This window comes from Colias philodice, chromosome 20, assembly GCF_061535455.1.
Source record: "Colias philodice isolate Cphi_HAF_F1 chromosome 20, ilColPhil1 Martin Lab GWU primary, whole genome shotgun sequence".
Lineage (NCBI taxonomy): Eukaryota > Metazoa > Arthropoda > Insecta > Lepidoptera > Pieridae > Colias > Colias philodice.
This window is the reverse complement of record NC_143105.1, coordinates 2426361-2477861: the sequence shown is the minus strand read 5'-3', so window position 1 is coordinate 2477861 and position 51501 is coordinate 2426361. Positions and strand designations below refer to the sequence as shown.

At 33.3% G+C, this 51501-nt stretch overlaps 4 protein-coding genes across 5 annotated transcripts; 3 read left to right on the top strand and 1 right to left on the bottom strand.

Annotated features, from left to right (window-relative positions):
* Positions 1–3024: 3024 nt before the first annotated feature.
* Positions 3025–4943, top strand: LOC149479311 (uncharacterized). Of its 2 annotated transcripts, XM_089707956.1 has the most exons (6): positions 3025–3394; positions 3522–3695; positions 3870–4091; positions 4201–4317; positions 4390–4524; positions 4626–4943. In XM_089707956.1, the coding sequence occupies exons 1-6, from the start codon at positions 3109–3111 to the stop codon at positions 4880–4882; spliced, it is 1191 nt and encodes a 396-aa protein (XP_089564082.1). In that variant the 5' UTR covers positions 3025–3108; the 3' UTR covers positions 4883–4943. The 2 variants fall into 2 exon arrangements, with proteins under 2 accessions (XP_089564082.1, XP_089564083.1); XM_089707957.1 differs by lacking the exon at positions 4201–4317.
* A 3854-nt stretch (positions 4944–8797) lies between these two features.
* Positions 8798–27671, top strand: LOC149479310 (UDP-glucosyltransferase 2-like). Its single transcript, XM_089707944.1, has 9 exons — positions 8798–8955; positions 11239–11394; positions 11872–11959; positions 12790–12982; positions 25415–25612; positions 25817–26036; positions 26252–26471; positions 26639–26858; positions 27391–27671. The coding sequence occupies exons 2-9, from the start codon at positions 11242–11244 to the stop codon at positions 27668–27670; spliced, it is 1572 nt and encodes a 523-aa protein (XP_089564070.1). The 5' UTR covers positions 8798–8955; positions 11239–11241; the 3' UTR covers position 27671.
* A 3400-nt stretch (positions 27672–31071) lies between these two features.
* LOC149479309 (UDP-glycosyltransferase UGT5-like) lies at positions 31072–35303 on the bottom strand. Its single transcript, XM_089707764.1, has 9 exons — positions 35253–35303; positions 34703–34858; positions 34383–34470; positions 33885–34077; positions 32835–33032; positions 32454–32673; positions 32090–32309; positions 31565–31784; positions 31072–31351 (listed from the first exon to the last, which is right to left on the bottom strand). Exons 2-9 carry the CDS (start codon positions 34853–34855, stop codon positions 31072–31074), a joined length of 1572 nt encoding a protein of 523 aa, XP_089563890.1. The 5' UTR covers positions 34856–34858; positions 35253–35303.
* A 2729-nt stretch (positions 35304–38032) lies between these two features.
* On the top strand, positions 38033–45242 carry LOC149479308 (UDP-glucosyltransferase 2-like). The gene is made up of 8 exons (XM_089707951.1): positions 38033–38179; positions 38919–39003; positions 40376–40568; positions 43212–43409; positions 43682–43901; positions 44346–44565; positions 44675–44894; positions 44975–45242. The coding sequence occupies exons 1-8, from the start codon at positions 38033–38035 to the stop codon at positions 45240–45242; spliced, it is 1551 nt and encodes a 516-aa protein (XP_089564077.1).
* The last annotated feature ends 6259 nt before the right edge of the window (positions 45243–51501 follow it).

The following is a 51501-nucleotide window of genomic DNA, read 5'->3' as shown; positions in this document are numbered from 1 at the left end:
AAGCGATTAAGTCTTAGACCGGCGGCACATGTAAGAATTTTTCTGTCAGAAAATTTCTGATGCCCGCCGGACGCACTCTTTTTATACATTTTGTTAGGGACCCCGCATACTATCAGAAATCTGACGTGTCTGACGTCCGCTTTTGATGGGTGCCGGATGCAAACGATGGGACGTCGGGATTATGAATTTTTGTATGAAATGCATAAAATAAAAGGCTATGGAGACGTAATACTTCAACATGGAAGTTATAAATTTGCCGCACAGATATACAGTCTAGTACAAATATACAGCCGACCTTCTGTTTTTACAAACGATATGTGACATGATAAAGTGATAAGATTGTATTGCATTATTGAACGATTTAGTATCAATGTACCGTCTAGAGTCACTCGTCAATTCTGTGTATAGTCTTTTAAGTGCCCATTATCGGGTAAACCTGGGTAATAATTCATAATAGTAGCTGGCTAGCATGGCTGTAGCTGGTCTCGACCACGAGTCTAATTAGTTAACTAGCATTTCCCTAGACAGAAATTTTAAGTCAATCTTTTGCAAAGTTTAAATCATTCATTCTCGATCTAATAAGGGATTAAATTACTTTGAATTAGTTCGGATATAATCTCGTTATAATTAAATTAATTGATCATTCTATATTAGTATCAACATTCTACATTTAACTTATCGGTATTGTAAATAATTAGAAATCTATATCTTATCAATTATTGTAATCTGTTTATTGAATTAAATCCTTTTTTCGCTTGGTCATGGCGTCGCGTGACTGTTCACACTAGACTGATTTAGACAATTATCTTTTGTTTTGTTTATTATTGTTAGTAGAATATATGTTATTGTATTACATTATATTATAATGGTCACTATACAAAAATACTAATAGACACAAAAGTGTCTATTTAAAGTAAAATACGAGCTAAATCACAAACTGTGTTATTATTATATTGAATGGTTCAAACAACTAGCCAATCTTATTCAGACAATTTTTCCTTTCAACTTGCAATAATATGTAACTTGTAACATAAAATCTTGAACTCTTGAATAATTATGCATGTCATTATTTTGGCTTTAATAGCATTAATGAAGTCACCCAGTACTTTTATCCCGCAGATTTCCGCCCGCGTCTTTGCCCGCGCAGTCAAAGAAAAACCCGCATAGTTCCCGTTCCCGTGGGATTTCCGGGATAAAACCTATCCTATTTCTCTAAAAGGTAGCGTATGGCCTTTCTCGGGTATCAAAATATCTCTATACCAAATTTCATGCAAATTGGTTCAGTAGTTAAGGCGTGATTGAGTAACAGACAGACAGACAGACAGAGTTACTTTCGCATTTATAATATTAGTATGGATTATTGTTATTGAAATAGGATTAGCCTGAACTTGAATCTGCGAGTAGGTAAGTATATGTTTTTTAGACGAAAATTCTTGCTTATGCATCATGGTAACTACAATAAGTTAGAGTATGATTGCGAGGAAAAATGGTTAATAATAATTCAGATTTATGGATAATTGGAATTAAACGAAGTTCCTTATCGCGCTTTGTGAAAGGGGGCTAGACGGAAAAAATTCTTACGAAAAGTTGTCACGACACTTTTTGCTATACTCCAGTCAGTCAAGACATTCAATTCACAATAATTCCAAAAGTTTTCAAACTTGGGTCAAGTGAATGGTACATTGGGACGACAATAAATCTCATTTTGCAACCTTGTCCGCAGTCCGGAACTGCAATTAAATTATTTTTTGCTGTATGGTCGTGAAAAAAATTCCAAAAGTTCTGCAAACTTGGGGAAGTTTTCGATATAATATTTCATATCACGTATTAAATTTGCAACCAATCTCAGTAAACGGAACATCTTTTAATGTTGAATATTAATGTTTTTTTTTTTTTATTAAACTTAATGAGGTTGCAAATTTTTAAATGCATCAGAATAGATGTTTTCGAAGTTTGCAACTAAGTTCCAAAACTTTTGTAATTATTCCGAGACCACCTTACTCGAAAAAATGACCACGTATTAAAAATAATTATAAATAAACATGTTCCGGTCAACGAAAAAGGTTGCAAATTTATACAACCGTTCGGTATATATTTCCGATATCTGTGTCAAGTTTGCAGAACTTTTGGAATTTTTTTCACGACCATACAGCAAAAAATAATTTAATTGCAATTTTAACAATGTTCCGTACACCTAGATTGGTTGCAAATTTAATACGTGATATGAAATATTATATCGAAAACTTCCCCAAGTTTGCAGAACTTTTGGAATTTTTTTCACGACCATAGAGCAAAAAAATAATTTAATTGCAATTTTAACAATGTTCCGGACTGCGGACAAGGTTGCAAAATGAGATTTATTGTCGTCCCAATGAACCATTCACTTGACCGAAGTTTGAAAACTTTTGGAATTATTGTTAAATTTTCGATTTCGAATGTCGATTCTGACTGATGTATAGAGTTTTAAGCCGTGCGGCGTGCGCGTGATTCTCAGTCTCTAAATTGACACTTCGTTCCATCCGGATATCCCTTGACATCGCTCAAGTTTTTTTACCGATATGTAAATGTTTCAACTTTTAAGTAATATCTGGCAAGCAATATCTCTTCTCAAGCATAGAATCAAAATTAATAGCTGGCAACCATTTTTTTCAAATCCTTACATCATCTTTTAAACATTTCAAACGATGACAAAAACTTGTCTGCTTAGGGCGGCTTGCGTAACATTTGGTCTAAACAGAATTTAGTTAAATGCGTTTAACTTGCTAAATATGTTTAGCCTAAATACAATTAAAAATGTCTTGCCCATGTCCGTTTGGATGGTAATTTAACTAATCGTAGTTAGGGAGTCGGTAAAGCAGTTTCTTGCGTTCCTTTTTAAGTTTTCGTGCGTTGTACACTTGACTTAGAGCAAAATGGTTGCATTTCTTAAAAAAAAAATTCGTGAAATGGACCGACGAGCTTTCAACTGTCACATGAAGTCAACCGAACCGAAGAAGTGTCAAGTCACAAAAGTTTGTTGTGATTTGTGAAGTGTTCTCGTGCTATTTCTCGTGGTATTTATTTTTCATTGATATTATTGTTTTAGTTTTGAGTTCAGTGATAATTACCATGGCAAACAAAAGTGTTTCTTCTAGGGCCCGGGGGCCTAATTTTACAAAAGAAGAACAGATATTGCTGATTGCAGCGATGGAACCATACACCCATATTATTGAGTGCAAAAAGACCGACCAAATCAAACAGGTTGAAAAGCAAAATGCCTGGGTCAAAATCGCTCATGTTTTTAATGCCAACACAAAAGGTGTTTCAAGAAGTGCCGAAAACCTTTTAAGTTGTTATAGAAACATTAAAAGCAAATTGAAAAAAAAGCATTCAGAATCAAAAATGTTGTTGAAAGGTTAGTAACATGATGAATTTATTTTTCTGGACACAGATTACCATACCCTTGTATATGTGTGTCTTTTATTAACCGTAGTACCGCTGGTATTTGCTATTTATAACACAGATGTCTATTTATGTTACAGATCCTGATCAAAAACAGGCTTTTCTAAGTGCCTTAGAGGAAAATGGCAAAGACTGGGAAGCAATCGCCTCCACAATAAATAGGCCTATTGAGGTCTGCCAGGAAAGCTTCGACAGTTTGCAAGTAGAATTGAAAAAAGAAGAAGCCAAGTATAAGAAGGTTGTGATGGGAACAGGTACATATAAAATATCATAGTAGTGTTGTGTTTTTTCATTTATGGGTGTTTTGTAAGCTGCCTATCAATACTGATGAAAATCATAAGTTCATGACATTAATTCTTTCGGAAAGTGAGATTCACATTCTCGTCCAAAAGAGACAATTGTAAACAAGTTAAACTTATTATTTTTAGGTGGAGGCCCTCCTCCTTCAGATGATGACAACCCACTTAATGCAGTGAGAAAGTTAATAGAGCCACAAATGGATGGACTTTATAGTATTTACGATGGAGATGCCACGCTCATGAAGCAATTTCAAGAGAGTCTTCCTGAAGAACAACGAATTACACCCATTGAAGAAGATTATTTAAAAAGTCTTGAAAACATAACTACATTGGTGGTTGATTGTAATACTGGTAGGTAACTAAATAGTACACAAAAATACTTTTTGATGCTTTTAAAACCAATCATGTAACAAAATGTACATTTATTAAATACCTATATTATTCATATATTTATTTTTAGTTATTACTGAGAATGATGGTGGTTCTACTCCAAGCACACCATTGCAATCTCGAGCTGGAGATAAATTTAGTAAGATGGAGATAATACAAAAGAAAGGAACTGTGCTGACAAACAAGGGTAATTAATTATCACCATAATTTATAATTATATATATTTATAGCAGTTTTTTAATTATATGTTTTGTTTTAGATTTATCTGACAATGACCATGGACCTTATACGAGTGGCATTAATACCACACCATTATCAAAATCTCAAGTCAGAGAAAATTTAAGCAGGATAGACATTTTAAGAAAAAGGAAGGCAACTGCTCTCTTTAACAAAGGTACCTAAATTATTATTTCAAGTCATTCAGTTTCATATCTTTTTGCGAATTCACAATTTGCTTATAGTAATATTATATTAAACTACTTTTCTTTATTCCAGAAAATAATACTACTGAAGAACTAGCAACTAAGAAAAGTAAGGCAGCAAATGAGAGCTTCAAAATATTGGCAGAAGAGAAGTTGGAGCTGGTTAGACTACAAAAACTGTCATTGGAAATGGAAATAGAACATAAACAAAAAATATATGAAATAGAGTTAGATAATTTAATGAAAAAAAAGGAATTTGATGAACAAATGTATAAAAAAGAACTTTTACTTAAGGATTTAGAAATAAAAAAGAAACAATCAGAGCTATAATATTTTTGTTTTTATTTTTTTTACAATGATGCAAAATATCCCTCTATTAATAGTCTTCGTTGCAAATTAAAAAATGCCTAGAAATCGAATTAAAACATAAAGAAAAAATTCAGGAAATAGAACTGTTAGAGTTACTCAAACAGAATAAACACAAGGAAGATGTAAGAGAAAAGGAGCTTTTATTATTAGATCTTAAGATAAAACACTATGAGGCTTCAAATAATAAAATATTACAAATCAATTTAATTTTTTATTGAAACCCATTATAAAATAAGTATTTTAGCATACAATTTGTAGTAATTTATAGTGAAGCAAAATATTGCTCAATTAAAACCCTCCTTTCTAAATTACGGCTGCCTCTCAGCTGACCAGTACCCACAGTATTTCCCACAGATAATTCTTCCATTACTGGGTAATCTGGATCTTCAGGGGGTACTTGATCGTTTTGTGTAATAGCTATGTTATGTAACACAGCTGTAGCTATGATTATTCCTGGTACTTTATGTAAGTGGATATTTATTCCACGGGACAGAATTGGAAACCTCCTTTTCCACAATCCAAAGGCCCTTTCCACTACATTTCTTGTCTTTATTTGTGACTCTTGATAAAGTCTTTCTCCTCTTGAGACAGCACTGCCATCGGCTAATGGTGTCATCATATAGCTAGTTTGCGCATAGCCACTATCACCCAAAAGAACTTTATTTTTAAATTTCCCTTGTAAAAAACTGCGCTTCAAAGCACAGTTATCCCAGATGTTAGAGTCATGAGCAGAACCATGCCATCTTGCCACAATGTCTAAAAATTTTAAATTTGCTGCTGAAACACATTGGGTGTTTATTGAAAAATAGCCTTTCCTGTTTCTGTATATTTCTGCATTATCACCACCAGGAGAAATAATTCGCACATGAGTGCAGTCTATTGCACCAATGACTCTCGGGAATTTCGCTATTTTGTAAAACCCTATTGCCAATGCATTCAATTCGTCCTCTGAAGTTGGATATGTTATGTACATGTGGCGCAGACTCGCTATAGCGTGAGTCACACGATGCACTATTCTACAAGCAGTAGATTCATGGACCCCAATCATATCACCACAAGTTATCAATTGGCTGCCAGTAGCATAGAAACGCAAGGCACACAGCAACTGATTCATAGGAGTTACAGCCGTCGCTCTGAAATGAAAAGCAACGGTATATTCTAAGGCCCCAAAACAACTGATAGGGTACAAAAATTGATTGATCATATATAAAAGAATTTACATAATTATTTACCTATCAATCCTGTATTTTAAGCTTTGTTCGATTCGCTCTAGTAAAGCGGAGCGGATCCATGCGGGTAAAATCGCGGGAAAACTGCGAAGCGTAGCTAGGAAAAAATATTACTACCGACGTACTAAAACTGATTCATAAACAAATATCAATTCATCAATGACTAGTCATTTAAATTCGTAATAAGCCAAAAAATTAAAAATATTTCCTTATATCAATTAACACTTTCGCAGATTTTACCAGAACTAAGTAATTATTATTTTCTAATTAAGACCTTTCCTATCTCCTAACCACAGTTTTACCATTAAAGATAACAAAAATCAATTACCTTTATATAAATTATATTTCTATTCTTTATAAATTTATATACCTTTATATCAACTAAACAACAAACTATACAAAAATCACTGCACCAATAATAAATTAAATATTTGTATCACTTATCACAGATCTCAAGTATTTATAATTATTATAAATTTAATTATACAAATGTCCTAATTTTATCAAAACAAACGTCCGTCCCTAGCAATGGTAACTTCACATTTGAACGACTATACTGGAAATAGCATCTTAAAAATACATTTGTTATCAAAGCAGTAGATGAATGCATATCTATCAAATATCAGTCAGTCATTATACTTTACTTTCATCGGTTTATAGATTGCATTTTAAAATATAAAAAAAGATTTAAAAAAGAAAATAGGTGGCTTAATGATTTCGAATAAATTTATTTCCTACATAAAGCTTTAATTATAAAATTAAGACGATTCACATCTTCGAAACGAATAAAAGGAAAGTTCTAAAAACATAGAGACATTGAATTATATCCTTTTTCTCGATCCAAATGATCTTCAATACAAACGATCAGGTAATATTTTTTATTATAAAGATGAGTCAGATATCCGTTGATCAATCTAATCATGGACACACCGAGTACGGAATAAAAAAACGTCGGCTCGCACAAGGCCAAAGTTAGTTTAGGTTGTGTATTTCAAGTGTTTGTGTGCTAAATTTCATTGTAATCGGTTCAGTTGTATTTGCGTGAAAGAGTAACAAACACACACACACACATTCTCACAAACTTTCGCATTTATAATATTAGTAGGATAGGATAGGATCATAGAGAGGGTAACTTGGATTAACACATAGGATAGGTTTTATCCCGGAAATCCCACGGGAACGGGAACTATGCGGGTTTTCCTTTGAAAACGCGGGTGAAGACGCGGGCGGAAATCTAGTAATATGATAAAACTACTGGGTGACTTCATTAATGCTATTAAAGCCAAAACAATGACATGCATTCTTATATTTTTGGCTAGTTTCCGATTTGTCGGAGAGTTATTTCCTTAGAAACAAGTTTATCGTATTAGGTGCGGTTTGTGCATATCTATAGTTTGATTTAGGATTAAAATTTTGTAGTCATACGATTTTTATTAATAAAATTGTGTACATATGTTTAAATATATCTTAAATTATTTTATGCTAGCGGACCCAACAGTTCATAATATCAGTCTTTGCGCAAATTGTCAAACCCGTGAAGTTTATATGGCCGTTGTTTTCGCATTTTCTTAATAATTGTTGGCGAAAATTTCTTAAGATTTTCTTTCATGAGATCCTCCAAACAATAACGAAAACATAAAAATAGGAATTATCGAAATCGGTCCAGCCGAACACGCGTGATGTAGGTAGTGGTTGTGGTTCGACAACATCGGCAGATAAATTGAAAAATCAATTTATTTCTTGCGCGCTCGTTTGGTTTCGAACCCCGGACTTATCGATTTGAAGTCCGAGGTCTCACCACTGAGCCCCCACTGCTATAAACTAGCTTTATTGCATAATGGAAGTAAACTTAATTTGATCCTATAAAGGGCTTTGCGTTACATAATTGCTTTTGATGTTTATTTATGAGACGAAATATTTTTGTATGATTGTGAAAGGCATTATTATAGTACTGTAACTCTAACATGAGTTGACATAGTTTAATCGTCTGACATAACTACTTACTACAATAGTAAACGTTAACTTTCACAAGATTATTTACCGTGAATGACGTATCTATCGTCGAATAGTTATAAACTATGACATATGTCAAAATTAGAACTCATGGTGCAAAAATTGTATGGTTACTACAGCGAGTGTAGTATAGTTTACTATACGTTATCTACTGTAGTATACTATTGCACCTCATGGTAGGTTTTTTAGTTCCGCTACGGCACACTAGGGGCGCTGTACGAAATTTTAAACAAACCGCTTACTACAATCGCTAGCGAGTATCGTGTGCGTAAACTCATGGTAGAGCTACAGTTCTGCGCATTACCACGCATTACTACATTTGGATCGAGAAAAAGGATATAATTCAATGTCTCTATGTTTTTAGAACTTTCCTTTTATTCGTTTCGAAGATGTGAATCGTCTTAATTTTATAATTAAAGCTTTATGTAGGAAATAAATTTATTCGAAATCATTAAGCCACCTATTTTCTTTTTTAAATCTTTTTTTATATTTTAAAATGCAATCTATAAACCGATGAAAGTAAAGTATAATGACTGACTGATATTTGATAGATATGCATTCATCTACTGCTTTGATAACAAATGTATTTTTAAGATGCTATTTCCAGCATAGGCGTTCAAATGTGAAGTTACCATTGCTAGGGACGGACGTTTGCTTTGATAAAATTAGGACATGTGTATAATTAAATTTATAATTATAAATAATTGAGTACTTTGTGATAAATGATACAGATATTTAATTTAATATTGGTGCAGTGGTTTTTGTATAGTTTGTTGTTTAGTTGATATAAAGGTAATTGATTTTTGTTCTCTTTGTGTATGGTTAAACTGTGGTTAGGAGATAGGAAAGGTCTTAATTAGAAAATAATTAGTTCTGGTAAAAATATTGATTTAAGGATATATTTTGAATTTTTTGGCTTATTACGAATGTAAATGACTAGTCATTGATGAATTGATATAGATATAGTTGCAATATTTGTATTGTATTGTTTGTGATCTTAGCAACGAAATAAAATTGTTAAATTAAAATTTTATAGGAGAGTCAAAGTTACCGAAGATAGAGTTAGTTTCTAATAGAACTAGATCCCATCGCAGGATTACTTCGTTCATAGTTTTTTTTGATGAAACCAAAATTTTATGTGAAAAAAAAATTAGGAGAATATATATTATCGACTAGGTTGCCAGTCAAAATTTGGCCGCAAGCACATTAAATTAAAATTTTTCACTTATAATGCGACTTAAAATTCAAACTCAAACATTTATTTATTCAATTAGAATGATTTAGAAGCACTTTTGAATTATCGTATCCTATTTCCCAGCGATAAAAAAAAAACACTTTATTGTACAATGCACAGATATAAAAATACATTAACATACAAAATCTTCACCGTACAAATTGGCGGCCTAATCGCTTTGAAGCGATTTCTTCCAGGCAACCTTGAACGATTAATACAAAAAGGGTTCATAAGTTGAATAATGCAACTCAGAAACTATTTGAATTTGAATGGTAAGCCAAATATTAATATTTTAATTCATAAAATTGAATTAAAAGCTGTATATTTCGTTGTTTACTTCAGCTTAAACCCTTCAAGGAATTATCTACTTCATAAAATATACCGACTGTTTTTATCATTAACAAAATATTATGCAACTGGAAAAATACATTAACTTTTATTTTAATTTTTACTTTAAATACATTATCTAGTCAATCGTGTAAATTATGATTATAATTCGGACGATGTACCGATATTTATTATGATATGAATTCGTAAATTATTTCGACCTTGAGCAATAATTTGTATGTCAGTAACTGTGAGTTTTAAACCTATATGTTTACCATGGTTACTTAATGTTTATTTAATACTAGCTGCGCTCCGCGGTTTCACCCGCGTGGCTCCGCTCCTGTTGGTCTTAGCGTGATGATATATAGCCTATAGCCTTCCTCCATGAATGGGCTATCTAACACTGAAAGAATTTTTCAAATCGGACCAGTAGTTCCTGAGATTAGCGCGTTCAAACAAACAAACATACTCTTCAGCTTTATAATACATACCTATAAGTATAGATGCGACTGGTTTACGAACCGCTAGTAAATATTAATATATCTATACTATTTTAAAACGTGCCTGTTTGAAATCTCTATACGTTAAAAATTGGATGGATAGAGAACCTAAATCTGGACTTGGAAAAAAATCTGTCTGTCTCTATGTGTGTCATTCTTCTTTTGAACCTTAAAAAAATTATTTAACGATTCATAAAAAAATTAAGGAAATTACGATCTTTTTTCTAAACTTTATTTCAACATGAATTTGAAAATTGTTTTGGGACTAGTGCAACATTGGAAATTATTTATTTATAATAGTCGATTATTTATCATTATTGCGTCTGTGATATTCGTATTTATTTATTTATGATAGGATAACTTGACAAATAGCAATATAGTAGCAAACAATGTGACGGAGTTGTATAATGCTGAATGCATTACTAGAGACTTATTATTAAGAGCATGAAATAAACATATCGCATAAGAATCCATATTTTAAGATCTTTAAGATCGTAATCTATATATTTGTTTCTCTATATCTAAAGGTATATATAAAGTTCTCATGACATAACTCACAATGTTACCATACTCCTCCGTAACGGCTGGAACGATTCTCGTGAAATTTTGTGTCTATTGGGTAGAGAGCCTAAATCTATTTTTCACCCCTAAGTGATAAGAAAGGCAGAACAACGTTTGCCGGGACAGCTAGTAATAAGTAAATTGGATCAACTACGCTTTTCAATAAATAGAGATATTTTTTAAGAAATTGAAAAAAAATATATAAAATTGTAGGATAATAAAAATAATTATCGACCCATAAATTTATATATAAATTTTTATCAATTTATCTTCAAAATGACCGGGGTTATAATATTCAAAAGCTTAATAACATTCATTTTTCAGTTAGTTAAGAATCCATAACATTAAAATAGTCGCCAGATATTATTTGAATTTTTAGAAATTATTAGTCTTTAGTACAGTTTGAGTGACCTGACTCAGTAGAAATGAATATGATTTGTTTTTCTTTTACAGAAAATGGCGTCACATTTATTGAGCGTGTTTTGCATATTACTTATGGTATGCTATTGTGAGCCGTATAACATCTTAGTGATCAGTCCCCTGGCTGGTAGAAGCCACGCTATTCTTGGAGATGGCATCGTCAGACACCTCACTAATGCGGGACACAAGGTAAACAAACAAAACGTTATAAAAATACGTTAGAAATAGAGCCGTTATTTTGGGAACGTCGGTTAAATAGTCATTTGTTACGAAACCACACTACAATACAAATAAAAGATAGTCTATCTATGCCACACAGGAATTTTCGAAGTAAAGTTTGCAACTGATGTAAGATTATTGTAAGTCTTGCTTTAAAACAACTACGGAGTTTCTTGCCGGTTCTTCTTCGTAGATACTGCTTTCCAAATCGGTGGTAAATGTTAAAAATTAATGACGATTCAAAAGTGCTTCTAGAAGAAGTCTTATTGAATAAATAAATGTTTGAGTCTTGAGTTGGAGTTTGAAAGGTCCTTGTTAGTGGCATATAAGTGCCACAATTTCAGCCAATATTGTATTTAAACATGCATAATATTAGTTATATTTTCTCAAGTTTTATTATAGTTTCTTAACCAACTTGTTATTTATAAAATATTATATTTATTTTAGGTGACATACATAACATCTTTCCCTGATAACATGTCGCATAAGAATCTCACAATCGTTCACGCTAGTGAAAATAAAGGAGTTATCAAAGGTATGTGTTTATTAATATTTTTTTTTTTTGTTTTTAAAGTATTTATTTGTTGCTAGATAAACATTATCATATACATGTTGTTTAAAATACGGTATCGTAAAAAATAAAAATAATAGTATAAATGATATTGATGTATAAAAACTCTTAAAATTGCAAAAAAGAGTTCGAAGTTCGATCTTCATACTATTGAAAGAATGTGTCTTGTTTTTTTGCACGCCTCATAAGCGAAGCGTTGAGGTGGGTACTACTGTCACTTCGCGCAAAACATCTGATTTTTCAAACTTAAAATGTCTTTATGTATCATACATTGCACTTGTAAGATAACACATATTAAGAAAAAACACTATTTTTAACATTCATGATATTTTTGATGTCATTTTTGTTATTTAAACTAGTTAAAAAACAGTTTAAAAAAGTTCTGTCTTGGACGTCCGTGTGTCTGTATGTGCGGAGGATTTTCTTGTTAACACGATAGCGACCGAAATACTTTACTAATCGAGTCTTTTTTTTTCTCTTACGCTTGAGTATGCTCAGGAATAGAACCCTTTCATTTTTCAGGGTCTGATTCGATGTGGTTTAATTGTAATTAAATAAACAAAAATAATAATTAATAAATAATTATTAAAAAAAAATTATGAGGCGTGCACTTTTGGATTTTCCAAATTATTTTTTATTTACGGAGTATCTATGTTTGTATAGTAAAAAACCATTTATACAAACATTATAAATTCCTAATAGTTTGAATAATACAAGTTTTGCTAATTTGAAACTAGATGGCGCTGGTTGAAGTATGAACAAATTAACTTATACATTTTTTTTAATAATTCCAGAACAACTGATCAGTATACAATCTATAATGGACAAGGACTTCAATTTGCAAGACATAGGCTTTTTGTTCTTCATGTTCATGGAAAACGCAAGAAAAGCGGTGTCTATTCCAGCCGTCCAAGAGTTATTTAAGGATAAGAACCAAAAATTTGATGCTATAGTTGCTGAATGGATGTTCTCGGAACTGTATGCTGGGTAAGAATTACATCTTTTATTACCTACTAGCAGACCGCCCCGGCTTCACCCGTGGTACATGTACACGTTTTCTCTCCATAAGACCCATCCTCGTACTTTAAGGAATATTATATAAAAAATTATCGGAATCGGTGCAGCCGTTCAAGTGTGATGCCGTGACCAAGGGAAATAGGGACTCATTTTTACATATATATAGAGATTTATGAAATTTGCAAAATGTTTGTTAAGATCTGTTAAATATTAATTGATTTAGACTGGGGTAGAAGCCTTTAAAAATAATGAAAAGATAAAAAAAATCGCAGTCGGATGAAACCCATTAGAAAAGGAGGGGAATATGATGAAAATAAAAGGAAAAATAAATTACGGTCAATCCGAGTTCGGGAAGCGGGAGGGGGGAGCTTTTAAGAGAAAAAAATGGTTTCTCTCGATTTCCGACAAAACTACAAGTCCTATAGAAAAAAGTTTAATGGCAAAGTTGTAGGTAATTAAAAGTTTTACAACTTTTGTATTCACAATTTTTTCACATAACCTCAAAATTTAGGTGAAAAATTCAAAAAACCAAGTTTTTGGTCTTTTATTTTTATCTACTTCAAAATTTATTTTTTTTTCTACGAAATTTGGTGGAAACTTGCTTTATTATGTCCCAAATACACTGTAATTTATTTGATTGAAAATATTTATTTTTTCGCCTTATTTTGAATTAATACCAAAAAAACAACCTAATTTTCAATCGAAAAGTCACCCGTCAAAATATCAGCTTTTTTCAAAAACTTGGGGTGCCTTTTATTCATTGAAATCTCTACTTTCATATGGTGTAAAAAAAAATAAACACTACTATAGTAAATGTTCTCAGGAAATGCATACAAACAGTGTGATAATGAGCTTTTACTAAATAAGGCACACTTCTTGAACTCTATATCTTCTCTTGCTTCGGCTTTTCGGTAATATTTCAAAAGAAAAATAATTATCTGTTCTAAGTTTAATATTTTACAGCATATTCAAAAGCAAAATGATGTCGATAAAAACATTTCAGGTAGTTCAAGAAGTGTGCCTGATTTAGTAAAAGCTAATTTTCACACTGTTTGTATGCATTTCCTGAGAACATTTACTATGGTGGTGTTTATTTATTTTACACCATATGAAAGTAGAGATTTCAATGAATAAAAGGCACTCCAAGTTTTTGAAAAAAGCTGATATTTTGACGGGTGACTTTTCGATTGAAAATTAGGTTGTTTTTTTGGTATTAATTCAAAATAAGGCGAAAAAATATATAAATTTTACCTTAAAATAAAATTTGTATTATGTTTCCTAAGACGTCCGTAGTCCATTATGAGAGTACATCGCCTTTTTCCCCGTGAAGTCGCTAGATGGTGCTAGTTTTAAGCCCGTCACGTGGTACCGCCGCCAGCGCCGCGAGTGGTGGGAGACAAAACTCACCACAGTTCCAGCAAGCCACCAGAAATATTCTCATTGTTCGTCTCATAAATGATACGGAATGAATGGTGCAAAAATAACACCAGGAAGACCTTATCTGGACTACGGACGTCTTAGGAAACATAATACAAATTTTATTTTAAGGTAAAATTTATATATTATGTGTTCCGTTTGACGTCCGTAGTCCATTATGAGAGAGTTGTTTGATATCTCCTGGTGGCTTGATAAATAAGATGCAACAATGTGATAGAGTAATGCCCCAAAAAGCTTATATACATCCTATAAACAAAGTATATAATGTATAAAATCATGACTTTGATAATTATTGAAAATTTGTCTCAATACCATGCATAAAATACATCCATAAATATACTTCAAGTATATCTTGTCAACATTTTAATCAGTATAATATGCACTTAAACCTTAGTAGGCTGAAAAATCTCGATTGTGATTACGAATGACTTCTATTTTGATTAGTATTAGATACACTACGACAATAATATAATAATAATTCCACCCTGTGGCGGAAAGACGGGGGTTCGAATGCCACCTTGTGATCGAATTTATTATATTCTTTAAAAATATGTACGTAAATAATAATGTTTATAAACATAGCTAGATATAACTAGATATTTCTCCAAATAGATTGATGATGCTACTACATATAACTATGTAACATTACCCAGATTTCAAACTCGACTCTAAAAGAGCTCACTTTACCCTGCCACCAATGATAGCCGCTGTAGCTGGTTTCACCGGATGCTGTGTAGTAATAAACAGATTAGTCAGAGAACCTCTTATGGATTGGAAAATGCGCTTGAAACTGGATTCATATTTACATAATATGTGACAATAATTTAGCTAACTTGCGGAATGCGAGGTAAACGCGTCTTCACTCTCGACCCATTGTTTTGAATTGCAATGTAAACAGGAATAAATAGAGAACACGTCCAAAAGCTAATAACAGTAATCACAGTATAGTAGCTGCGCGTTAATAAATGCAAACAATTTTTTATTAATTTTATAAATCACATAGTCAAATAATTATTTTTATTATGCTGATTTATTTTAAAAATATCTCGATAAGAGTTTTTGAATAACCTTCCTTGCCTTCCGGATTTGTAATTTTGAAAGATTTGTTCTAGCTAAGGAAATACCCTAAGGTAATTAATATTTGCTTAAATGATCAAATGAAATTTTAATATAATTTTATTTTAATACAAACTGACTGATTTTATGTATAAGAATAGTGTACTAAACCGTCAGTTATACATAATTTAGCTAAGTATTTAGCATCCTTTTATAGCCTGGTCAGTGGTCACCAGCAGTCTATGTATGTTTTTTTTTTTTTTTTTTTTTCCATCAAGGTGTACAACAGGTTGACCTATTCAAAATGAGCCAGACTTTCAGCTGTAGGTTCTGTATTTGCGTTGGAGCTGAACCTGTGCGTGTTTGTCAGTGAACGATTGAGAGGACTTATCCTGATAGTAGCACGCCTCTTGCGGTCTAGGTGCAAAGAGGGTTTCTTCCACTTGGGTACTATTATAATGAACTCGAGGCAATAGAGCCGGTTGTTTAAGACTGTCTTACTTGAAATAACGTAAGCTGTTTGAGCTGTGATCAAAATTTATTTGTAGAATTCCCCTCTGAATGGAAATGTTTGTGTCGACTGTTCGAGCACGTTGTATTAGGAGCCGGTGCAATTGCGCGAGAATTCGGCTTCCTAGCTGTACAGCCCTAGAAGGTTGTGAAGTGTTCAAACGTTCAAACTAATAACTCTTGTCAAAGAGATTTCGTTCTGCCTTTGAATGAAATTTTTTCTTACTACCTCGACAGTCAAGATTAGGAAAGCTATTACTGCAAACATTTCAATGACACTGGGTCCAAGGTCCTTTCCTTCACTGCCAAGACTATCCTGTGAATTGGATACGGCTGGTAGATATTATACTTGTTTTTTCACTTACTTGCTTTTAAAAGATGTTTTTGAACTAGATCTTTAACAAGAGCGGCAGTTCATTCTTCCCCGGAGGGTTTCAAAGTTGATTAGCCCTAAGAGGCGTTCCTGTAGCGCTATGGCGTGTGTCAGTACATCCTTCCCCGGAGGGTAATAAAATTTGCAACGATGACAAACCTTGATAGGCGTTCCTGTGGCGCTGCAGCGTGCGTAAGTGCTTCCATCCCCGGAGGGTGATGAAGGTTTCAAATAAAAGGCCTGAGAGGCGTTCCTGTACCGCTGCAGCGTGCTGCGCCACTGCATCCATCCCCGGAGGGTGATGGAGGTTGCAAAAATAATAATAAGCCCGTGGGGCGTTCGTGTAGCGCTGCAGCGTGCTCTAGTGCATCCTTACCCGGAGGGTGATAGAGGTTGCAAAAGTGATAAGCCTGTGAGGCGTTTCTGTAGCGCTGCAGCGTGCGCCAGTGCATCCTTCCCCGGAGGGTGATGAAGGTTGCAAAGGTAATAAGCCCCGAGAGGCGTTCCCTTGGCGCTATAGCATGCGGCAGTGCATCCTTCCCCGGAGGGTGATGAAGGTTGCAAAGTTGAGAAACCCTAAGAGGTGGTATGCCTGCTTGAGGGACCAACTGCCTGCTATTAAGCCTGTTTTAAGGCACTGACACTTTCAATTTAATTTCCATCGCCAATTTCAAATTTGCTTCCGTGCTCCAAACCATTCGTAGAAAATCTTAGCAACGCTCGGGTGTCAGAATAGATTCTATCGGATTGATATTCCAAAGTAGGTTAGAGACGAACTTTCATTTCGAATTGAATTGAGTTGAATTGTAATTCCAAAGTCTCTGCAAGCCAATCAATTGACGATTTGTGCGGAATAATGAAACAATATAACATATGTAAATTTTTCACATTTCTTGCAAAATAAATCCTTTCATTTCATTTCATTTCATTTCAATGTGGTGTGCATGCTGTTCTGGTGAACGCAAATCATTGCCCATGTAGATCACCAAGTAAAGGCCACAGTCCCTTGGTTCTTCAGCAGTCCAGTTTGTGACTGTTGCAAACATTCTTTGAGCTGACGCTAGCCCGAAGGGCTGATACGTTATCTTAAGTAATTGACCTTCGTTTATGATGTATTTATAATTATAATATCGATATGGTATACAATAGTGATACAAGGATATAGGAGGCGTCGATACGTACGGGTAGTCGATAGCCTCGCAAATACAAAAATTTATGATCTTATGTTGAGTATGTCATGTCACAGTTAACAGTGGGTGTGAAATTGAAAATTACTCTGTATTTGCAGAACTTGCTTTTCTTAATTATGAAAAGGGGTGATTAACAATAGTCATGGTGTTCGTTTGACGAACCCCTGATTTTCAATAGTGACTTGAATCTTCAAAGACATAAAGTATGATGTCAAGAGTTAAAGAATAAATAAGTATTATTACCTCTTAAGTGAAAACTATGGCTGGTTTTCGAATTACATGGTATTCGAGGGTGACGAGATTAATTTGAGCTTTTATTTGTTGAAAATCTCCCCCCCCCCCTTTTTTATTCTTTTGGTGTTTCCTGATTCTAACTTTAGTATTCATGAAATGATTTGAAACGACTTAAAAAGTCGATCTTAACGGTTATTGCATGTACTGGTAAAAACTGATTGTGACGAGTTTTAAACCAACTTATCAAATCCGCCTATCTGCATATGCTACTAATCATGTTAGTAGGAAAGTTAAAAATTCTTTCCCCAGCGGGAGGAATTTTATATGAATTTAAACTTATCAATAATCCCCTTCAAGGCATCTCTATTAATTCTTAACTTTATTTGTATAGAGAATAGAAGTCGCATTTAAATTTAGCAGTAATTAGGCACAGAGTCGCGGACTAATTTAATGCGTCAGGCAAAAATTATTAATATATTTGTAAGAATTCGTAATAATTTACCTATTTCTATTGTGCTTACAAGATATAGGCAAATACATTCTACTTGATTCGACTCGTATCGGATGAATTTTCTAATCTAACGAGATTAAGAATTCGTTTTTGATATCTACCCTCAATTCGGAAAAGGAAGGCACAATTCACATACATTTAGAATGTTCGCGTAGCGAATACGATTCAAGGAGGAATAAAATCAAAAGTTCGAAACGCTTTTCGAATCTGCTTTCGGCAATTAATATACTAACTATCTTAAAACCGATATTTGTGAAAATAGGTTATCTAAGGCGTAACATCCAGTAATAACCATTAACGTTGAAAGATTTGTATTGAAATCATCGTAAATCACGTATAATGTATTAATAACATGACTCACCGTGTTGAGACAAAATCTCAAACCTGCACACGAGCGGCTGAACGCGCGCTGGCGGCGCCATACACGCTGCGGCGGCTCCTCGTCGTCGCTGGACCCCGAACAAAAAGAACTCAGCTCGGAACACGTAGAAAACGCGCTGTTATGACGCTCGACACGATTCGGTAGGCCCTTGGCCTGCGCTATAGACTTATGGTCGCGATGCCACGCTCGTGGTTGCAGATTTATACTTCAAATAAATCCGATTTTCGTTATTCGTTTGAAATAACGATAACGCAGGTAACACTTGAATATTCATTTCACTATGAAACGTAACGGACTTAAATAAAAACTATTTAAAAAGAAAAAACTGAACTTTCTACTTCAATCTCGAAAGTTCGTATAAAATTATTATTTAAATTTAAATTATGTATATATGTAATACTAGCTGTTGCCCGCGACTTCGTCCGCGATTCGGTCGTTTTTCGTCATTCGTCGTTTAAAAAAAATACGTGACACTTTATTTTTGAATGTTCTTAATTGTCTCTTATAAAATTTAACTACATTAAAATTGAATACTCTGATAAGAAAATCTTAAAATCATCGAAAATCATAGACATCGAATATCTGAGGAAAACATGAATGAATGTGATTTAAATTCTACGTTTCTTAGTAATTAAAATAATAATCTAAATTAAATGTAGATTAACAGTTTGAGCGCACCATTATAGAATATGTACCTAAGTAATAAATTACGTTAGTTTACATAGTAACTTTACTAAAAACACGATGACTTTCTTTCGCGCTCGGTACCACAAACTAAGCATGTTTGTGGTACGTGGCCCGCGTCACTTTACCCCCCACGAGTTCCCCTCCGTTGCTATGCGAAAATACATTCGTCGCCCTACTGTAGGAAAAATTGTAATACTGTGGCCTGGGCGTTATAACACGCTCAGGGAATTCCTGAGTGCTGATAGACTTCCGTCTATCGGCATTTATACCAATTTTATATTAATATCACCATCTTGAGGAAAAGCTTCTAATGTCGATTTAAAACGCATATATACGGATTAACCTGATGAATTAACATGTTCTAAAATTGTGAAATGAGTTCAGTTTTAAATTCGAGAAATATTGATTTCTTGTATTCGATTATTCGTCGTAGTCGAATACAAAATATGTATATTTAAAGAAACTTAGGTTGGCCTTCAGGCAAAAGGGATCCTATCAAATGATAAACTTGACCTTGTATCTTAAAAGTAAGAATGAAAGAAGCATCTGATAATTGTTGAGCACCAAAGGATCATTTAAAACGCAATACTATAAGAGCTAATATTGTCTAAGAACTGTTTAGATTGCACATGTTCCTCTAAAACTTAAAAGTAGTGATTTCAAAGGTTCCGGCGTATCTTCAAACGAAAGCCGACTCCTTACTGGAGTAAGGAGTCGGCTTTCGTTAAAGTGGACTTTAAAGCATTACAAAAAGAACATACTACGTTAATATCGCCTATACAGAAGATGATCTGTAGGTAATCAATTGTGAGGTTATAAGCAAACCCACTTTTATATTTGTCGGACCACACCACCGAATTTGTAGATTGATCTTCTATGTTTACCTCTAAGTCATTAAGACTATGTCGAAATCTGTCTGCAGTAAGACGGGCCTCTCGCTATTCGTCCGTTTCAAGAGACCAATAGTTTCAATTCTTAATCTTTCATTAAACAAACTTATTAATCGTTCTTGTCTCAAATAATGGTAATATTCGCGTCCCTACTCTAGTCATTGCTTATGCTCATGTTCATCTTCGAGAGATCGAATAATATTATGGTGCACCCTATTATTTGTCAAACGGTCTTCATATTGAGTAAAAGTTTCAGATTCTCGAGATAAAATATGACGATCGTGATCAGCTGTGAGACGTAATTCCCTCTCAGTGAGGGTTTCGGTCTCACGGGATAGTACAATATGCCATTTGCGATCAGCTGTGAGACGTTATACCCTCTCAGTGAAGGTTTCGGTCTCACAGGATAGTACATGCCGTTCGCGGTCAGCTGTGAGCCGCAATTCTCGTTGTGAAGCGGTTTCAGGTTCGGCATAACACATGTTGTTTTCGGTCAATAGTAAGCCTCTTATCTCTAACGATTCTTGAGAACTCTTATTTCTCATTTTCTTAACTTTGCTCGAATTTCGATATAAAGATTTTTTAGGTGGCACTGATGCGGGTGAATAAAAATTAAGTTAAAGCCTGATTCCCACGACATGTTTGCTTCACAAATCCGACCGCGCCACACCACACCACATGCCATGGGAATCGGCGCGCTTGTCGCTCGCCAGTGCTTGCCATACGCACACATGCCGTGGGAACGCTCAGTTCAAATCGCGACGGATGGCGACAAGCGCTTGTCGTCTGCCAATGCTTGTGAAGCAATACATATAATAAAATTGTGGAAAAGTGATGTCTGTACAATTAAAATATGTAGAAAAAAATTAGCAGGTGTTATTATTATCGAGAAATCGAGAGAAACCATTTTTTTCTCTTAAAAGCTCCCCCCCTCCCACTTCCCGAACTCCGATTGACCGTAATTTATTTTTCCTTACATTTTTATCATATCCTTTTCTAATGGGTTTCATCCTACTGCGATTTTTTTTGTTTCAAAAATTATCTACCCTGGTGTATAGGTAAATTTTCTACATAAAATGTCCTTTAAATTATGTCGTATTATATTTTTAACCCCCGACGCAAAAATACTGGTGTTATGTGTTTGACCGCTATGTATTTCTGTGTGTGTGTGTGTGTCTGTCTATGGCACCGTAGCTGGCTAACAGGTAAACCGAATTAGATGCGGTTTTTTTTGTTAGGCAGAATATTTTCCGACGCTGGTTCTTAGATAAAGTGTATCAAAATTGGTTCATCCACTTATTATACCTACATAGGGGTAAAAGTGGGAATGAAAAAAATGAAAGTTATAATTTATTTTTAAAGATCGTCGGGAAGTTTATGAAATTATTTATTCCTTTTTCTATACACTTTTCTTCGTCTAAACGGTTTAGTTACGTGCTCTCTCTCTCTTCAGCCTTTAGTTACGTGCGTGAGACAGGAAAGATCTAATTTGGATTTGTTGCTGGATTTGATAAGCTGATCAGTGGCTACACCATAGATTATTAAAAACATCCGTTTAAGAAAGGAAGGAAATAGAATTTGCTCCTCTCCCCCCCCCTGGTTCCTAAAAAATAATATGACATAATTTAAAAGAAATTTTACGTAGAATTAGTTAGGCATTTCTTTTTTGATTTTCGATATTATATACTAATCATAATTTTTAATTACATTATGTAGTAACTATTTGGTATAGGTTAGGCATTTCATTTCTTGATTTTCTTTAATAATTTGGTACGTAAGTTTTTTAGCTCAGTTTAGTAAGAAATTTTAATAACAATTCTTTTAATTATTTATGGTAAAGTCCGGTCGCGGAGCAGGAAGAATTTCGTACATTAACCTGTTATTACCTGTCACTGTCACTCCCTTGTAAAAATAATGTGTCTTGCTCGCACAGGTGCAATGACCGCCGTCCTTAGGGATTGTAAACCTTTAACCTGAGAGCGTAAGGTTTGTGTTTGCTTGATTGGTGTCAGGTGTTCAATTATGATTTTGTGAATTCAAAATTTATAAGAATAAACCTCAAACTCTTTATGTCCAATCAAAATCCGCCTAAGTCGAAATCGCGTGTTAGAATAACGTATTTCTGTAATATTGTACCTACATAGTAAATTATTTTTTGAAAAATAAGGTCATAAAGAAGTTTCACTTCTTATGTGTGTACACGCACACTTTTTTTTATATAATATATCGTTGTTATTGAAAAAGTTAAAATGTAACTAACTAATAAGTATTGTAAATGAATAGAGGACATTTATTTAATAAATTAGTAAAAAACATTTTCTCCTCCAAATATTTCATGTAAACTGCACTTCATTCAAAAATGTTTGTGACCACTGTCAGTAGGTAAAGAGGTCATTGTACGAAATTCTTTCTGCTTCGCGACCGGACTTTAGTACGTATTTACTCAATAATTGTATCTTAAGTAGTAATTCAGCATGGGCGTAGCCACGGTGGGGCTGGGTGGGGCGCTTACCCTGGCTTTGATCTGGTAGGTACTAATTGTGAAGGGGAGTGGGCGTGGGCGTGGGATTGGGACTGAACGTGGCATATGGCGTGGGAGTGCGAGTGGGCGCGGGAGTGGGAGCATGAAAATAAAAATGATTTTTTATTGTTGCCCCACCCTGAGCCCATGGTCATAGGTCCCATAGTCACTATTCCACGCGAAAGAAGTCGCGGGGACAGCTAGTAGACAAATATAATCAGGAAGCTTTGAACTCCTAAGCTCAACCATAAAAGATAGACATTTATGATGTCGGGAGATATTTTTTATATAATATGGAGAACATTTCTTTCATACTTGATTTCTGTGTAGCTTTAACCATTAAGATACACGCATTAAGAACGCACACGCGACGAAAGCTTAAAAATGGAGTTGCTGCTCTGCTCACGAATATGAAAAATAATAGTTATTTAGGAAATATATTTCATGTGCAGAATTGACCTCTACAGATTTAATATAAGTAGGTATACATATATTTAGATTCCAATTTCCATGTAACGTTAAATTCGACTATACAATAACTAACAGACAACGCAGGTTACTCTCGTTTCCGTAAGTTGAGGCGGCTACATATTCGGTCCTAATAACATGACTTTTTGTGAACGAAACGACAGCGCGGTTTAATTCGATGGCAACACCATCAGAAAAAAGGAAATATTTTTAACTTTGAAAAAATATTATGATTTACACTATTATTAATACTATTTTAACATTAACACAAAATATAAGACTGAGTGTGTAAAAATAAATCCAGCTAGTTTCACATCACACTTATGTTTATAATTAGGTATACGACATGAAAATATATTAATTACCAAGCAATAATCATACAGATAAATACTGAACAAAACTATTAACAGTCAAAGTATATTTTTACTAACAACATGTAAATGATGAAGGAATAATAATTATCAACGAACTAACCTTTTTGTATTAGAGTCCCGCCTCGTGATCGAATTATTAAAACACGAAGATTTTTAAAAATGTAACCAATGAACACAATCAATATTAGATTAACTGTAATGGTGTCTAGTTTGACTTAAAATAATATACATCTACCCTCACTTTTAAAAATGTAGTATATTCACACGAATTATAAGCGCACCTTATAGGGAAGGGAAGATTTATTATGGGTTAAAGAGTTAAATAAATAAATAACATAATTATATTTAAATTATTAATTTTTAACATTGTGTTCAGTAGTGTTAACATGTAAATTGATTTGATTTTTACGAAATCTCATAGATGGCGCTGAATCAAATTTGTCTTTATAGTACTAAGATTCATTAAACAGTTTCTCTGCCCAAATTACGTAAATGACGTAGTTTTTATAGTGTAAAGCTAGACTTACTCAAAAACAACATTTAAACATGAGTCTTTAGATTGTACGCTGTCGTAGTACACGGAATACGTAAGAAAAGTAAAGGTTCACAGCTCCTCCCCCGGAGGTGATAGCATGATAATATGTTTAAAAAAACCTCACTCGACCTGTTAGTAATATTCATGCAAAATTTGAAGTCAATCTATGCAGTACTTTTCGAGATTAGCTCGGACAAACATACAGACAAACAGACAAACAGACAAACAGACAAACAGACAAACAGACAAAAATTCTAAAAACTATATTTTTGGCTTCTATATCGATTATAGATCATGGAATATGTATTCTTTTAAAAAAATATTCAATGTACAGTTTTGACTTTCCTACGATTTTATTATATGTATAGATGTAATTTAAAATAAAGTATTTTAAAATTACATATAATCTAACGACTTGCGTACGGTTTGAAAAACGACGCAACAATGAGAATATTTCTGGTGGCTTGCTGGAACTGTGGTGAGTTTTGTCTCCCACCACTCGCGGCGCTGGCGGCGGTACCACGTGACGGGCTTAAAACTAGCACCATCTAGCGACTTCACGGGGAAAAAGGCGATGTACTCTCATAATGGACTACGGACGTCAAACGGAACACATAATAAATATTTTCAATCAAATAAATTACAGTGTATTTGGGACATAATAAAGCAAGTTTCCACCAAATTTCGTAGAAAAAAAATAAATTTTGAAGTAGATAAAAATAAAAGACCAAAAACTTGGTTTTTTGAATTTTTCACCTAAATTTTGAGGTTATGTGAAAAAATTGTGAATACAAAAGTTGTAGAACTTTTAATTACCTACAACTTTGCCATTAAACTTTTTTCTATAGGACTTGTAGTTTTGTCGGAAATCGAGAGAAACCATTTTTTTCTCTTAAAAGCTCCCCCCTCCCGCTTCCCGAACTCGGATTGACCGTAATTTATTTTTCATTACATTTTTATCATATTCCCTTCCTTTTCTAATGGGTTTCATCCGACTGCGATTTTTTTTTGTTTCAAAAATTATCTACTCCAGTCTAATTTGTTTATATGGCTAGATAATATAGCAAACATACAACAACAAGGAAAATCGTGGAATAAAACTTGTTTCTATATAATCAAATCATTCAAGCAGTATTTTGAAATTGTTCATTCCACCTACGTCACTTTACCTATTTAACGTCTACCATTTACAAATAATTTTAATCTGATTGAACTCATAAACTTCTATTCACAGTATACCAGCTATCTACGACTGCCCACTGATCTGGTTCTCAACTGTGGACCCACATTGGATGGTGCTCAAGTTAATAGATGAGGTACCCAACCCGGCGTATAGCTCTGATTGCTTATCTGCTGATATCCCTCCGTTTTCCTTCTGGCGGCGAGCACAGGAATTATATAATCAGCTTTACGGACTATATCTCCAAAATTGGTAAGTAATAAATCCTAGCGATTTTAAACCATTTAAAAAAAAAGTACCCAATTCAATAGTAATTTACACATCAAAAAAAATAATAGGTCTATTATTTGTTTATAAATCACGTTTCTCTTTTAGTGCTATTTTTGCAATTTAGAAGTTTTTAAGTTATCCAGAATAATGCGACCTTAAGTCCGTCTTATTTGGTTTGTTTTTCAGGTTCGTAAATGGTATGGAACAGCAATACTACGAACAATACTTAATACCCCATATCAGAGATAAGAGTAAACCTGTACCATTGTTGAATACTTTGAAATACAACGCGTCTCTGATGTTGGGTAACTCGCACTCCTCCATGGGAGGAGCTTTGAAATTACCACAAAATTACAAGGAAATTGGTGGTTACCATATTGATACGAATGTGAAACCACTGCCAGAGGTAAAACTTTACTTTTTAAAAGCTTACCCTTCCTCGTTTTCATTTGGCTATAAAATATTTTTGGACTATCAACGAATCGTAAAAATTTAACGTCTAACAAAGTATATCGTTTAGTCAGATAGATCCTCGTTATTTTTTTTAGTAATTATTTATAGTTAAATGCCAATCTAATGGCGATGGCGATTCTCACTGAGTAAATTGTTAATACCTTTCAGAATCTCAAGAAAATCATGGATGATGCAAAACACGGAGTAATTTACTTCAGTATGGGATCTAATTTGAGGAGTGAAAACTTTCCAAAGGAGTTGAAAGAGGGACTTGTAAAAATGTTAGGTGAATTGAAACAGACAGTTATTTGGAAATTTGGAGAAGATTTACCAAATCGTCCAAAGAACGTCCACATTGTGCAGTGGGCACCGCAGCCAAGTATTTTAGGTTTGTATTTATTTTCAAAGTTTTAGTACCGACCAATGTATTTTAAATGTAAAGTGCTTTTAAACAGCAGCTAATTGGATTGTCAGGTCTTAGAGTGATGGAAATTTGATTTACTTTGCCACCAACCTATCTTCAAAATACTCCTTTAAAATTCTTTAAAATTGAAGCTCATCCTAACTGCGTGTTATTCATCACTCACGGTGGTCTGCTATCAACCACAGAAGCAATCCACTTTGGTGTTCCCATCGTCGGTATCCCAGTGTTTGCTGACCAGTTCACTAATATCGAACGCGCTGTGAACAAGGGATTCGCGAAGAAAGTAACGCTCTCCTATACTATGGCTACAGAGCTTAAGGAACAGGTCGAGAGCATTTTGAGCGATCCAAAGTGAGTAATTTTTATCCTCCTTATTAAAACTTATGTTAGACGGTGATGAGACATCGTAAATAAGACTTAGTTTCTTGAAAATTTATACCTATGGAAAAATAGAGTAACTTTTATATTGTTTTTAATATTTATAATTAATGTAATTCATTACGTAACTAATTGTTACGTAAGTCCCCTGCCTTAAAATGGAAATCTTCATTAATCATGTTAAAATCATGTAAATAATATTATATTGTTAATCGTTCTTTGGTCCCGCAGGACAGGCTTCCCCTAGTGCGGGAACCAATGAATCTCATAATTATATTAATATCAAATTGTTAAATTAATTAATATTGTGAAATACACCATATTATAATAATCCTGTCTTGTTAAATAAAGGAATTATTTATTATTTATTTATTTATTTTTAAATATTTAAAATTTTACAAATTTTAGTACCAACTATACTAGTGCACTTCTGTCGGCAGTCCCTTATGACTATTAACTTTAATATTTGACTTTAAAGAATCAAAATTATCGATATAACTTTCAGATATGCGGCAAAGGCAAAGGAATTGTCGCTTATATACCACGATCGTCTAGTATCGCCTGGCGATGAGCTGGTGCACTGGGTGGAACACGTGGTTAGGACAAAAGGCGCGCCACATCTGCGCTCCCCTGCGCTTATGGTGCCCTGGTACCAGAAATTATATCTCGACCTGCTTGCTGTTGTGTTTGCAGTTATTTTATCAGTGATGTGTTTATTACGGAAACTTTATAGAAGAGTATTCAAAAAATGTAATAAAAATATAGGTAGTAAGAAACGAAATTAAATTACGGTATATTTATTTATTTCTGTTTTTTATTTATTCCACTCTGACTCCTGACTCGCTAAAATTAGAAAAATGAGTACCTAACTACACTATTTTTATACTCATAAATACATCGATAACATAAGTCGTATTTTTTTATATTTTATTAAACTTTTAAGTATAACTGTTCATCAGGTATTTTTTAAACATCACATGATAATAAAGATGCTGATGAAGTTGAAGATAATGATAAAGTTTTAAAATTTACTATCATTTGCTTGTAATTTATGTGTAGAGGTACTTTTCTTTGGAAATCGGTCATTTCTGGAGCTAAATCGTTTAACTTGGTTATAATGAGGCTCTATGAAACGTTTTAGAATAGAGTGTTACTAGCATTAGCTACTATTAAGTATTCTGCGGTGTTACATAAGCTGAAACCTGTATTAATTTGTATTAAGCTGTTTAGATAAGCTAAGAAACAAATAACAATGGCTATATTCAAGACTAGCTGTGCCCCGCGGTTTCACCCGCATTGCTGTTGGTCTTCGGGTAATGATATATAACCTTCCTCGATAAATGGGCTATTTAATACCGAAAGAATTTTTCAAATCGGACCTGAGATTAGCGGGTTCAAACAAACAGACTCTTCAGCTTTATAATATTAAGTATAGATATTTGCTAAGTTTTTGTGACGCCCTTATGTATGTTGTGAGATTTCAGTGTAGTTCGCGCGAACGAAGTCTCGGGCTGAAAGCTAATTACGATGTATACGACTGATTGCAGCTAACGTCTATAAATAGATATTTACTCAAAATACAGCATTAATTTATTATACTTATGAATCATCATAATACATAATCTTTAACACCATAGCCTTGAAATTTGGAAAGCAGTGTGTATTTCAGAAATGTATTTTTAGACAAAATACGAGTATAGTGCAATTTTCTTGTTTTTATTTTTATGTTATCGAGTTTTGACAAATTTATCAGAGATATATTGGCTGCTATATTAATTCGTATAGGAGCTACCAACGTTGACAAGTGAGCATTTTAGTCTAGTTGGTTCTTTGATATACTGTTCCTCTTGCTATTTCGGTTAGAGTCTGGGCTGTCTGGCTGGTCGCAGTGGTTGCGTTTATTAGTGCGCATCTTATCTGCACAGGAAAATATCCTTAATTTAAAGTCATTTTATAACGCGTAATTTTTAATCTTTTGCCTTTAGATAGATCCATGAGACATAATTTTTTTATTGCAAGACGTTTTTTTCGTTGTTAAATAGGTGCCAGACGCAATTTTTTATTTCAAAATCATTAAAATGTCATCGAAATAAGTGAAATTCCATCAACATGAGTCCCCGTGAAGGACATACTATGTATAATATTCATTTTACTATTTACAATTTTTTAGCAACAATCTACCATGGTGCCTCCTTTTCCCAACGAACCTCATATAGGACGTTAATGTAAACTTGATAAAAACCAAATATCATCAAATTCATATTAATACCCAAAAGTGTAATAAATATGAAACCATCTATTAAAAATATTAGTTTACTAATTATTCAATATAAGTATTAAAAAAGGATAATATAATATAAGTAATAAAGTTATTACTTACCTTTTAAGCGGAATCATGTTGATGTAATTTCACTTATTTCGATGACATTTTAATGATTTTGAAATAAAAAATTGCGTATGGCACCTATTTAACAACGAAAAAAACGTCTTGCAATAACAAATTTATGTCTGATGGATCTATCTAAAGGCAAAAGATTAAAAATTACGCGTTAATAAATGACTTTAAATTACGGATATTTTCCTGTGCGCACTAATAAACGCAACCACTACCGCCAGCCAGACAGCGCGGACTCTAACCGAAATAGCAAGAGAAACAGTATATCAAAAACCCAACTATACTAAAATGACTTTTTTTAAAACGTTAATAGCTCCCGTACCAAATGGGCTATATTAATCTAGGTTTTAAGAGGGCATGGACCAATCAAATGAAAAATTTACATTAACGTAGTTACACTTTTTTAACTCGTTAATTATATTTAGAGAAGATTTACAGTTTATCAACAGGGTACTTCTCGTGAACCTTGAAATTTGGTACGAAGCAACGTCACTCAGAAAAGGAAAAATTGTGAAAAACGTAAATTTAAAGTAACAAAAATAATTAAAAACTTATTTGTTGTACGGAACCCTTGGTGCGTGTTTCCGACTCGCACTTGGCCGATTTTTTAATTCGTTTACTATAGGTGCAGAAGAATTAAAAGTAATCAATTTTAAACTTTCCCAATAAAAACAAAATCGTGGCAGACTTGCTATCGGATATTCCAATTATTTATCAGTAGATATGTTATCTTGTTTAACTGAATAAATATACACACATCATAATCTAAGAGCTACGTTAAATATTATTATGTTCTAATTTAATTTCAGCTTATTGTTATCACATCTCATAGGCGTTGATTTGCCTGGTAGAGATCGCTACCTAGCGATAAGGCCGCCCTTTGACTTGTCTTTGTTTTATGTCTTTATGTATTTTCAAAGCAATAAAGCATTTTCATTCATTCATTCATCTCATAAGCGTTGATGATAGCTATGTTTCTTCTTACATTGCCTTATAGATTTTTTCTAACTGATACTTTTCTAGTTACTTAAAAAATGAGGCACAAACAGACATGTCGATAACGTCTCGTGTGCTTTAGATGATGAAAAGGGCAATGTATTAGTATTAATACAATTTCATAATATTTTAGACTTCTATCGAGCTTTTAACACAATCGATATTGCCTTATATCTAAATTTGGCTATTATAAGTTTGTAAAAATTGTATAAAATGGTTCGATAATTACTTAGGTATTTAACATAAACTGTTTCCATCTAAAACGAATTTGAAAGCAGATAATTTTCTAATACCATTAGCTTTTTGAGAGGGGTTCCTCAGGGACCCATTTTAGATCTTTTATTTATAATGTGCAGTGGCAAAAATTATTAAGAACTGATAATTATAGTTATAATTAAAGACAGAATACTCGATTGCGTATGTCTTTAAAATAAGGAATACTATAATTAAAACACCAATGCTCAATCTGTGCAGTTAAGATGTCGATTTAAGAATCACAATTGCTTCTCGTCATCAAAATTATAGTCTTTTAAACTAAAGTGGCTTCTAGACTAAAGAATCTGATAGCTTAAGTATTATATCATGAGTAAATGATTCACTGAAATTTGCGTGTTAACCATGACGGTGCAAAATGAGTAAGCACACATTTTTTGGAAAACCCAATTGCGCACAGTGAGCACAGTGATTTGTTGAAAAACCTAATATTTATAAAATTAAAATATTCACCGAATGCTTCATAAATACCAATACCAATAAATAACTACGTAGTTGGAATAAATAAAACTACCCGTTAATTTAATTATTTTTCTTGTTACCTAAATTTTTGCTAGATTTATTGAATATACGTCTATACATTTTCCTTAATAAATACACAATACTTAAAATAACTACTAAGATTACAGCAAGTAAGTCGAGGTATAATTTCTGGTACCAGGGCACCACAAGCGCGGGAGAGCGTAGATGCGGCGCGCCATTTGTCTTAATCACATGTTCCACCCAGTGTACCAGCTCATCGCCAGGGGATACTAGACGATCATGGTATATTTGTGACAATTCCTTTGCCTTTGCCGCATATCTGAAAGTTAAATCGTAGGTTTGGGAATTTATTACTGGCCTAAAAGACATAAAACTTAACATACGCGATACAACTTAACGCGAACTCTTATCTATCTGTTACGTTCTTATGGCTAACTGAAGTAACTTTTGTATAAACGAAATAACAAATGAAAGTCTAACTATGTCTTACAACCGTTTTGTTTTAAAGAGTATAAAAATATACTTCACTCACTTGGGATCACTCAAAATAGCCTCAACTTTTTTTTTAAGCTCCTCACTCATAGTATAGGAGAGCGTTACTTTCTTCGCGAATCCCTTGTTCACAGCGCGTTCGATATTAGTGAACTGGTCAGCAAACACTGGGATACCGACGATGGGAACACCAAAGTGGATTGCTTCAGTGGTTGATAGCAGACCACCGTGAGTGATGAATAACACGCAGTTAGGATGAGCTGTAATTTAAAAAAAAATTATTAATAAAACTAACCAAATGTCTCGGTTCGGTCTAGTTCTAATGTACTCTCTAACAATAACTGTTAATTGCAACTAGGTTTTTATGAATAACCTTAAATACGATAACCGTGAATCAAAATATTTCACTATTCTTTACCTGCAGAGTCGAGTGAAGCTAGCCGTAACCGCTTCTATACATATAACAGATTATATCCTTACTTTTGAACTAAATACTATAGACCTTATTTCTGAAGTCTCCCATATTCCCTACATAGAGCTAAAAAATAACATAATCTTTCCAAACCTAAAATGCTTGGCTGCGGTGCCCACTGAACAATGTGGACATTTTTCGGTCGGTTCGGTAAATCTTCTCCAAATTTCCAAATCACAGTCTGTTTGAACCCTCCTAACATTTTTACAAGTCCCTCTTTCAACTCTTTTGGAAAGTTTTCACTCCGCAAATTAGATCCCATACTGAAGTAAATTACTCCGTGCTTTGCATTGTCCATGATGTTCTTGAGATTCTGGAAAAAAAATTAAGATTGGCATTAGACAATGAAGATTAAAAAAAATATTATGGAAAATATCATATTTCACAAATAAATAGGACAAGGAACTTTATTAAACAAAACACATGAAAAGTTTAACTGTTGCAGTATAAATATTACCTCTGGCAAAGGTTTAACATTCGTATCAATATGGTAACCACCAATTGGCTTGTAATTCTGTGGTAATTTCATAGACCCTCCCATAGAGGGGTGAGAATTACCCAACATCAAAGACGCGTTGTATCTCAAAGTTTCCAACGATGGCACAGGTTTACTCTTATCTCTGATATGGGGTACTATATATTCCTCGTAATATTGCTGTTCTTTGTCATATGAGACCCTGAAAACCAATACAGAATGGTTCAGAATCGAATGAATAATATGTATTTTATTTATTCGATTCTGATTTTAGATTAGACTTTTGACCACTTATCTAATTTTCCATAAATGTGCTAAATTTCATTACAATAAAAAAAGTGCGTGTTGTTGATTTTTACTTACCAATATTTAAGATATTGTATAAAAAGCATGGAAAATAGCTCCTTTGCTCGTTGCAAGAAGGAAAATGGAGGAATATCAGAAGATAAACAGTCCGGGACATACGCTGGATTGGGAATGTCATCTATTAACTTGAGCACCATCCAATGCGGATCCACAGTTGAGAACCAGATCATTGGACAATCGTAGATTGCTTGTATACTGTGAATAATATTAAAACTTCAATCAGATATTGTATACATAATACATATGACGTATAGATAGTATGAAATGGGACGAATTGAGCCAGTCGAAATAGAGAAGATCAAAATACACCTAGTAGTATGCAAATGGCAAAGTAGCGCTTCCTAGTCTCTAATATTCTACTTCTCGAAGGCAAAATGAGTATATACAAGAAGCAGACTTGATTAAGTTGACCAATGAAAATATGGTTCGATTTGACTCTGACCAATAACAGGTTATAAACATTGTCTAGTATTCACTGTATACATAGTGTACATGAACAAGATAAAAAGTAAAACAACTAAAACCCAACTACGACAAAAAACGACGCTGAAAAAGTATAAAACAAAAGTTAAATTGATGAACTAATAAAGAAGCTATGAACGAAAAGATGTGAATTATATGCAATCAGCCCATGAATACAGGTAAAGTCACAAGCAAATGCTAGTAATATATATATATATATATATATATATTCAAAATGTGCAAGTAAAAAGCTTTCAAATGATACCAAACACGGCATATTTATCTTAACTTTATTTTTTTACGCTGTATGTTTTGTCCGCTAGAGGGCGCCACATTAGATTTTGTGAAACCCCATATAGCCTATAACCAGCGGACAATTAAGACGCTTCTAATGATATGTCATTTGTCGAATTCTGATAAGTAGTTTAGAAGTTACGAGGGAACAGATGAACATACATACATACATACATACATACATATATACATACATACATACATACATACATACATACATACATAGCCTGTCAAAATCATAACCCTCCTTTTGCTTTGCCGTAGTCGGGTAAAAAATAACGACAGTCTTACCCAGCATAAAGTTCTGTGAACATCCATTCAACAACTATAGCATCAAATTTTTGGTTCTTATCCTTAAATAGCTCTTGGACGGCTGGAATAGAAACCGTTTTATTTCCAATTTCTACGAACGCCATGAAAAGAAGGCTCGGATCTTGCAAACTGATCTCCTTGTCCATTAAAGATTTTATATTGGTCATTTGCTCTGAAAAAAGAATAAATAAAAGCATATCAATAAGTTCGTAGGTATTTCAACGCCATCTAGTTCCAAACTAAGCAAAGCTTGTTCTATACTGAGTAACAAAATATTTTAATCATCGTAATAGATTTTATTAAATGTAACCCTATTCCAATGATAATAATTTGCCTTTCAAACTTCCAACTTTGTGTTGCAATTTTACGAGTCTACATTACTAGGTTAAACTAATATTTTACAGGTTTTCCTGGACCTTACAGGGACCTGTGGTTGTTTCAATAAATGATGATTAAAATCAAATAAAAACTAAATACCTGTGAGAACTTCTTGACTTTTATTCGCGTGTATCTTCGTGAGATTCTTATGAGACGTATTTTCCGGGAAGGCTGTTATGTACGTCACCTAAAAGGAGTAATTTATTAAGTAAAACAAATTATAATTTTAATAAACGACCAAATTTTGAGAAAACGAGACTCAAAGAACTACATTTCTAAATTCATCACTTAATAATAAAAAGTAAATATTATTTATTTATTTATACCTACTGGATATATTTTTGTACTATATAACCGACATGTGATGAATATTTTACCGATATTCCAATTTAAGCGTATGTTTATTTATTTTTATTTACCTTATGTCCGGCATTAGTGAGGTGTCTGACGATACCATCTCCAAGAATACCGTGGCTTCTACCAGCCAGAGGACTGATCACCAAAATGTTATATGGCTCACAAAAGCACATCATGAGCAACACGCAAAACACGCTCAATAAACGTGACGCCATTTTCTAAAAAAACAAATAATTTATTACACACTCACTACCACTGAGTGAGGTCACTCAATACTTTCTTTCAATCACTTTATTCCACCAATGCTTAATTTAAAAAAACGATGATTCATAAAACAAATAAATACAAATAAAACAAATACGAATCAATAATTTTAATAATATTATGTTAAGAAACACAGATTTTAATGTTACTCTTATGTATAACATTAATAAATATGTTTGTTAGTATTTTGCGATCATCACAATGAATAAGCGATTTATAATAAGCACAACTTACAACTATGATGCTTGTATAACGACTAATAATTTAAAGAAGAAACTGCTTCATAAAAGGACATCATTATTTACACTTATAGCGTATTTTAAATAAGAAAATTTTAATTCTACTTACTCCTCAAAATCCAGAAAGATACGTAACTTAAGTATGATTTTTTTAATATTACAACGTAAAATGTGTACTTGCTTTTAATACATCGGCGTGATAAATAACCGGAATGGAATAAATTCAATGATAAATATTACATCAAAAACTCAATAGTCATCAAATCATTCATCTATTTGATAGATACAGGTATTTATTTATCAGTTTTTTCATTATTATCTTTTTATTGGTAGATATAATATTTTAAAAGGAATTGTCGTCTGTTCAGTGTCATGTTTTTCAAGTATCACATAAAAACTACTAAATGGGTTTTGAGTAATGTTTTGATTTTATGTGTATTGAATGAACAGTGGAGGGAGTATATTTCACTGAACGTTTTCACAGCTCAATAATAGTAATATAAATAAATAAATGTATAGTGAAATTATGTATTATTAATTATATATATTTAGGTTTCCAGAAAAGTCCGCTATGGGAGTTGTATATCTCTAAAGAGAACATACTATATCCATTTTATTACTTTAAAAAAATGGCAATTACAACGCAGTAATTGGAAAGCTACTGACAGAAATACGGTACTAAGTATTATCATTTTAAATAAATCATAAAATCTATAAACTTATTAGCCGATTTCGAAAAAAAAATATTACAGTTAAAAAATTATAATTAAAAAACATTAAGTAAATTAAACTAATACTCCGCTGGTTTAGTTTTTATGTATATACGTATACATAAAAACTAAACCAGCGGAGTCATCCTTACTTGTTCATTTGAAATTATGGAATAATTTTAAATATGTACACAAAAATATAATTCTTATCCATATAATATGTACGGAGCGATTATCAAATAATTAAGGTACATACGTATTGATAAAAATCTTAAATATTATGTTGGTATATTTTTTTTTTTTTTGTGTGGTGTCTCTCAATGTTAGCCAGAAGGGCTTCTACATTTTAACGCGGACGCGGGGGTGAACTGAAGGTTCACCCTGGTAGCGACATGCACAAGGGCGTCCCCCCTTGACGGGGATCACGAACCTCGGCTTGAGCTGTCGCTTGAGTGGAGGAGGCCAGAAGGGCCCTAATCGGACGGGAATGTTGGTATATAATATTATTTATTCTACTAGCCGACTTATGCCCACTTCGATGTACGTTAATAATTACGAAACCACACGACTTATTATTTTAAGCTAGCTGCGCTCCGCGGTTTCACCCGCGTGGTCTCCTGTTGGTCTTAGCGTGATGATATATTATATGACATCACATCGAGGACAAACAGTCCTCGATGGACTCCTGAACCACTTAACCGATTATAATAAACTTCGCACACCATGTGCAGTTTGATCCAACTTGAGAGATAGGATAGTTTAAACATGTAGGTACCACGGCCGAAGCCGGGGTGGACCGCTAGTCGTATATATAAAATATGAAATTCAATAAAGATTTATTTATTTATTTTTTATTTATTGCATTAAAATGAACGTAATTTTTGTCGTAGTTTTTATTGATAAGTGACAATGCTTTTATTAATCGCTCAATTAGTCAATTATGATAAATACTGATTAAATATAAGGTATGTATAGTAATCCATCAATAGTGTAGTGAAAGAAAGAAAGAAAGAAAAGAAAGAAAATACATTTATTTGTACCGATGCACATTAATACATAAAAAAATAAATAAAATTAACTTATAACTAGTTACAACGGCACACAGTGCTTTGAGAATCTAAGGACATATACGACACTTAGATTCTCCACTGTTATCTTATATTATGTTCTAACTGGCTTTACTCCGCGGTTTTACCCGCAGTGCTCTGCTCCTGTTGGTCTTGAAGCCTATAGCCTTCCTCGATAAATGGGCTATCTAAAACTTGAAATAGGGAATGTTTGAAACCCAAGTGTTAAATGCTATTCGATTATAATTATTCTATACATTATTAATCTAATATTATAAAGCTGAGTTTGTTTGAACGCGCTTATCTCGGGAACTAGGTACATGTATTTGACAAATTCTTTCAGTGAGATAGCCCATTCATCGAGGAAAGCTATAGACTATATATATCATCTCGCTATGACCAATAGGAGCGGAGCACTATGGGTAAAAAATAAAATATAGCGATAAAAAAATCAGTTCCTAGATCCCTACTAATATTATAAATGCGAAAGTAACTCTGTCTGCCTGTTACGCTTTCTCGCTTTCAACCGATTTTGATGAAATTTGGCACAGACAATCTGTAGACCCTGAGAAAGAATATAGGCTACCTTTTATCAAAACACCACGCGGGCGAAGCCGCAGGTGGAAGCTAGTAAATAATATAGTAGCAAATATTTTAACCAACATGTTTTTGGTACAACGTCATTGATTACATTATTACAGTTTTTACAGTTACTATTTTATTTTTTACTGTGAGGAATAGTTCAAATAGAGAAAAAAAATCATCTTATAACAATCGATTTTCTGATATGGTGGTGCAAAAATAACTAACTGATTTTCAAGATTTTCATAAAACTTTTCCAGTAACCCCTGATACACTTCATAAGTAGCAAATGAGTGGACTGCAACAATTGACGTGGTTCTTTAAAAAACAATACAAAAAAGAACAAAAAATTAATAAACCAAGAAAACCTTCATCGTTTTTGTCGAGTCGGTTAAAAATAAACTACATTATTATTATAATTATAGTATCGCAAATGACGCACACTTTAAATAATTGGCATAAAAAAATTGATACATAATAAAATGCACTTTCTAAAAGCATAGTCATTTATATTTCATTGTTTTTAAAACATGGAGTTGTTTAAGTTGCTTAGTTTGGCAGTTTTACTAATTAATTGTAGTGCATACAAAGTTCTGGTGGTCGTTTCCTTGCCTGGGAAGAGTCATGGGATTTTAGGAGAAGGTATTGTTCGGCATTTAATCAATGCTGGTCATGAGGTAAGTATTATTAAAGTGAAACTTTTATTACATCGTCTCAAACTGTTTGGTCTGTGTAGCGCATGTCGCGTGTATCGCGGCTGCCGAGTAGGTATACCTACTCGGCAGCCGACCGTCACGCGACATGCGCTACACAAAGCAGTGTTCGGAACCGTTCGAACAGTTTCACTTTTACCGTAGTTTCATAAAACCACACAACATTTTTTATATTATTATTTTTTTCTACGATGAGGAGTCGCAATTAAGTTAGTAGCATTCTAAGGCCCGCCCGAAATTGGAAAAAGAAATAATTTTGCCTCGATTTTTTAATTTTTTAAATTGCCTTTATACTGCAATTTCTCTTGTAAAATTATATGTGACCAAACTCCGTCGAAAAAGTCTAACCAATTTTTGTGAATTACATTCGGTAGGTCGGAGAACTGGTAATTAATTTTATATTCTTAAGTGCTTTAGCTGGATCAATTAATTAATTGTTGTAGATATCTAGGTAAACTATGATACTAATCATCAAAAGTCACTAATTGATTATTTTAAAACTAGTGGTCCCCCCCCGGCTTCGCCCGTGGTACATATTTCGCAATAAAAGGTAGCCTATGTCCTTTCTCGGGTATCAAAATATCTCCATACGAAATTTCATGCAAATTGGTTCAGTAGTTTAGGCGTGATTGAGTAACAGACAGACAGACAGAGTTACTTTCGCATTTATAATATTAGTATGGATATGTAATTATGCTTGCAGGTCACGTTCATAACGTCATATCCACCAAAACCAATGAAAAACTTGAAAGTTGTAGATGTTAGCGAAAATATTGAGATTTTTAAAGGTAAGCATACCCTTTAAATAATACAGACCCGTCGAGCCTTTCAGTGGTATGGCCACATTACTGAATTTTTACATTGAGTTACCAAGTACTACGTACTAGAGAGGGCATCGCTACTAAACTATTTGTAACACGAGTTAGAGTCAATCGTCTCAAACCATTTTTTTGTTACATTGATTGGTTTTAATTGATAATTTTATTCATATTTTTTTAATAAGATAAACAATATTTATTTGTTACATTGATTGGTTTTAATTTATAAGTAACTAGCAATGCCCTGCGGTTTCACCCGCATAGATAGCGATATCGTTACAGTGAAAAGTCTACTATAGGTCGGACTATAGGTTTAATTTTTAATCACATGAAAATCACCTTTACCCCGTCCCGCACTACGGCCTTTTTTTTTGTTTTAGTGGGGAAATCTTTCATAGATACCCACGGCCTCCGGGGCAGGGGCCGTGGGTTATGTCGGATTCCTACCGACCAAAACCCCACTGTGTTCCGTCAAGACGCATATTGGTAGAATTCCTCCGTGACCCCCGCACCGCACTACGGCCTGCTCGAACAGTATACTTACCTACTATTTTCTGTAGATTGACACTTTTAAAAATTCGTCATATCTTTTGAATGGAATATCCAATTCTTTTCATTTAAAAAGTATTTTGCTGGTATTGAAACAGTCTATAATAAAACATCATTTAATGGGATAAGGATTAATATATTTGTATGGATAACATGGTTTGATTACTGTCGGCACTTCTATTTACTTTGAAAACGTAAAAAAGTTGTTGTAGTAACATAACTACTGAAGATGGACATATGGTATCGCGGACTTTCTTGTAGATATTGATCCATTCTATAATACCGTAGAACATTTTTTTGTTCTATCTTCAATAGATTCCGCAGCGCACGCGATGACAGAAGTTTTATTGAGGATTTTTTTACACCTTGGGTTACATTATTGCATTTTTGGTAAGGATCTCTAATTTTTTTGAAATTGCAATATTGCCTATGTTGCTCAGTAAAGATGCAGCTTTCTAATGGTGAAAGAATTTTTGAAATCGGTCCAGTAGTTTATGCGTGAAAACCATACATACATACATACATACATACTTACAAACTTTTCCTCTTTATAATATTAGTATAGATAATAAGTAATAAGAGGCAGAATATCTACAAAGTGACTCACTAGCCGGCCCGCGCCGTCGCGCTTGTTACACAGATTTTGTTCGTGGTGTCCTCTCTATAATAATACCTCAATGAATTTTTATCCAATTATGTTTTCAGTCATTGTTTTCTTTCAGACTTCAGTATTATAATATTTCATTTCAGTAGTTTTGGTTTGTAAATATTAAAGTAAAATATAATATTATAGGAGGTTTAATGAGCATCCAAAATATGATGGAAGGAAAGGTAGACCTGCATTCTATAAAACTTATAATGGAAGTTTGTTTGGAAGTGGGAAAAAGGACCCTACAAAACCCTCGAGTTCAAAACCTTCTGAAGGATGTTAGCCAAACCTTTGACGTTCTCATATTAGAGTATATTTATCATGACTTAAATGCTGGGTAAGTTAAGTTTGTTTATTAATGTAGTGCAACTTTTAAGAAAACCAAAGATTATATTATACATATTTTATTTTATAATGTACATTCAGAGTGAGTGAGTGAGTTACAAAGAAATTCAAAAGTAAAATATTCCGCATGAAATATTTCCTAAATTATTTTCATTGATGTGTCCTACAAATATTATATTATTATTAAATGCTAAAGTTTGTCAGGATGGATGGGTGTTTGTCTCTTTCACACAAATACTTCTGAACCGATTACAATGGTATGTAGGTATGTAGCTGAAGACCCATAATTAGGCATAGGCTACTTTCTATTTATTTAAGTCCCACAAGAACGGGAATAATACTGGTATTTCTTTGAAAACGTGGGCGAAGCCGCGGGCGGAAATCTAGTCATCAATAAAATTTCACGTGAATGCGCCTAAATGCGTTTTTATGAGCCCTAGTTATCTGCAAACACCTTGAGTTTGCAATAATATGTATATTTATCATTTGCATAATAATTAATAAAAATTCAAAGTACGTACTTTGTTCGTATGTCATCATATAAATTGAAAAAGTAGGTAACTAGAAGATTAGAAATTATACTTTTTATTTATTTTTCTTTTATCATGTGTTTAAATTTAATTAATTTATTCAAAGTGGCATTTTATCTTGACTGTTTTAAAAACGTACATAGGTATATAATTGGAATTATAGTCGAGCCAATTTTATAGGCAGCATTTGACGTCTATCAATTTTATCTTCGAAGAGAGGTAACCTGCTTAAAAACATCGATTAAAGTGAATTACTCGATACGGACTTGAAACATTTGTCAATCGAACTTGAAACACATGTCAATTTTAAAATTCATCAGGCGAATCCTTGTCCCAGTTACACTTTCTTTCGTAAATTTAAGGAGCAAAATAAGACAAGTAGGTATAATACATAGTTAAAAAAACACAACGCATTTATTAATTTATGATGATTTTTATTCACAAGTAATCAATGCATTCGATTCTAGATGTCAGATTTCGATTTTTAGAGTAACGTCTCTGGTATTTAAAAAGAAAAAAAGTTTATTGACAGAAAATTGTAGCGACGTCAGTTCTTTAATTCAGAAATTGTTTATTATGTTTAGAATGGTTTATCAGTAAAATGAAGTCTTTAAAATAACTTGTATGTACATTGTACATCACTACATAGTATAAAACAAAGTCGCTTTCCCTGTCCCTATGTCCCTATGTCCCTTTGTACGCTTAAATCTTTGAAACTACGCAACGGATTTTGATGCGGTTTTTTTTAATAGATAGAGTGATTCAAGAGGAAGGTTTATATGTATAAAAACATCCATTAAATAGTGTAGAAGTACTGTTATTTTGGAGGTTTCTAATGTGATGTCGTAAAAAATTACATTTTTTCCGCTTAAATTGCAAACGCAGGCTGAACCCTACGAGTTTTATCAAAATAATGTACTAAGTATTATACACATTGAAAAGGTCTACAGAAAAGTCCGCGATGGTATATGTCTATCTCTTATGGATAACCCACAATAACTTTTTTTTGTCATTTACTTTTTACGACAAATAATGGCTAATTTTCGATGCGATTTTAACCAATACAGCATTAATCCTTTACCAATTAAATACCTTGAATACATTGTTCATTTAATATAGATCTATATGGCCCTTTACACCGTGAATATTTTCGAAAATATTACAGATTTAAAAATTGCGGGACGTAGCGTTTGCACTTTGCAGCGCTACAGGCCGGCCGCCCGGCTATCTATTTTATACACGTGCGAAGCCGGAGCGGGACGCTATGTTTTTATATACAACGTTCATAGTTTTTCTGTAGTGTATTTACTATTTAGTATCAGCATTACACCCGTGCGAAGCCGGGGCGGTTCGCTAGTTATTATTATAAATATATGTAATCGTAATTGAAAAAAGTTAAGCAAATGTGCAGTTCTAACAAAACGAAATATCATGTTATTCTATGTCGTCCGCGTCGTTACTAGGTTACGTTGTTGAATTTTGTTGAACTGTCAAATGTTGCCTATTAAAATGGCTCTACTATAAGTACATAAAATTTAAATGAGCAGAATATTCTGTAACCCAAATCTGCCTTTAAAATACTACCCTATGTCTTTTAATACCTATAGATATAGATATATTGATTTCGAGCAGTCAGATTAACTTAAACTTGATTCAATCGGCACATCATTCTGCAATCGCTATGAATAAATGACATTTATATTACAGGCTGATTTTTAACAAGCTTTCATAAGCTATCACCTTTATTTTTGTATGTATTCAACCGACTCCTTCAGACTATATTTTGACCCACTGTAAACGGACAGATTAAATTTTTTATACATTTACAAAATATGACGTCGTTGCTCACAAAAGATGACAATCCAACAATTCCTGATAAATTAAAGTGCGTTTTCTATTTTATTTTTTCTTTGCAATTATATAATATGAGGTTTGTAATTGAGCTAATAATGTAATTTATTCCACATCGAACCTTGTTCTTCTGTTTTTCCAACTCTTAGAATCATATGTTTCTATGAAATCCACATATTTCATCATATTGCATAGCTTCGGAAACGTAGATGTCTTCCAAGAAAACTTTTTTAATAATCCCTTATTATTTTCAGATTCTCAGCTGTGTACGACTGTCCTTATATCTGGTTTTCCCCACTAGAACCTCACTGGATGGTGCTCAGGCTGATAGATGAGCTCCCCAACCCGGCCTATGTGTCTGAATCTGCTTCGAATAACGCTCCTCCGTTTAACTTTAAAGAAAGAGTGGAGGAGTTATTTAACCAAATAAATGGAATATTGTTGAAAAAATAGTAAGTAACATCACCTTCTATAGAATATAAACGTAAATTATTGTTGGTATTGAAGAAAATCAAAGAGACCATGCGTATAGATGGGGAGCTGAGACGGATAATAAGTGTGCATTTACATAAATGAAGACATGGATACAAATCAGCCAAATACTAAGCTTATATTTCTCATATAAACGATGAAGCACGATTTTCTGCTTTGTTTCTACTGCCTTCCAATATAAAAAATTATAGCTCTATTATTATTGTATTTTATTAGAAACTTCTGGTTTCAGCTACATAGACCCTCTAGAAAATAAGTATTACGACACCTATATTGTCCCTCACGTTCGAAGTAGGAACAGACCAGTTCCAAGTCTGACTGAACTAAAATACAATGCCTCATTAATGCTGGGCAATTCACACGCATCTTTGGGAGAAGCAACCAGGTTGCCGCAAAACTACAAGCCCATTGGTGGATACCATATTGAGAAAAATGTGAAACCACTTCCTCAGGTAAGTTTTTCTAGGACAAATATTGTTCGAAGGCAGTCCGCAGACTTTGTTTTAAGTACAGATTCTGAGAGATCTTCGGTGTGATGTGATGAAATTTAAAGAGAATAATTTCCAGCCATATACTGATATATTATGTTTTTCCTGACATGCAATCAATTAGGTTATATATTTTGAAGTTTTTTTTAATCAATTCTTATATCTACGGAAATCATTATCATGCAGATACTTATTTAGTGCATTTGTTTACTTAAATTATAAAGTTTGGGAACCGTTTGTAATTAAAGCATGCAATTCATTTGATAGCTGTAGAGAACATTAAAAACGAACTGTTTTTTTTTTATTACAAATAGTACAGAAACAATAAGCACAACTAAAAATTTAATAACATAATTTCTAGCAATTTTCAAGAAGATAAATTAAAATATGTACAATTGAAAATTTCAGAATCTGAAGAAATTAATGGATAGCGCTGAGCATGGTGTGATCTACTTTAGTATGGGATCTAATCTAAGGAGTGACACTTTACCAGAAAAGACGATTCAGAACTTATTGAAAATATTTGGTGAATTAAAGCAAACAGTAATATGGAAATTCGAAAGAGATTTACCGAAGAGACCTAAAAATGTACATATTATACATTGGGCACCACAACAGGGTATTCTTGGTACGTTGTTTTAAATACAAGAAAATGATAATTTACAGCTTCATTACCAAACTAATAAACATGCTTGGAACCTTTATAAAATTTGTAATCGTATTGTTAATCTTTTTAGCACATCCAAATTGCCTCTTCTTCATCTCTCATGGAGGTCTTTTATCAACTACTGAAGCAGTACACTTTGGAATTCCAATGATAATAATCCCAGGGATGGCGGACCAATACGTCAATGCAGATAGGGCAGTAAGGAAAGGATTCGCCATTAAAGTCGACTTATCATTCAGTATGGACGTTGATTTGAAACGAGCTATCCAAGAAATGTTGACTGAGCCCAAGTGAGTGTCCCAGTTATATAAGACCTTTCCAAAACAACAATTGAACATGTATTTTGACTTCATAATATATTATCTTTTAGGTACAAAATGAAAGCCATAGAAGTATCCTTAATATACCACGATCGTCCCGTCTCTCCTGAAGTAGAATTAGTCCACTGGGTGGAGCATGTAGTGCGGACACAAGGCGCGCCGCTTCTACGCTCTCCCGGACTTATGATGCCCTGGTACCAGAAATGCTACCTCGATTTACTTGCTATCCTAGTACTTTTTACAACAATTGTTTTCATTTTAAAAACAATATGCCAAGTGGTTTTCCGAAAATCGTCTTATGATAAGAAAAATAAATAAGTATTTATAATAAGATAATAAGAAATTATAATTGTTTTATTTCCGTTTTAAATCTATAGGGCCGATTTTTCAATGATTTGATAAAATTTATCCGTCAAATAATGTATAAAACTACCATTTAAAAAACGTATTCTAATTGCCCGTATTTGACAGTTTACGTGACATTTTAATATAATGGTGTAATACTTTATTGGACGGATAAGTTTTATCCAAGCATTGAAAAATCGGCCCTTAACAGAATAGCAAAGATGTCAATATTTCTGGCAATAAATGTAACTTTAAATTCCACTTGAAGTGGTTTAATTTTATAAATATTTCACGCCTATTAAGTAGTTATGACAAGACGAAATAATATAATTAATCGGTAAACGACTTCTCCATAGACCTATTATGAGATATTATCTATACATATAATAAAATCGTAGGAAAGTCAAAACTGTACATTGAATATTTTTTTAAAAGAATACATAATCCATGATCTATAATCGATATAGAAGCCAAAAATATAGTTTTTAGAATTTTTGTCTGTTTGTCTGTTTGTCTGTTTGTCTGTTTGTCTGTATGTTTGTCCGAGCTAATCTCGAAAAGTACTGCATAGATTGACTTCAAATTTTGCATGAATATTACTAACAGGTCGTGTGAGGTTTTTTTAAACATATTATCATGCTATCACCTCCGGGGGAGGAGCTGTGAACCTTTACTTTTCTTACGTATTCCGTGTACTACGACAGCGTACAATCTAAAGACTCATGTTTAAATGTTGTTTTTGAGTAAGCCATGCTATTATCTAGCTTTACACTATAAAAACTACGTCATTTACGTAATTTGGGCAGAGAAACTGTTTAATGAATCTTTGTACTATAAAGACAAATTTGATTCAGCGCCATCTATGAGATTTCGTAAAAATCAAATCAATTTACATGTTAACACTACTGAACACAATGTTAAAAATTAATAATTTAAATATAATTATGTTATTTATTTGTTTAACTCTTTAACCCATAATAAATCTTCCCTTCCCTATAAGGTGCGCTTATATAATTCGTGTGAATATACTACATTTTTAAAAGTGAGGGTAGATGTATATTATTTTAAGTCAAACTAGACACCATTACAGTTAATCTAATATTGATTGTGTTCATTGGTTACATTTTTAAAAATCTTCGTGTTTTAATAATTCGATCACGAGGCGGGACTCTAATACAAAAAGGTTAGTTCGTTGATAATTATTATTCCTTCATCATTTACATGTTGTGAGTAAAAATATACTTTGACTGTTAATACTTTTGTTCAGTATTTATCTGTATGATTATTGCTTGGTAATTAATATATTTTCATGTCGTATACCTAATTATAAACATAAGTGTGATGTGAAACTAGCTGGATTTATTTTTACATACTCACAGTCTTATATTTTGTGTTAATGTTAAAATAGTATTAATAGTGTAAATCATAATATTTTTTCAAAGTTAAAAATATTTCCTTTTTTCTGATGGTGTTGCCATCGCATTAAACCGCGCTGTCGTTTCGTTCACAAAAAGTCATGTTATTAGGACCGAATATGTAGCCGCCTCAACTTACGGAAACGAGAGTAACCTGCGTTGTCTGTTAGTTATTATATAGTCGAATTTAACGTTACATGGAAATTGGAATCTAAATATATGTATACCTATTTATATTAAATCTGTAGAGGTCAATTCTGCACATGAAATATATTTCCTAAATAACTATCACGAGGTGATTAGAGATCGACATCGACGTCAAAAATGTTTGTCCGTCTGTCTGTCTGTATAACCGTTATAGAAACAAAAACTACTCGACGGATTTAAACGAAACTTGGTACAATTATTTTTCATATTCGTGAGCAGAGCAGCAACTCCATTTTTAAGCTTTCGTCGCGTGTGCGTTCTTAATGCGTGTATCTTAATGGTTAAAGCTACACAGAAATCAAGTATGAAAGAAATGTTCTCCATATTATATAAAAAATATCTCCCGACATCATAAATGTCTATCTTTTATGGTTGAGCTTAGGAGTTCAAAGCTTTCTGATTATATTTGTCTACTAGCTGTCCCCGCGACTTCGTTCGCGTGGAATAGTGACTATGGGACCTATGACCATGGGCCCAGGGTGGGGCAACAATAAAAAATCATTTTTATTTTCATGCCCCCACTCGCACTCCCACGCCATATGCCACGTTCAGTCCCAATCCCACGCCCACGCCCACTCCCCTTCACAATTAGTACCTACCAGATCAAAGCCAGGGTAAGCGCCCCACCCAGCCCCACCGTGGCTACGCCCATGCTGAATTACTACTTAACATACAATTATTGAGTAAATACGTACAACCATACTGTACTGTTGTACTACCATAAATAATTAAAAGAATTGTTATTAAAATTTCTTACTAAACTAAGCTAAAAAACTTACGTACCAAATTATTAAAGAAAATCAAGAAATGAAATGCCTAACCTATACCAAATAGTTACTACATATTGTAATTAAAAATTATGATTAGTATATAATATCGAAAATCAAAAAAGAAATGCCTAACTAATTCTACGTAAAATTTCTTTTAAATTATGTCATATTATTTTTTAGGAACCAGGGGGGGGGAGAGGAGCAAATTCTATTTCCTTCCTTTCTTAAACGGATGTTTTTAATAATCTATGGTGTAGCCAGTAGCCACTGATCAGCTTAATCGATACTCAGTTTTTATCAAATCCAGAAACAAATCCAAATTAGATCTTTCCTGTCTCACGCACGTAACTAAAGGCTGAAGAGAGAGAGAGCACGTAACTAAACCGTTTAGACGAAGAAAAGTGTATAGAAAAAGGAATAAATAATTTCATAAACTTCCCGACGATCTTTAAAAATAAATTATAACTTTCATTTTTTTCATTCCCACTTTTACCCCTATGTAGGTATAATAAGTGGATGAACCAATTTTGATACACTTTATCTAAGAACCAGCGTCGGAAAATATTCTGCATAACAAAAAAAAACCGCATCTAATTCGGTTTACCTGTTAGCCAGCTACGGTGCCATAGACAGACACACACACACACACAGAAATACATAGCGGTCAAACACATAACACCAGTCTTTTTGCGTCGGGGGTTAAAAATATAATACGACATAATTTAAAGGACATTTTATGTGGAAAATTTACCTATACACCAGGGTAGATAATTTTTGAAACAAAAAAAAATCGCAGTAGGATGAAACCCATTAGAAAAGGATATGATAAAAATGTAAGGAAAAATAAATTACGGTCAATCGGAGTTCGGGAAGTGGGAGGGGGGGAGCTTTTAAGAGAAAAAAATGGTTTCTCTCGATTTCTCGATAATAATAACACCTGCTAATTTTTTTCTACATATTTTAATTGTACAGACATCACTTTTCCACAATTTTATTATATGTATTGATGATGATGATTGAGATTATAACACTCTTAGTCCGTTTTAATTTTTATTCACCCGCAATAGTGCCACCTAAAAAATCTTTATATATCGAAATTCGAGCAAAGTTAAGAAAATGAGAAATAAGAGTTCTCAAGGATCGTTAGAGATAAGAGGCTTACTATTGACCGAAAACAACATGTGTTATGCCGAACCTGAAACCGCTTCACAACGAGAATTGCGGCTCACAGCTGACCGCGAACGGCATGTACTATCCTGTGAGACCGAAACCTTCACTGAGGGTATATATAACGTCTCACAGCTGATCGCAAATGGCATATTGTACTATCCCGTGAGACCGAAACCCTCACTGAGAGGGAATTACGTCTCACAGCTGATCACGATCGTCATATTTTATCTCGAGAATTCTGAAACTTTTACTCAATATGAAGACCGTTTGACAAATAATAGGGTGCACCATAATATTATTCGATCTCTCGAAGATGAACATGAGCATAAGCAATGACTAGAGTAGGGACGCGAATATTACCATTATTTGAGACAAGAACGATTAATAAGTTTGTTTAATGAAAGATTAAGAATTGAAACTATTGGTCTCTTTAAACGGACGAATAGCGAGAGGCCCGTCTTATTGCAGACAGATTTCGACATAGTCTTAATGACTTAGAGGTAAACATAGAAGATCAATCTACAAATTCGGTGGTGTGGTCCGACAAAATAATATAAAAGTGGGTTTGCTTATAACCTCACAATCGATTACAGATCATCTTCTGTATAGGCGATATTAACGTAGTATGTTCTTTTTGTAATGCTTTAAAGTGGAGTAAGGAGTCGGCTTTCGTTTGAAGATACGCCGGAACCTTTGAAATCACTACTTTTAAGTTTTAGAGGAACATGTGCAATCTAAACAGTTCTTAGACAATATTAGCTCTTATAGTATTGCGTTTTAAATGATCCTTTGGTGCTCAACAATTATCAGATGCTCCTTTCATTCTTACTTTTAAGATACAAGGTCAAGTTTATCATTTGATAGGATCCCTTTTGCCTGAAGGCCAACCTAAGTTTCTTTAAATATATTTTGTATTCGACTACGACGAATAATCGAATACAAGAAATCAATATTTCTCGAATTTAAAACTGAACTCATTTCACAATTTTAGAACATGTTAATTCATCAGGTTAATCCGTATATATGCGTTTTAAATCGATATTAGAAGCTTTTCCTCAAGATGGTGATATTAATATAAAATTGGTATAAATGCCGATAGACGGAAGTCTATCAGCACTCAGGAATTCCCTGAGCGTGTTATAACGCCCAGGCCGCAGTATTACAATTTTTCCTACAGTAGGGCGACGAATGTATTTTCGCATAGCAACGGAGGGGAACTCGTGGGGGGTAAAGTGACGCGGGCCACGTACCACAAACATGTTTAGTTTGTGGTACCGAGCGCGAAAGAAAGTCATCGTGTTTTTAGTAAAGTTACTATGTAAACTAACGTAATTTATTACTTAGGTACATATTCTATAATGGTGCGCTCAAACTGTTAATCTACATTTAATTTAGATTATTATTTTAATTACTAAGAAATGTAGAATTTAAATCACATTCATTCATGTTTTCCTCAGATATTCGATGTCTATGATTTTCGATGATTTTAAGATTTTCTTATCAGAGTATTCAATTTTAATGTAGTTAAATTTTATAAGAGACAATTAAGAACATTCAAAAATAAAGTGTCACGTATTTTTTTTAAACGACGAATGACGAAAAACGACCGAATCGCGGACGAAGTCGCGGGCAACAGCTAGTATAGCAATAAAATATATCAATTCCTACATAAATATAGAAGCAAATATTGGTAAATTAATGTGTTCGTACAAACTTATTTTCTTTATTAAATTGACTTTTATTTTCTTAGTAACTACTAATCGAACTTTACTAATCGATGAACAGACTGTAATTTGGCAGTTGCAATAATAAATTATTGTACTTTGCATTTAAATCTATCCTATAAAGCTGAAGAGGTTGTTCGTTTTGTTATACGCGCTAATCTCAGGAACTGCAAGTCCAATTTGAAATAATTTGGAAAATCCAAAAGTGCACGCCTCATAATTTTTTTTTAATAAATATTTATTAATTATTATTTTTGTTTATTTAATAACAATTAAACCACATCGAATCAGACCCTGAAAAATGAAAGGGTTCTATTCCTGAGCATACTCAAGCGTAAGAGAAAAAAAAAGACTCGATTAGTAAAGTATTTCGGTCGCTATCGTGTTAACAAGAAAAAGGATCCGCACATACAGACACACGGACGTCCAAGACAGAACTTTTTTAAACTGTTTTTTAACTAGTTTAAATAACAAAAATGACATCAAAAATATCATGAACGTTAAAAATAGTGTTTTTTCTTAATATGTGTGTGTATGTATTATCTTACAAGTGCAATGTATGATACATAAAGACATTTTAAGTTTGAAAAATCAGATGTTTTGCGCGAAGTGACAGTAGTACCCACCTCAACGCTTCGCTTATGAGGCGTGCAAAAGTTTTACAGTGCTAGATAGCCCATGTATTATAGAGCACGGCAATTTATTTAATACGCACGCACCAATAGAAGCGTAGCAATGCGGGTAAGACCACGGGAAACAGTAAGTATATAACACTCTGAATTTTTTCAGACACTGAATTTTTTCAAAAATAAACTGTATAGACTGCTACAAGCTAAAAATTATTATAGTATTAAGGAATATTTAAATGATCGTGACATGAATATAATATGAATCTTAATTTAATTTAATTGTAATTTTATGTGTAATTTTTGTAATTGTTTATTAA

Coding starts and splice junctions, on each gene's coding strand:
- LOC149479311 (XM_089707956.1), top strand. CDS start 3,109: ATGGCAAACAAAAGTGTTTCTTCTAGGGCCCGGGGGCCTAATTTTACA. Junction 3,696..3,869: donor GAAGGTTGTGATGGGAACAG/GTACATATAAAA, acceptor TATTATTTTTAG/GTGGAGGCCCTCCTCCTTCA. Junction 4,318..4,389: donor AACTGTGCTGACAAACAAGG/GTAATTAATTAT, acceptor GTTTTGTTTTAG/ATTTATCTGACAATGACCAT.
- LOC149479310 (XM_089707944.1), top strand. CDS start 11,242: ATGGCGTCACATTTATTGAGCGTGTTTTGCATATTACTTATGGTATGC. Junction 11,395..11,871: donor TCACTAATGCGGGACACAAG/GTAAACAAACAA, acceptor TATTTATTTTAG/GTGACATACATAACATCTTT. Junction 26,472..26,638: donor ACCGCAGCCAAGTATTTTAG/GTTTGTATTTAT, acceptor TTAAAATTGAAG/CTCATCCTAACTGCGTGTTA.
- LOC149479309 (XM_089707764.1), bottom strand. CDS start 34,855: ATGGCGTCACGTTTATTGAGCGTGTTTTGCGTGTTGCTCATGATGTGC. Junction 32,310..32,453: donor ATGTTAAACCTTTGCCAGAG/GTAATATTTATA, acceptor TTTTTTTTCCAG/AATCTCAAGAACATCATGGA. Junction 31,785..32,089: donor ACCGCAGCCAAGCATTTTAG/GTTTGGAAAGAT, acceptor TTTAAATTACAG/CTCATCCTAACTGCGTGTTA.
- LOC149479308 (XM_089707951.1), top strand. CDS start 38,033: ATGGAGTTGTTTAAGTTGCTTAGTTTGGCAGTTTTACTAATTAATTGT. Junction 39,004..40,375: donor AAATATTGAGATTTTTAAAG/GTAAGCATACCC, acceptor ATAATATTATAG/GAGGTTTAATGAGCATCCAA. Junction 44,566..44,674: donor ACCACAACAGGGTATTCTTG/GTACGTTGTTTT, acceptor TAATCTTTTTAG/CACATCCAAATTGCCTCTTC.